The following is a 72,089-nucleotide window of genomic DNA, read 5'->3' as shown; positions in this document are numbered from 1 at the left end:
GTTCATCAGTTCAGTAAAATCTCTTATAAAATAATATTAAGCATAATATTCTGCCAATCCATTATAATGAAAATCATTAAGGCTCAAACAGCAGCTTTATCTTTTTTTGTGAATGAGGTGTGACAATTGGCAGAATTTAAAAGACACCTGTTTACTGCAATGCTAAAAAAGTAATTACACTGTAAAAAAAAAAAAAAAATAATCAATTTGTAAATGATTATTGGATTAAGTTTTATGAGAAAATATTATTTCAGCCTTTCTACTTCAAAATGTAATGTTTAATTCAGTAAGTTATTTTTGTCATTATTTGCAAAAAAAACCTTGCAATTTCTGAGTGAAAATCGTTTCTACACCAACTGTATATCATACAGTGGACATAATGGTATTTTTTACCAGAATAACAATACCTGAAACGTGCAAACAGTAATCATTCCACAAGCTTAATACACATATTTATGAAAATATAATAATGAATGGTCTTGATGTTGGTCCGGTGTATTTTGTGCCTATAAGCAGGTTCCCACACCTGCCCGAGATCTAGCAGCACATTACATACATTTAATATGAGCTATTTAAAGTGAATATGTGGTTAATAAAAAATATTTTGAAATATTATAATTTATTCAAAGTTTTTTTTTTTTTTTTTTTATTCCTTGAATATGTAATATCCCACATCTTTCTAGACTATTAGGATCATAAGGAGGCAATAACACTAGCAACATTTGTCTAAAAAAATGTGGCAAATAAAAGATAATAAAGCCCTTATATGAATGCAAATGCATTTGGTCATGCAGTTTAAAATGGACACAGTAGTAAGGCCGTGTATGTGTTTTTAGAGTGTAATAAAGGCATAGAACATTTCCGAGCAGTCAGTACGGGTCCAGTTTAATTCGCCTATGCAGGCAACAGGTGAACACCATTCCACAAATCTGAAAAACACACACAGAGATGACTTGAAATGTATCAAAGTAACATGAAAATGATGAAGAGGGGTCTATACATCGCATTTGACTAGACAAGATGGCTATCAGCCACATTTTCATGTCTGGTGGACATCTGTCTAGTCAAATACCCATAATATCTTGTACTGAATGAGATACTGGCAGGCATCAGGCAGCAGAACATTCCATAAAAGAGCTCCAACAATGTCAGTCTTGAGATTTAGCATTTATTTTTTCAATTGGTTCAAGACTTCACAGGAATAGTTCATGCAAAAATAAAAATCTGCAGAAAATTTCCCTCAGGCCATCCTCCAGATGTAGATGAGTTTGTTTCTTCATCAAAATCTGATCAAAAATTTGGAGAAATTTAGTATTACATCACTTACATACATACATCACTTATTTACATCCTCTGCAGTGAATGGGTGCCGTCAGAATGAGAGTCCAAACAGCTGATAAAAACATCATAATATCACAATAGTCCACACATCTCCAGTCAATCAATTAATGTTTTGGACTGCTTTTGCTAAGAAACGGTGCTTGATCTGTGCATATTTCTCTCGTGAATCAGAATTTATTTATTTTTTTTTACTGAGAAAGCAATATTATGGATAGAGGACTCAAATTTTAGTTGAAAGCAACAGTTTGAAGTTAAAAACAACTAAATTATTTATTTGTTTATTACAAATATGCAACTTTTTACTTCACAAGTTGTTAATTGATGGACTGGAGTCATGTTGATTACTTGTGAGGCTTTATCAGCTGTTTGGACTCTCATTCTGATGGCACCCATTCACTACAGAAGATCCATTGGTGAGCAAAATTTCACCAAAACTGTTCTGATAAAGAAACACTCATCAAAATTTTGGATGGCCTGAGGGTGTGCACATTTTCAGCAACTTTTGGGTGAGCTATTCCTTTAAAAACAGATATTTTAAAAGCCTTGTGGCAATTGTTGAAACTCTCTTCATAAAAGGCTCGCAGAGGAAGAGGGAAGCGGTGTACAGTTACTATGGAAACCGAGGTGTAAGGCAGCCGGTAGCAGTGTTGTTGTAACTGGGTCAATTAGCATGTGTGGGAGTGTGTGTGTGTGCACGTGTTTATATGAAGGCTACAACATGTAGGCAGATTCTGACCAGTGGTAACTCTAATAATGAAGAGAGCATAAAAATTCATTTAGACAGTTCCATATTTCAAAATGGCATTTCACTTTTAAATGTTGCCATGATGGTAGAATAATTCACAGCTACACTCTTCAAAATTTATGGCAGCATAAAAAACACCCTGAGATATTCCTCTAACTGTAATTATGGGGAAAACAACATGTAGGAGATAAAAATGTAAGAATCTTACCAAACCTCTACAAACTCCGTCTACAAATTACAAAACATGACCTAAAAATATAGTGTTTCAACATCTAGCCAGGATTTATTTTTCCTATCTCTCTCTCTGAAAAAAGCTGAAGACAAATCGGAAGCCAGGTCCTAGGAGGGCTCATGGTGGGTGAGTCTCTTCCTACCCACAAACAGAAATAAACCAGAGCTGGAAGTGCAGCTCAACTCAAGTATTTCCTCATCTTAATAATGCTTTACTTTTATGGGAAAGACCATGATTAATCTGTAGTTAATAATAGGGTAAATCAGCATTTATGGCACACCCCAGTAAGGATCTCTGGTTTATGAGTGTTTTTTTCATATGTTAGTTCATAAGACTTGCTTATGGTACAGTGTCACTGAATTGCTTTAATTCATTTAATTCAGAATGTAAACAAAACCAAAATCTATAGGTTTTTCACCTTTTAGGGGGAAGTCGTGGCCTAGTGGTTAGAGCGTTTGATTCCTAACCCTAAGGTTGTGGGTTCAAGTTAATACCACGAATGAGGTGCCCTTGAGCAAGGCACCGATCCCCCAACTGCTCCCCGGGTGCCGCAGCATAAATAGCTGCCCACTGCTCCAGGTGTGTGTGTGTTCATTGCTGTGTGTGTGCACTTTGGATGGCTTAAATGCAGAGCATAAATTCTGAGTATGGGTCACCATACTTGGCTGTATGTCACGTCACTTTAACCCATTTTTTAACCCATGCTTAAATGCAGAAATTTGTCAGAGCTGTCACTCAGTATGGGTCACCATACTTGGCTGTCTTTTGAAGATATTTTACAAAATGTCTTGAAATGCTGCACTTTTCAATACAAAGAAAATGTGATATCTGATTTCAATTGGGCCAAACTTGGTGCAAATATGTCTTGAAATGCAAATTTAAAGTGTTTAATAGCACAAATATGCATAAGAGAATCAAAAAAAACACACCAAAAAGTATCAATTTCAGCAAATATTTAGTATAGTTGAAAAGTTTGTAGTTGGTACATGAATGCTCACCAAGACTACAAGAATACAGTAAAACAGTAATATTCTTAAATATAACGCTAATTTTTAATTATTTATCTATTTTAATGTGTTTTAAAATGTAATGCTATTTCTGTGATGCCAAAGCTGAATTTGCTATAAAAAAAAAGACTGGAAAAAAATCCTTACTAAGGAGCTTATGAACAATAGTGTAAATTTGTCATAAAAATTATCTTTACACAACAGTTATAGGTCATTAGCAAATGTAGAATATAGTGCACCAAAAAAACTATTTTATATGCTTTATGCCTCTTTTTTTATTATTTTTGGAGCTTAAAAGCTCCTGTCCTCATTAATTTTCCTTGCATGGAAAAGAGTATCTTAGAAAATCTACAGAACACCTTCCCTTGTGTCCATTTTTCATTTTCAGTTTTAAAAAGCTTGTTCTTTTCATGCAGCTCTCCACCATGTCATAAAGCACTGAGTGAGAAGCAGTATTACTGCTGTCTGCCAGCACTTCTAATGCTACTCCAGAGGAAAATAAAGCCGGATGAAAGTGGGATTAACAGCATGGGAGAAAGGCTGAGAGATGAGACTTCAACACAATCAGCAGACCTACACAAAAAGCTAGGGACAAACAGTCTTTTTTTCTGAGCAGATATGTTGACACCTTTAAAAGTTCTCTTTTCTAGCAGTCTGGGTCCGGAGGAGGGGATACAATAGACAGGAAGAGAGAAGCCTTAAATAGATCGGACACACTGGGAGTCCCACAGCAGGTAAAAGGTTATATCAGGTAAACGGCTACTTACAGTATTCTCAAAAATACAGATTTTTTACATGAACATTTTCAGTTATCTGCCTTATGAAAATTTTTTCTCTCAAAACACAAATGTTTAACATAAGAAAATGGTATTTGGTGACATTTATTATTAGTGAGCTTTTGTTCTTTTTTGCCATGCAGCATTCAGTGTGTGTGGAGTAAGAATGCTGGTTTCATGCCAAACACACACATAAGCATGAGGTGGACATGAAGTGACAGGAACAAGGCACATGGACATGCACACACACACACACACACACACACACACACACACACACAGACATGAGCACAAAATCAAACCTTCTCATCGCATAGCGCTTCAGGAGTCAAACATTGGCATTAGCCAATCAAACGTCAGAAAAGTCTTCTTCCTCTTCTTTATAAAGCAGATAAATAAAGTAGGCAGTCAGCACTGCTCCTACCAGCTACACCACACACACACACACACACACACACACACACACACACACACACCAACAACAGATAAGAAAGACACAACCAAAAAGAAAAAGACAGAAAGAGACAAAGACAAACAAAACCAAGACAAAACAGAGACACATGCTGTAATTGAAGACAAACATTACAAATCCCTGAAATACAGTGTTTTCTTCAGACAATCTGAGAAAAAGACATTCAGGGAAAGATAAAGTGTTGATGTATGTTATCACTTTTTTAAAATAATAATAATAATAACTTATTGTCTGAAGTGAAATATGTTAAATGCTGCTTTATTGCTACATCTTTAACTCTGTAACAAAATTCAGTGTGTTTTCTAGCTTTTTATTTGTTGCATTTTTTTCAATTAAACCTAATCTCCATAATTAAGATGCTTTTATAAGAAAATGTTCTAATTGCGGTATTAATTTATACATTTATAGATATTGATTTATAATATTTGATATTAAGATAAAGGGAGAACCAAACGCCACTGACTTCCATAGTATTATTATTTTTTCCTTACTGCTGTTTGGTTACCCACATTCTTCAAAAAATCTTGTGTTCAGCAGAAGAAAGAAATTCATACAAGTTTGGAACAACTTGAGGGTGAGTATGATGACTTATTTTTATTCTGGGTTAACTATGCCTTTAAATGATGAGTGGCTTGTAGCTTATCAAGCTAGTTTTAAAGTAGTTTCTTCAAAGATACACTGCTGTGATTACACAGAAAAGATATGAACGTGAACCGGCGCTCAAGACCACTGCAGAGCAGCACTGTATTTACAGCCATAACAACGCTTATAATGAAAGATCACTGAAGAGGATCAATTTAATTAGCGCTCCCTCTAGAGAGCCTCTTCAAGCTACACTGTGGCTTTTTACTGTAAAATCATTACATTAAATTCAACACAGGATTTATTTTTAGTCACCTAATCACTCCAGAGCTTCACATTTCCTGGATGAAATAATCACATGACCAGCAGCTGAGACCTGCTAGGAACGCTGCTTTAACATTTCAGTATACTACAAAGTATGTGGTACAAAGTATAGATTGCATCCTACCATACTCTACAATGTGCATACTACACACTGCAAATTCAAAACTTTTTAGAAGAATACAGTTCTAAAAAGTTGTTAAAAGCTTTTTTATTTTTGTTAAAAGTTTTTCTTGCACATTCTGAGTTTATATTCCACGATTCTGACTACTTTATCGCAATTCTAAGAAAAAAAGTCTGAACTATAGGATAAAAACTTGCAATTTTGAGAAGAAAAGCCTTTTTGTAAGTTTATAATTTGCAGTTGTGAGATAGAAATTTGCAATTCTAATGGGTTGTTAAAAGCTAAAGGTGTGACTTTTTTTTCCTCGCAATTCTGAGAAAAAATTCTGCATTGGTAGATATAATTTTAGAACTGTGAGATATACAATTTTGAGAAGAAAAAACATATTGTGAGTTTATAATCTGCAATATAGAATATAATATAAATCTACTTTATATTATATAAGAATATAAATATAATAAAAATATATATTATTACAATTTAAAATATAAATCCACAATTCTGAGAATAAAAGTTCAAATTGTGAGATATAAACAAGCTTGTTTCTGCAATAAATAAATAAAAAAGCTAATGGAAAAATGGAAATAAGCTTTAATACCAAACAACATATAAAAACATTAAAACCACTACCCACTAAAAAGAGAAGGAGTGGGATAAACTTCTCAAAAGTATAATCTATGGTTATTACACATCCCTCCCAGCTCAGAGAATCAATATGAGGTCGGAGCTGGAGTCACATTTCGGTGGTGTTTATATACAGAGTTTATTCAAGGGAAACAGATCAATGGCCCTCTGCACCCCTGCAGTGAATGCAGCACTCTCACTGTGAGATCTGCACTTAGAGCTAAGAGCTCTCCATCTCCCTTTCTTTCATTTTCTCAAACCTGCATGTGGTCTCCACCTATTTTTACCCAGCGGGCAGTGCTCTGTGTGACTACCGTGCGCATTACCGGTCGAGGGCGAAAACAGAGTCCATTAAACGATTGCCCGCAGGTCATTGCATCAGCTATTTTAGTGAAGGCTTTCATGTTATTGAACCACATCAGAAGACCTCAATGATCCATTGTTCCTACTGTTTCTCTGAGATATGCTTCACAGTAATTGGGCATAAACATAAAAAATATAGTATACAGGTTATATGCATGTTGAGTTGAGCTCAATATAGTTAACGTGTTTTAAGAACAACATGACATTGAGTGAATAATATTTTGAGTGAACTTTCCCTTTAATTGCACAGCACACCTGAGAAGGGCGGGGCTTACCTGTAGACAGGCCACGCCTATTCCCACAGCACCAATAATGAGCAAGTGATCTGCCAGAAACTGCTCCAGTTTAGTGATACAGCCGCCCTGTGAGAGACCACAGCACTGTTAACTCAGTCAACAGTTACAGTTTACTGTATATATCATGTTCTTTTTCAGTGTCAACGCGCAAATGTGGATGTGTAAATTGATTTATTTTGCAGACTGATGAAGAGTTACTGATTTTTTATTGTTTGATTTAATAGACAGTATCGTGGATACTGCCACAACATATCACATATAGAGTAAAACTAATGACCCACTAGAGGCCAGTAAAACCAGTGTCGTATTGTATTATGTATCACACCGGAGGTCGGTTCCCAAAGAATATACACAGAGAGCTTGGCAGCCGTTAACTGTAGTGTTACCTCACACTTTACAAGCTCATATATGTTACCAGTCACACCTGCTTTGCTCACAGCTGTGCTTTCTTAGTCTAAATGACTCCCAAGGGGCGTATCAAACACTTCATGATGATATGGTTCACAGGCATAGTGTAGTTCCCACAGACAATGAGGAAGAATCTTAGCATGTGTTTTGTAAAGCAAGTTAAGTACAGATGAATAAACACATGTTGCGTAAACGTTGTGTGGGGGTTGATTTGAGGTTAACAGTGTCTGACCCACCTCCACCTTGTAGATGTTCGAGGGGTGGTCTCTCTTTCCACACTGAGGTGTGATGGTCTTACAGCAGCTGTCAGGGACCAACCGTTTCTCCGCTTGCGGGGAGATGATGTACACACTGTGTGTCCAATCAAAGGAGTTGTTGCTCCCACAGCACTTGAACTGCAAGGTGAAGATGAGGGAGTTATGGTTAGTTAGGATCAATTAGGATCAGTATGCAAAGTGGTCTGGTATTTTAAAGGTATGGAGTACATGTATTCCTGCGCTTTGTTCACAACAAGGATTTTACATGACGTTTAAAGGCAGTAGATTGTTGAGTGTATCTAGTTTAAATTAAATTAAAGTGCTGGTAGTCCGAAATAATAAAATAAAATTAAAATAAATAAGAATAAATTTATATTACATAAAAAAACAAGCAAAATAAAAAATACAGCATTTTATTTTAAGATAAAACATAAATGAAGATGAAATAAACATTGAATAAATAAAAAATAAATAAATAAATAAATATAAAAATATAATGAAATAAAAATATAAAAATAAAGCATGAAATAAAACTAAAGCAAAATAAAGACATTTAATTAAAAAATAATAATAAATAAAGAAAATAAAATAAAGCTACTGGATTTCCCACTTCTAGCAGTGTTTTGAATAATTTATGTTCCATTACCATGGCACAAAAACTGTAATACAATTGAAAAATAATTTGCCCTACCCACATACTCTTGTTTTTGTCTCTAATCTAATTATATAAAATGTTCAATATACTCATTCTGAAATTTGTGTTCACAGCAAAAACCAGAAGTGAAAAGGCCTAGAAACATGCTGGGATTTGGCGTTTCTCACATCCTGCTGTAGTCTGTCCACAGATTGAGTGATGCTCTCTTTTCCAGGTTGGGCATAGTTCTCTGTCATCGTCTTGCTCAAGTGCTGCTTCAGCTCTTCACTCAGCTGTGAGAGACCGAGAGAAGAGAAAGACAGAGAGAAATGAACAAAAAGATAGAGAGTGAGCAGTATGCAGTGTCATCTGTCAAATGTCTCATCTCACCAGTCGGGTATAGTCCTACAACTAGATCCATCATAAAAGCAATTTGGAGGTTGGTTTTAGAGCTTTGTTTTGTAGCAATATTGTCTAAAAGTGTGTCTAAGTTCACTCACCGCCTGGTAATAAACGTAGGCCAGAACACCAGCCACCAGCTCAATTAGGAAGATCAGAAGCAGACAGGAGAAGTACTGCAGGAAGACAGGAACCAGTGAACAATACAAATACAATTAATGCACAAAAATCATACAACATCCTTTTCAGAAAACAGGAAATCCACTTATTGCCACTCTAGATATGCTACACAAATTGTAAAATGCTGATGGCATAAATATCCATGGGAAATACACATGAAATCAGAATTCCTATTAAAGTCATGAATGCCAAGGGGATGTTCTATAAAACTAAAATTTAATTAATGGGAAAAGAAATATAAAAATGAACTGAATGGATGAATGAATGAATATGTAACTTAAGCTAACATTTAATTTAACTTGAATTTAACTGGATTTGTTAAACCAAAAGCTAAAAGGTTGCCTAAAAACAATAAAGTAACTCTGGATCTTTTGTTCAGAAAATGTTCAACTATTTAGTTTAATTTGACTTTGTCTTTATCAAGAACAATTTTAAATGGCTTCCCTCTAAAAGAAACAATGTCTTACAACAGGTTTGTTTATTCACACATCAACATTCAAAATGCTTCAAAATGTAACCATATTTTCCCTGTCAAGGGGATAAAGTAAATAAAACTGGTTTCTAAGAAATTTCTTGCTCAGAGCTGGCAGTGGTGGAGATGCCTGACAGATGAAAATAAAAGACACAGTGACATTTTCCTCAGAGGAAAATAAAGCAATAAATGACTAAACTGAATAAGCCGTCACAGTTTATTGTGGAGGGAGAGAGAGTGGGTGATAACAACCCCAAATCTGCCTTTGAAAATGTTTACAGGGAAATATTTATTGTGGTATAATTGAAAACAAGCCAAGCAAGAAACAGAAAAATGATTTCAATATTATACATAACTCAAACTCATCATGTCTTTCTGTGAACATACTTATTTCTATTTTAATTGCAATGCGAGTGCTGAAGTTGAACTGAAAAGTCAGTTTCCATCAATAATCTATGCTGGCCCAGTACACAACAGTACAACACACAACGATGCACAACAAGATCTCCACAGCACTACATGGTGGAAAGATGCTGCATAATAATATTATTAGTACTAAATGGAAACAAGCCACAAGAATAAATTAGGGCAAACAAACACAAATACACTATACACACACACATTCATAATCTTGTCAGTTTTCTTCTGGAGGTCGATAGAAAGGACAGGAAGTCTGATGTAATTTATATAAACACCAGCACAGTAGCAAATTAAATGAACCGATTCAAGGTTATTCAAAGAAAACAGCGCACTGAACAGCTGTTAACCTCATGGCAGCTGTCGCATGTGGACGTTTCCCTATGCATTTATATGTTTTTCCCATAATGCAATGCACTCAGATCAGACCAGCAAAGGCAGTATCCTCATTACTAATTCCTAGCGAAGTGGCGCTCCTCCGTAGATTCATACAGATTCAGTGAGAGTGGGCTATAAATAGCACTGCTGCAGTGGCAGTCACAACCTTGCTCGTCTCGTTCTCTCTTTCATACAAACACAAGGTACTATCTTTTAAAAAAAATGGCGAGAAAGCAGATGCCTGTCAGCTCATTTGTCATGGCTGCCACGGAGCCGGTTCTGCTTTGTCTATAGACACTCAGTACCACCCACCTCGACTTACAGGCAACAATAACTGAGATGACCAAAAAGAGGCCGGGATCTAGCGCAATTATATCTAATGAGTGGAGCACAATGGATAAATTGGCACAACATGATGTCTTCTCATTCATCTCTATTCTCTCACCGTGGACAGACAGCTCTTCTGCTCACGTATTACGGCACAGCAGCCCAAGAACCCAGTGACCATCACCAGCCCACCTGCCAGGATCAGGATGTAGGCGGACACAGCGAATGTACTAGAGGCCAGCAGGCTCAGGTACTCTCCTTTATCGACCAGCGTCCAGATCCCGACACCCAACACCACCCCGCCGCCCATCTGGAAGAGAAAAAAGCATCTCAATATATCAGAACATTTGTTTTAATACACATATTACAAGTTTAAAGGGGTAAAATTAAATTAAATCAAGCTCAAAATGTGCTTATTAGTCCAAAAATACAATTTATCATGAGAAAGCCACAAAAATGGCTTGTTCTGAACATCCAGAACTTTATGATGAATGTGAATACACATGACAGCACACATTTTGAACCTTTCACTGATAGCATCATGTATGTTTCACACACACACACACACACACACACACACACACACACACACACACACACACACACAAATACCTGTTTAATTCTAAGGGTCAGGAAGAGAGTGGAAAAATCATTTTATGAAACGTAATTTAACATTTTAATTAAAATTTATTTACATTTTAATTTATTTACATTAATTTACATTTTATTTAAAATATATATGCACATTTAAAAATGGCTGTTTTGATTGTTTCTTAACCATGTGGATTCTTGTCATGTTTTTATCAGCTGTTTGAACTCATACTGATATTCATACATCATTCTGAAGGCACCCATTCACTGCAGAGGATCCATTGGTGAGCATTGGTGATGTAATGCCAAATTTCTCCAAATCTATTTGAATAAATAACAAGTTCATCTACATCTTGGAAGGCCTAAGTGTAATTAAATGTTCTGCAAATTTCTATTTAATTTGGATTGAATTTAAAAAATACATACACATTTAAAAGTTATATTAACAATATGGGAAGTGGAACTGGGGGGGAGATGAAATCAAATGACTGTTAAGCAAGAAAAAGTCTTCAAATTAAAGACAAAAATAAAGACAAAAACTGTATTTTGGATAGATAGTTAGGGACAAACAATGATGAGAAGGTAGCTGGAGTTAAAAAAAACAATGGCGTTAATTATACACATCAAACTGAAACTCCTGTTTCGAACGATAAACACCTATTTCATCGTTTGACAGGTGTGTCATTATTTAACCAACTCAAATAATCATTCATTTACCCTGGGATTTCAGCACAGGTTAATTATCCACCTGTGTAGTGCTGTGCAAAGTAAAGACTCCAGTAATCTATATGCATACACACTCATTTATCTGTTTCTCAGATCTATGTAAGTCGGAAACTGAGGAAATTCCAAAAAAGACTCCTCCCTTCAACACTTCCAGCACTTTCCACGACACTCTCCCATTTCAAACTCAAACAACAACTATCCCTAAGTCCCATTGTCTCTTTAATGCTCCCTGAGCTGCTTGCATACCACACACAGTGAGGACTCTGAGCTTGAGGAGGACATTTCTTAACAAAAAATCTACATTGAATGAATCACTAGAGTATACGCTTAATATATTTCAGAGGTTAAGCTTCAAAGGAATTGTTCACCCAAAATTGAAAATGAGTCATTACTTACTCACCCATGTCGATTATAACTTGCATTACTCTTTTTTTTCCATGCAACAAAAAATGTGAATATAAAGAAAGTGAATAAGAATTGTGAGATACAGATTGAAATGCATATAAACCACTTTTATAGTGCTTTTGTGTCCTTTTTAAACTTTGAAGCTGCATTAAAAAAACAACCAGTGCATTATTCAGAACGTCTCTGTTTGTGTTCCATAAAAGAAAGTCAATCAGACATGTTTGGAATGACATGAGAGTGAGGAAATTATGACAGAATTTCATTGTGGCTGGACTATCCCTTTAAATTAGCGGATATATGCACAGGGTTGTGCATTCTGGTGGAAGGTGTGGTTCTGAATCATTTCCTGGATTTCTCTTGTTTGGTCCAAGATTTATGGAATAAATCCATCTGTCTGAAACTGCAGTAGAGATGTAACTACAAAGATGAGTTTCATTAAATAATACTTCATACTGAGAAATGCTTTTGCTCAGACAGCAGGTTTGTCTTTCTCCGCTCAGAAACAAAGTCATCTCTAGAGGGCAGTGTACTTATTGAGCAAATGCACAGGTGGGTGGGAAGAGGAAGTAAGAGGGGGAGGAGAACAAGAGCAAGATGATGGGACAAGACTCAGATTTAAGTTGAACGAAAAGATCTTTCATTCACATACACACTTCTTGCATCTCCTTGTCATTTGTCTCTCACTGCATCTGATATTTCATAAGAATGCTGCCTACAACAGAATATGGAAATAAAATGCATGACAAAGTGAAACAACAGCCTAAAATCAGCATTTTAACTTTAAACCATCGCTTCAAAATACTATCCATAATCCACAATATTGCTTCTTCCAGTGAAAAAAAACAAAAAACAATCCCCTGTTGTCATCTTACATCAAAATCCATGAACTGTTTTTGCTTGTAAACGGTGCTTGAACTGTGCATATTTCTCTCTTGATTCAGACAAAACTGGAGAAAGAAATATTATGGATAGGGTATTTTTGTTTTAAGTTAAAATACTTCAAAATGGATTTGTTTTTGACAAACACACAGCTTTTCAATTCACAAGATATTCATTGATGGACTGGAGTAATGTGGATTACTTGTAGATTATTGTGATGTTTTAATCAGCTGTTTGAACTCTCATACTGACGGCACCCATTCACTGCAGAGGATCCATTTGTGAGCAAGTGATTTAATGCTAATTTCTCCAAATCTGTTACAATGCACACACAAACTCATCTACATCGTGGATGGCTTGAGGGTGAGTACATTTTCAGTCATTTTTAATTTTGGGGAGTAATATTCCTTTAAGTAGCAAAGTGGTTCTGAGACTCACCCAAAACAGGAAGTTGAAAATGAAGAGGAGGTACTTGAGACACACCGTGATCCAGTCGTCCTGCTCATCCTTATACAAGTTGCCCATCTCTCCTGTTGGTGAAAAGAGACAAAAGAAGTGGAAAACAGAAAAGAAGTTCTCATGAAGTGGTGGTTGCTCACTCTTTGTGAATTTATGAGGCAAAATGGGAAAAGGACAAAGAAGAGGAGGTGGGCAGGAGCGTAAACAGGCTTTTTGAAAGATGGCAGTCAAACACTGTTCTTTTCCATGACATGTTAATTAACAGCTGTGGCCCATGGGTTTCTGCCACAGACAGACGACACGCTCACGTCTCAGGGCCTAGTGTGGAGGAGGTGCATGTCAAAACAGCAGCCATGTATGGCCGATAAAACGAGGGTGTTTGGTTTGAAATGGTTGAAAACAAAACAAAACTACACACAGTCCAACCCACACTGCTGGTCTGAAAAATCTTGAGGACACCGAATGCAGCACCAGATTAGAAAGGTGACTGACACGTTCTGTTCCAAAACACAAAATTAGACTGCAGGCTTTGGTTTATAAAAAAATCCCTGCTATAATGGATTTTAAAGTCTGGATTTTCACAGTAAGACCTATCGATTTCTTTCGGATACTGAGGCATAAATAAGTTGTTCAGAATGACTGCCGGGACATATTGATTTGCTGATCACGTGTTGTAAATGTATGGAGAAAGGCCTTGTTGTGTGTCAGTGGTAATCACTTAGAGTGCTTTTTCTAAAGGGTTATCTGTATTGAGCAGTAAATACAGATTATGTATGATGGTGATGGACTCCAAATGCAGAATTTTTAATTTGAAATTAGGATTTAGTACAAAATAATGTTTTATTCATTGCATTTGCATTTATTATTCACCTCAATGTGAAGGTCTGCCTGATAAAGACAAACTATCCTCTCGTCCACGCTGTTGACAGACCGATGGCTTCGGCTGGGATTTGGAACACATGCAGGTTTTGTGTCGTTATGGGTTACCACAAGTATTCAAAGAAGTGTTTCAAGAATTTTAAGGAAGCCAGGTCTTCTTATTTACTCCATATACTGATTTACTTCAAAAATACTGCATTATTAATTGAACCACACACCGATTTACTTCAAAAGAAATGTTGCATTATTAAAACATTATATAAAAAATTTAACTTTAAACCAAAATTAGATGTATTTTAAACATACCATAAAATACACTGTTAGAATAATAATATAGGTGCTATTAAAGGATACTTTTACATTACATATAAGTTATCATTAAATGTAATGTGCCATGTGGGGACTTTACCGTCTTTTTGCTATTTTGCAGCAAACTGTAAGGTGACTTTAAAAAAAAAAGCTTGTTTGCTGGTCTCTGAATGAAGTTTCAACACAAGACTACCGAACTACTTTAGATGTGTTTTTGATTGTTTCTTTGTTTTGTTTTTCTTGTAAGTGTACTATCTTCTTGAATATAATATGGGCTTTTGCTGTATGTATGTATGTGGTTATATTATGCTTTAGCTGACTTCTAAAAATAATTTACACTTTTAAACGTAAAATTACATATATTGTCCCATTAAACAGATTTTCTACTGTAGTAAAGTAACAAAATTGAAATGTAGCAATTTCTTTTGGTTAAATTGGTAGCATGTTACTGATAGCATCATGTATTTTCAAGGTTAAAGGAAGTTGTAAACCGTTTGTCTATTTATACAGCGTTTCACTTTCGCTAGGTAAACTTACCTCTCTGTATTTAGCGGAGTTAGTTGGGTTTTTCTCGTCAACGAGTGACACGTTGACTCAAAAAAAATTTTTTTTTTAAAGCCACGGATGCTTTTCATTTCTGAACGATGTGACTAAATGGCATGAAAAATCACTCCTCTGTACATTTTAATTATTTAAATTCACGTTATCCTCCTCCTTCCTTCAACACCCCACATACAATGAAAGCAATGGTGGTTGTCCCGAGAAAAAAAAGAAGACGTGGTGGTTTAATGCAGCCGATTCCCTTTCTTTCCTCCCCCGGACTTTGGCCTTATACTTTACCGCGAAACGCTTCGAGGTTTCTCAGTTGCGTTGATCCTGCGATACTCTTTCCGCGCTCAAGAACGCCAGCAAAATAAAACTGCGTGGTGTGATGCACACTTTAGTATTTTTTTCTAGAACCACCTGCTCTTATGCCGCGTTTGGGACAAGCACCAACGTCCCTTTCCATCGCACAAAGCGAAAGCATAGCGTGTTTAAACTTACCTTAACAGTAGATAAAGGTCTTTTCCCCAGGCGGCAAGGCTTGTTGCTCCGCAGGCGCTTGTCCAGTCGGCGGGGGTATCGGAGGGTCAGCGCAGGATGTGAGGAGGAAATGCAACTACAGCCCGCCCCTTCATTTCACGAGATTAAATACAGCGAGCTGTTCATCTTCAGAGGCTGCTGGTGGACTAATAACTGTTATTAGTGCTTTTAAGTAAGTTGCTTTGTGCCCTTTTTTGAAAAAAATCAATTGTTTGCTCTCCTGGGGTTGAATTTGAAATGGACTCACGTGATCTGCAAACGTACAGTGCTGCTAATAATACTGTAAATAATGACTGCAACTGTAAAAACCTGTTCATCTTTAAACTGTGAAATATTTAGGCCTGAATTTAACGTTCATCTTAAAATGAAAAACTCTCCTTCATGTAGTAACACAAAATAAGATATTCGAATAATAAGAAGAATGTTGGTAACCAAGCAGTTGGCGGTAGCCATTGACTTCCATATGATTTTTTTTCATAGGCTACTATGGAAGTCAGTGACTACCATCAACTGCTTACTGTTTGATTCTTCAAAATATCTTCTTTTCTGTTTAAAAAAAAAAAAAAAAAAAAAAAAAAAAATAATGAAAAAAGGAAAAAAAGATTAAAAAAAAGAGATTAAGATTTATGTACTGTAATATGTACTTGCATATAAAATTCTAATAATTTGGATTTACCCAGTTATAGCAAACTTAATATTTTATTTAATATTTGTATTTCACATTCTACTTCATATTTGTCAGTAGTAGCCTACATAAATGAAACAGTAAGAAACAGACGTTATCTAAATGCATAGTTTATTGTGAATTTGAACAGTTATGAACATGTCTAAAATATGGCTTGCTGCATGTGGAACAAGCAAAATAAATTGTAGTATGAATTATTAGTAATTAATGAAAGTATAATTATCTTATAACATGGAGAAAGCTTATATTATATTTAATATCTTATATTTATTATACTTTAAACATGTTATATTATAAGAGTAACATGGAGAAAGTGTATATTATATTTTATATCTTATATTATTATTATATTTTATTAAAATGTATTATATTTTATGCATGTTAAATTATATGAAAAAAAAGTAAATTTGTATACGTTTGTGTGGGTATATGTGTTTTCATTTTTCGTGCTCTGCATTTAACCCATCCAAAGTGAACATACATATACACACACACACACACACACACACACACACACACACACACACACACACACACACACACACACACACACACACACACACACACACCACACCACACCACACCACACACACACACACACACACACAGCAGTGGGCAGCCATTATATGCTGCGGCGCCCGGGTAGCAGTTGGGGGTTCGGGCCTTGCTTAAGGACACCTCAGTCGTGGTATTTATTAGCCCAAGACTCGAACCCACAACCTTAGGGTTAGGAGTCAAACTCTCTAACCACTAGGCCATGACTTCCCCTTATAACATGTTTCTTATTTTTGTAATATTTCATGTCCAAGAGTGTTTTTTTTTTTATGTTGCATTTGTGTTTTTCATGTTTAGAACATTATTTTAAAGTCATGGAAGCTTTGAGAAAGTATAGATTTGTCATAAAGATTCTTTTCAATTTTTTTTTTAAGTATATATGTGAAATGTCCTGTGTTTTATGTAGGAAATAGGTATTTTTAGTGTAAATTATGCTTCCCAATGGACGTCAGTATTTCACATTCACGGAATCTTTCACATTATGGAAATAACCCTGACAGTTTCTCAATGCACGCAGTTTGACTTTCTGTTGACTCTCCATTGGATCTCAAACACCAGTTGTACTCTCTGTTTTTAGAGCACAGAGGTTCCTCTGTGTGCCTTTCTCTTTCAAACCTCAATCCCAGTAACCTAATAAAGTCAAAACCCCATTAGGAGAACACACAACGCCATAGGCAGCGGATATAAGCCGCAGTCACCTGTCTGTGACAGTTTTCCAGCTGAAACTGCATTAGAGCGGAAAATGTTATCCATCACGTCTGAATTAATGGAAAGAGTCTACTGAGAGAGTGAAGAAACCACTTAAAGTGAGAAATGTCATCGCTAATCTGTATTCTGGCTCTGTTAGGGCTTCTAATGGAAATGAACACAAACTAAAGCGCATTGAATTTGAGATTAGCGTTCTGCACCAAGTTTTCATTCTAGGAGTCAAATCAGATGGAAATCCAGGTACAAGTGGTGACATGAGGGACAACAAACATACAAACACAGAGAAGATGGCAAGAAAGGATGACATTAACAATGCAGCAGATGACAGAGAACTTTGAAAAGGAGCTCAGCCTATTGAACTGATGTTTATCCTTTTGAATTTGTCTCATTGTGATTCCTGCCTGGTTCTGTCTGGTTTTGTCTGCCGCTCCCCTGTTATTTTATTGTTGTGTCCTTATACCGTCCTCAGTTCTAAGCTATTAAATGGCACCTTCATGGTGGACGGCAGGAGTTTGTGTGTATATGTGTGAACGGACACATGACAACGGCCCTCGGGATAGTGAAAAGGACAAAAGAAACCTACTGACTCAGATCAGAAATGTACACGCACACACTTCCTCAATCAAATCTCAGAAAAGGCTTTCATTTAGCAGACCAACAACAAGGCCAAGGACAATCCTGCTGTTTCAGGACCATTTCAACACACATAAACACATGCAATCAAAAAAAAGGAATTTTTTAAAGGAATAGTTCACCCCAAAATAAAAATTTGCTGAAAATGCACAAACCCTCAGGCCATTCAAGATGTAGATGAGTTTGTTTCTTCATCAGAACAGATATGGAGAAATGTAGCATTACATTACTTGCTCATCAGTGAATCCTCTGCAGTGAATGGGTGCCGTCAGAATGAACAGCAGTCCAAACAGCTGTTAAAGCATCACAATAATCCACAAGTGATCCACATGACTCCAGTCCATTAATTAATTATCTTATTTTAACTTTAAACAATCACTTCTGACCAAAATAGTCAATAATCCATAATAATGTCTCCACCAGTGAAAAAGTCTAACCCTGTTGTCCTCTATCATCAAAATCCACCAACATATATATATTCAGACCCATTTTGGTTTGTAAATGGTGCTTGATCTGTGCATATTTCTCTCCTGATTCGGAAGAAAAAACTTTTTCACTAAAGAAAGCAATATGGACAGAGGACTTTGAAAGCAATGGTTTGATGTTAAAAACATCTGAATGATGGATTTGTTGAGTACAAGCAAGCAGTTTGTGGATTGCTTCCATTGCTTGTGGGTTACTGTGTTGTTTTTATCAGCTGTTTGAACTGTCTTTCTGACGGCAACCATTCACTGCAAAATATCCATTGGTGAGCAAGTGATGTAATGCCAAATTTCTCCAAATCTGTTTAGATGAAGAAACAAATTCATCTACATCTTGGATGGCCTGAGGGTGCATTTTCAACAAATTTTCATTTTTGGGTGAACTATTCCTTTAAGAGCAAGATAACGCAACTGAAATAAAAAAAATAAATATGTGTGATTCAAGGATACTTACTTGACACAAACCATCTCAATGCCAGAAAAAGAGCGACAGGCTTCTGGAAATTCAGAAAATAATTAGTGTTTTGCTGTTCGCTGCCCACAATTTCTCCTGGATATGTTTTAAGCATGCATGAGTGTGTGTGTGTGTGTGTGTGTGTGTGTGTGTGTGTGTGTGTGTGTGTGTGTGTGTGTGTGTGTGTGTGTGTGTGTGTGTGAGATTGACAGTGTATGGTGTTGTGGTGCTGTGTGCGAGTGTGTGGTATTACTCAGCATGCGTGGGCATCCGTCCTTCAGTGTTATACATGAGCAGCCCATGTGTTGGAAGTCCTCTCAGCAGGATACAATAGAATGTACCTTTATTTCAGTCTAGCAGATCACACCATGAGCTCCATTACTGTGAGTGCTCTGAAACCAGCACTAATTGAGTTTGTTTAATTTGTTGACATTTTCAGTACTAAGAAAATATGATTTTCATTGCTAATTCCACATGTTTTTGGATATTTGGAGAGGATATTGATCTTTAAACTCATTAAAGCGTATGTTTGTGTGTGTGACAGGAAGAGAAAGAGTATATGTTCTGGCCAGGACTGCCTCCTACATTAGCTCCAGGGATTACACAAGCAAATGAGTAGGTGGCATGTAAAAACAACGAGGGGGCTGCCGTTCGACTCCAAATCTAGAATCCCACACCTCTCTCTCTGTGTATACAGACACTTGTGAACTCGCTCCACTGTGGGCTTAGATTGGCACAAACAACAGCTGCTGGTAAAGTTTCTTCTGCGCTAACCATAAATAAATGCAAAGAATAAAGATTTTGTGAAAGAAGAAGAAGAAGAAGAAGCAAAAAAAAAAAAAAAAAAAAAAAAAAAAAAAAAAAAATATAAAAAATAAATATATATATATATATATATATCTATATATATATATATATATATATATATATATAATGTGGGCGGTCTTGTGCTGCAGTCTAAAACAAATAAAAATGCATTACCATATATCAATGGATGTCTAATTATATATGCATAATGAGAATCATTTAAACAATAATCACTATTTAAACTATCTGAAATGTGAATACAGCAAAAACACAATGCAGAACGATACAATAATGAAAATATAAAGTTGCGTTCAATGTTATTTTAGTATCAATGAGATATTATTATAATTTAGAGAGTTTTAGTATTTTTTATTTTAATGTTTGTCATTTTTATTACTGTTTTTTTAAATGTCCATATAGTTTTTATACATTTTTATTTCAGTTTTAGTTATTTCAGTACATTGAATTAAACTAAATAAAAACAAAACAAATATTTGACAAATATTTTTTTTATATATATTTTATAAAATGTTAAGGTTTTTTATATATATATTATAAAATGTTAATGTTAAGGTTTATTTTATTGTTAATGTATTATTATATTTTAAGTAACAAACATGTCTATACAGTTTTTAATAATTCTTATTTTATTTTTTAGTTATTTTAGTACATCGTTACACTTAAAGGGATAGTTCACCCAAAAATGAAAATTATGTCATTAATGACTCACCCTCATGTCGTTCCAAACCCGTAAGACCTCCGTTCATCTTCGGAACACAGTTTAAGATATTTTAGATTTAGTCCGAGAGCTTTCTGTCCCTCCATTGAGAATGTATGTACAGTATACTGTCCACGTCCAGAAAGGTAATAAAAACATCTTCAAAGTAGTCCATGTGACATCAGAGGGTCAGTTAGAATTTTTTTGAAGCATCGAAAATACATTTTGGTCCAAAAATATCAAAAACTACGACTTTATTCAGCGTTGACTTCTCTCCCGGGTCTGTTATGAGCGCGCCGTTCACAACACTGCAGTTTAGTGATTTCCGGTTCGCGAAGGAATCACTCGATGTAACCGGATCTTCTTGAACCAGTTCACCAAATCGAACTGAATCATTTGAAACGGTTCGCATCAACAATAATCATTAATCCACAAATGACTGAAGCTGTTAACTTTTTAACATGGCTGACACTCCCTCTGAGTTCAAATAAACCAATATCCCGGAGTAATTTATTTACTCAAACAGTACACTGAGTGAACTGCTGTGAATAGAGAACTGAAGATGAACACCGAGCCGAGCCAGATAACGAACGAAAGATTGACTCGTTCTCGAGTCAAGAACCGGTTGCATTGGTTTTTGGATCACCAGTAGTGATGGGAAGTTCTGTTCTTTTCCGCGAACCGGTTCTTTCAGACAGTTCGATTCAATAAACCGGTTGCCGAAAACTGTTCACCAGTTCTTTTGCGCTCGACGTAATGACTTCATTGGCGATGATGGCCTTGATTCAAGCCTTCGGTTTACCCGCGCTTAGCACATTAGCACAGAATCGGTTCAGAATCAATCATCAAAAGAACCAGTTCGGTTCAGACGCGCTGTGTGTCAGTGAGCTTCACGCTGAATCACGCATGCGCAGTATCATCAGCTCCTCGGTTCTCGAATCGGACGCGTCCGACAGAAACGGTTCTCAACTCGAGAACGAGTCAATCTTTCGTTCGTTATCTGGCTCGGTGTTCATCTTCAGTTCTCTCTTCACAGCAGTTCAGTCAGTGTACTGTTTGAGTAAATTAATTACTCCGGGATATTGGTTTATTTGAACTCAGAGGGAGTGTCAGCCATGTTAAAAAAGTTAACAGCTTAAGTCATTTGTGGATTAATGCTTATTGTAGACGCGAACCGTTTCAAACGATTCAGTTCGATTTGGTGAACTGGTTCAAGAAGATCCGGTTACATCGAGTGATTCGTTCGCGAACGGGATATCACTAAACTGCAGTGTTGTGAACGCGCTCACAACAGACCCGGCTGAGAAGACAATGCTGAATAAAGTCGTAGTTTTTGATATTTTTGGCCCAAAATGTATTTTCGATGCTTCAAAAAATTCTAACGGACCCTCTGATGTCACATGGACTACTTTGAAGATGTTTTTATTAACTTTCTGGACGTGGACAGTATACCGTACATACATTCTCAATGGAGGAACAGAAAGCTCTCGGACTAAATCTAAAATATCTTAAACTGTGTTCCGAAGATGAACGGAGGTCTTACGGGTTTGGAACGACATGAGGGTGAGTGATTAATGACATTATTTTAATATTTGGGTGAACTATCCCTTTAATGAAAATGTGGCTTTTACAACAAGCTGAAATAAAATGTTGATGTTGATTTTGAAATAATTAAATTTTTTAGTTTTAGTTAACTATAATAATCCTGGTTACATTTATATATATATATATATATATGTATGTATATATGTTGTATACATTATATATGTATGTGGTCTCTGAGACTCAAAGGGTATCCAGCATTTTTCATGGAGCACATTCAAATAAGAATGTAGAAAATAAAATGTTAAAATTTTGTTTATCAGTTCTCATGATTATCAGTCTTAAAAGTTCATTGCATTTAGTTATTTTTAGGCTCTCTGGGATACCCAACATACTGTAAGTAATACATTATATACATATATATATATATATATATATATATATATATATATATATATATATAATATATATTTATATTAATATACATAATTACATTTTTGAACATTTAAAATTTTAATTTTATGAACATTTTATTTAATTTTATTTGAAATTTTGTTGAATGGATATTTAGGAAAGGCGATTTTTACAATCTGGAAACTATCCACCTGATATTTCACTACTGCGTAGTTTATTATTTTGATATACATATATATTTAAAGGTTCAGACAAGAAGCGTATGGCCTTAAAAACGCCAAGGTCACGGGTCCGAATCCCAGGGAATGAACTGATAAGATGTAGGCTGTACACTGAATGCAATGCAATCGTTTTGAATAAACGCCTCTGTAAATGAAAGAGTACGTTTGTCTGAAAAGGTTCAGCCTTGAAATGGACTAAAATGTAGTCGGCCTTGTGTCCTTTATTTTGAGAAAGTGGAGGTGCGATACTTGTGTGGGAGGCACTAATTCAGCTATATCGCTCCAGTTCTGCACTCGCTGCGCTCGAGTTCAGTCAGCAGTCTCTCAACTCCAACTTTCAGCGTGATCCAGACGCACTTGACTGACCGCAACGCCACGAAGTGGACAACTAGGCTCCGATGACACGTTAAGAACTGAAAAATAATGGATTATCATATTAAACCGAAATAAAAGATGCATTCTAGTCTGTCCGACTCCGTGTAACGCGGCGATGCGCAGCGGCAGGTGATGTGGATGCTGACGCGTCGGGGCTCAACTGGTCTCCAAGTGGCGCTCAGAACCTGTGGAAGAACTTTTGCACAATTGGCTTTCAGTAGAAATCGGAATCATGGAGTTGAGGGACTATCCCAGAAGTCTTTCTGACAATTTCAGTATTAGTTTCTATTTAGGCATTTATTGTTTATTAAACACAGCTGTGAGAATCAACAAATGGGTCCTTTTAAAGCGCTAATCTAGTATTTCTTATTGCAGTACGTTTTAAAACTTTTCGAGGACATTTAGTGACAACACTTGTTCTTATCGAGTTAATCCGGATCCCGGCTCGTATGGGACTGAGGCACTCATCGCGGTGCCTGCTCCTGCGGAGAAAGATGGCGGAGGCGGAGAGCTCGGAGGTAAGTCAAAGATTCCTTAGGTCATCTATAAAACATTAATGCTCGTCCGACAATTCATATATTTACTTCTAAATCGCTTGAGATTCATTCTAGTTGTTTCCTATGTGTTTAAGTGCACGATTGCGTAAAATGACGCACTGGTTTGGAGGTCATACAAATCAGTGTCCGGCGATGTATGTGACTATGCAGGCTAAAAACACAGAGATCCGAGCTGAGCAGAACACGTCCGATTTCCCAGGACAACGTCTTGAAAGCGATCACACAGACCACACCGAACGCTAAATATAAAGGTTTATATCTATGTTGCGCGTATTGGTTGCGTAAAGATTAGGCAGGCAGACATCAAATGCAAGATGTTATCTGCAATCTCTAACGTAACAAATTAGTGTCTAATTCATACCTAAAATATACAGTAGGACGGTGAAGTTGGTCTTATGCTTGTTGAATTGAGCAGTCATTGCTCTTTTTCTTTACTGGGTCGAGAGACGGCTGAGCGCTGTCCTTGGTGCTGCAGTATTCCCCCCCTCCCCAGCTTATTAGCATATTCACCTTTGCATACCTGATTTTCATGTTGACGCTGTTAATAGGTCACTAAATAACACAAGCCATGAATGGCAGGGTGAAGAAAAATCACAAGGTGAAAAGCATATAAGTGCCTCAGTGCCCTCTGTCCATTTGCTTTGTTAATTTTTTGTCACATATGTTTTACAAAACGGTCTATTTTTTCTCAGTTGCTTTCATTCATTCATTTTCACTCTTTTTATCACATGGAAAAAATCCATGGAAAAAAAAAAATCTAACTTTAAAAAAAACATTTGCAGAAAAAGTTTAATCTGTTTCATTAATTGTTTTTCACACATTTTTACAAAACGGTCTACTTTTTAATTGCTTTTTGGCATGTTTGTTTGTTTATCAATCACATGAAAATCTTTTGCAGGAAATAAGAGCATCAATGCCTTATGTCCATGTAGTTAATTGTTCTCCACATTCATTCATTCATTTTTGACATTTTCTCTATCTATCTATCTATCTATCTATATCTATCTATCTATCTATCTATCTATCTATCTATCTATCTATCTATCTATCTATCTATCTATCTATCTATCTTAACGGAGGCTTTTACTGTGCTGCCATAGTAGAACCATTTAGGTTCTCAAAAGAACCTTTCAGTCAACAGTTCCTAAAAGAACCATTTCTTCTTGGTGTCTAAGAACATATAATCTAAAGAACCCTTTTCCACTATAAAAAATCTTTTTGTGCAGTGGGAAGGTTCCATGGATGTTGAGGTTCTTCATGGAACTGTTAATGCCAGTAAAGAACCTTTATTTTTAAGTGTATCACATGAAAAAAAAAAAATACATTAAAAACATTTGCAGAAAAAAAAAAAAAAACACGGACAAAAATGACTACATATAATAAACTAAATATGATAAAGCCCCAAGCTCAAACAGTAGGTCATAGTGCTACAACACCAAGGTCATGTGTTTGATTCCCAAGGAGTTCATGAACTGATAAAAGTCGAAGAGTTGTTTTAGATAAAACTGTCCACCAAATGCATAAATATACTTATTAAACCAATAAGTGGTGATGAAGGACAGTGAGTCTATTGTTATATATTGTCTTGACCAGCAACACCAGCAGCAGCAGAAACAGCATCATCAGCAGCAGAAGCATATTTCCAATGCCCCGTCATCCCAGTCTTTGCAACCATCTCCACTACCAAAGCCAGTGACGTCCGTTCATCATGTTCCTCACCCCCCACACACGCCACACGTTTCCTCACTTTCTGCCTGTCCGGGCCGAGGCAAGATGGCCAAGCTACTCAACCCGGAGGAGATGACATCACGAGACTACTACTTTGACTCCTATGCCCACTTTGGAATTCATGAGGTAAACGGTCCGATTTTACCATCAAGTTTGAAGACGTATGCAAGTCTAAGATGATACTGTGTCATTATATTGTTCATCTCTGTTGCTTTAAGGAAGGAAAAAATGTCAGGAAGTTGTTTCTTCTTTAGAAGTTTTATCACAAGCAGCCGATCATAAGAACCTAAATATGTCACTGAAACCATCTTCTAACCTCATTCAAGAAGAACTGAGAGAGCACACTTTTGATACTCTCACATGTATAGCATAAGGGTCAAATTGGATCTGTCTGAAGATAAAAGAACAGTTCTTGATAACAGAACAAAGAAGGAAGAGAGTAAGATAGTGAGATGGAGAAAGGGAGAAAGAACAGGAGAGAGAATTAGAGCAGGGGCGGGGGGTGGGGGGGTTGGAAAGATGTGTATCAGTTAATCCCAGCAGGCTAAATGGAGACCTGTCTCTATAAAAAGAATCCTGGAGACACTGTGCTTTGTGTCCTATATATTGTCCTCCATAGCCCAGTCCAAGAGAAAAGGTGCGGAAACGAGGGCTAAAAGTCATGGACTCGAATTCTCAAAACTGCACCAGTAAAATATGCACAGCCATACACTACCGTAATGTAATGTTGTAACGTACAAACATAAATGATAAGTTCTACAAAATATAATTTAAGACTAAAGTTGTTGTTTCCTCTCAATAGGAAATGCTAAAGGATGAGGTGAGGACGCTAACCTATAGGAACTCCATGTACCACAATAAACACATCTTTAAAGATAAGATCGTTCTAGATGTGGGCAGCGGAACCGGAATCCTTTCCATGTTTGCTGCCAAGGCAGGAGCCAAGCATGTATATGGGGTGAGGACTCAAATTACAAGTGACGATGTCCTGCACAATAGCTTTGAGTTAGAGGGCAATGTGCAGGCATTTCTGCAGATCTTACTCTTTTTTTTTTTTTTTTTTTTTTTTTTTTTTATACTCACAAACTTTATCTATGTATATCGGGAGAGATAGAGTGGGAGATTGTGCTGATAATATCAGTACCTCATTGTGTTTCTGGTCTGTAGTTAGATAACACTCCACTGATCCACCCACTAGGTCCAGTTTTAGTTGCCGTTTCATATTTTCTATGCCACAATAAGCAAAGGAGGTATCTGGTTCTGTCAAGAGCACAAATACATATAAGCAAAAAGGGTTACCAGGTTCATAGATGTTTAAAAAATTTGTTGATTATCTGGTAAACACACTTAGGCTTAGGGTAAGCAAGAACGAGACTGTTCTAGCAGAAAATAATGGCTTGATTACACCAAAATGCAAATGCAAGAGAATGGGAATAACATGCATATGCAATATGCATAATACCAGCAGGAAACTGGAGTAGATGGCTGTGTTGATATTCAGAACAACAACATTACTGTGGTTTAGACACAATATCGCCAGTTGCTTTGTCTATTTTTTTGCTCTGCCAACAAAAACAATTCCAAACAAAGCAAAAGAATAATTTGCAATATAATCTCCCAGCAACACAAAAGTGATGTTCTTTTGAATATAACAGTGGTCTTGAACAAAATCGGTTGAGTGAATGATTAAATGACTCATGCATAAAGAGAGTAGCCACTGGTTTCATTCCAGAATAAATCAGTGATTTTGAATGAATTAGCTGTGTAAATGATTTAGTGACTGACACAAAGACAATATCCACTTTTTTCATTCTGGAATTTATGAATGAATCGGTTGAAGGAATGAATCTTTGACTCACTCATAAAGACAGTCACTTGTCGCCACCTACTGGCATAACGATGTAATTTGCAAAAAAAGATTCAATGAAACATCATAACTTATATACACAGATTGACAGTCAGTCTGGAGCGTGCAAACAAAGACACGCAGATTGATACAAATAGTATATTCCACAAAATATGTATAATGATTTTTATTTTTTCTTTAAATATAAACCTGAATCCGATAAAATCTTAAGTTATACATGAAAAACTGGCTTGAGTCTGCTAGAATGGATATGTTCATTTGCATTAGTTACAACTATATCAATTAAGAAGAATGTAAATATCTTGATAGTTATGCTAACATAATCAAGCTAATGATCTTTTTTTTAATAGATTGAATGTTCCAGTATATCAGAGTATTCAGAGAAAATCATCAAGTCAAATCACCTGGACAATGGTAAGATTAATAACCCGCTGCTTATTCCTGTTAGGACACAGTACAGTGTTTAGGTCTGATCTGCATTCATGTGTGGAGTAGAGGAGTCATACTTTTTTCTGTTGGCAAGTGGAGTTCCATGACACAGGAAGCAGCATAGTCACTTCCTGTAGCTGACATTCACCTCTTGTGGTGTGATGGCAGAAGTTGTTGTTTAGTTGTCCACAGCAGCTCTCATTAACACTGGACAGCAGCATGCGAGTTAGAAGCCTGAGTCAGCGTTAGAGAGTCACTGCTGTACACACACACACACACACACACACACACCAGCATGGTAGCTGGACACTGGCAACTTGCCTTGTGCAAAATAGGAAAAATGGCGAGGATGGGAAAAAGGAAGAGAGAAAGAGAGAAAACCATGAAAAACCCATCAATTAATCATAGCTTTATATTGTATTTATGGTTATTTTTTAAGACTAAATACTGGATTTGCAACCCATTTGATTACTGTAATGTGACACATTTATGAGTGAAACAAAAAATGTAGGGTAAGACTTGATTTTATCCATTAGGAAATAAAACTGTATAGAAAGTTTGTTGTTATAAATATATTTATTTAGAACAAAATATAAATTGTATTTAATATGCAAATACATTCAATAATACTTGTATTTAATATATAAATACATTTCATATTTAATTGTAAATTAAACTGAATTAAGTCAGCTCATCCATTTAGATTTTAGATAATAAATATAGATTATTATCTAATTTGGACAGTAATTATAATAATTAATAAAATATTATATTATGTGTTCTATTATATATGTATTACTGATACTACCAATAATATTTGAACTTTAAAAAATGTTAATGTAAAAACTATTTAAAAGATTTTACATAATTATAGATTATCTAGTTTCGATATTAATTATAATTATGATTAAATATTACATCATATTGACACATTTATGAGTAAAACAAAAAAATGTGGGGCGAGATTTGATTTGATCCATTAGGAATTAGTAATAAAGCAAAACTGGGAATTTTGTTGTACCTAAAAGTATCACGTTACTGTTATAAATATATTTTAGAATAAAATAAATTTCATATTTAATTGTACATTAAATAGAACAAAATCAGCTCATGAATTTACATTCTTGAATTTTCTGTGCATTCTGCAGTTATTACCATCATTAAAGGGAAGGTGGAGGAGACTGAACTGCCGGTGGATCAGGTGGACATTATTATTTCAGAGTGGATGGGCTACTGTCTTTTCTACGAGTCCATGCTCAATACTGTCATCTACGCCAGGGACAAATGGCTGGTCAGTTTGTGTGTCTGTGTTGGCTGTCTCAAGGCCAAGGTTATGTGACTAATTAGAATGTAAAGCATGCGTCCATGCTGAAAATGATCATTTATAATGGGAATGAGTTGCTAGTCATTGGGCTGCTGATGAATGTCTTCCACTGAATGACAATTTGGTCCAGAGGACAAGTGGCTTGTTATACATTTTTATGGAACCATTGTGTTAGTTCCAGGGCATTGTTTCACCCTAGGGTTATTTTTATGGTGCATTGAACTGTAAGGAAAATAAAGAATGATGTGAAGTCACTGGAATAATAGGAATATAATCACACCAGGAACACGTTTTTGAAGATTAAAATATTTTATGTGGGTAGTTTCAGCAGTGTCCTGTGGTGTGACAAGATACAATTAATCTAAAACCATTTAAAAGATTAGATATTAATAAAAGATTTCCATCTAATTGAGATAATTATTATATCATATTATATTCATATTATTTATAGTGATAATATATTAAAACTATTTAAAGGGTTTTAGATAATAATTATACACTATTTAATTTAGATACTTATTATAATAATGATTATTATATTAATGATTTTATGATAATATTTTGACAAATTCTAAATTCAGAATATTTGAAAGATTTTAAAATATATTTTTATAATTGCTAAAATATTATATTATATTGTGTTTTATGACCTTATTTATGACCTGTTATTCATACTACTACTAATAATAATAATTGAACTTTTAAAAATTCTAATTTAAAAAATATATCACATTATGTTGATTTATGACATTATTTATAACAATAAAGATAATTATTTATTATATTATATTATATTATATTATATTATATTATATTAGTGTTTTAAATACTAATTAAAAAATACAAAAGTAAATTTGACATTTTTTATATTATGGTGTTTTAAATACTTTTTTTTTAGATGCGAGATCTGTAGATTCTCTTTCCTGTCATTTTTCAGAAACCTGGTGGTTTCATGTTTCCAGACAGAGCGACATTGTATGTGGTTGCCATTGAGGATCGGCAATACAAAGACTTCAAAATCCACTGTGAGTACTCTCTCTCTCTCTCTCACACACACACTGCCAAGAGTCAACAGGTACTGTATTTAATGAGCATTTAATACTGTATCTTATCTCTTATGGCAATGTGGCTTGATCAGTGTCTCGTTTTGGATCCCTTTAGCTTAAGGAAGAAAAGAAAAACACTAGGAAAAATTCCTGTTGGGTTCCATTACTCCCCTGCAGCAAGAGGTTTTCTTTTTCTCCCTCCGCCTTGTTTTGGATGGAAGTGTGAGGGGATGTAATCAAATGCTGCCAGACACAGAGGAGGCAGGAGTCTATTTTAGGGCCAAATGAAGAAGACCAGACACAGCCAGACAGATTTTCTACTTTTCAGAGTTTTAAAATGTCTTAAAAATATATTTTCTCTATGCTTGCAGGGTGGGAGAACGTCTATGGTTTTGATATGACATGCATTAGGAACGTTGCTATGATGGAGCCCCTGGTGGACATAGTAGATCCTAAACAAGTCGTGACCAACTCCTGCCTCATTAAGGTATGGGTATATGCTCTATATGTGTGTACATGTGAGCAAGATCTGAACTGAATCATAGTACTGATTGACTGCGCGATAGGCTACTTTGGAACACATGTAGTATGGGTGTTACATAACAGAATCATTCGCAGTAAAGAGCACCTGATGACAGCGTGGTAACGAGGGTTCATCTCAACACATGCACAAACACCAATCATTCATTTAAATTAGCCAACAGAAATGAGTCCTCGTGAGATATAATGCTAATAATATTATCATGTAGGTAATTTGAAGGCATATATTTTGTTGTAATAAAGTGTCTCTTGCTATACAGTAGGAAGTAAAAAACACAAATGAGATTTCTTTATTATCTCAATTATTTCTCCTAAACAGGAATGAGGTTAAATTTATAATATAATATAATATAATATAATATAATATATCTGAAAGTTTAAGATAATTTTGTCTTTATTTTATTTAATTCAAGAAGCAATTTCTACTTGGAACTTAATAACAAAAAAATAAATAAATAATAAAAAATGCTTTATTATTAAATTTTCCATGACTTTTTAAATATCTGACAAATTTTCATTACTTTTTCAGGTCTAGAAATCAAACTTTTAAAATTCCCTCAAATGAGGATATTAAATTTTGCTTTATTTTTTAATTTTCTGTGAAATTTTCATTACTTTTTCATATATATATATATTAAACATTTTTATTTTTTCCCTCAAATGAGGAATTAATATATATATTAACAATAGCAATTTTTACCCAATGAAATATTTTAAAATGTGACAACTGAAAAAAGTTTGTATTCATTAATTTCCATGAGTTTTTCAGATCTATAAAATCACAATTTCAAATTTTCTCATAAAGTATATTAAAATTTAGAAACACATCTTCATTTATTCATATAGCTTATATCTAGCTTTTTGTTTCTCATTTTAAAGGACCTTGCACACTAACAATAATTAAAAATTTTCATATGATTTTTTTCCGTGATCTGTTTGACAGTGAAGACATATCGAATGTCAAAAATGTCAAAAGAAAAAGAGACAATGTAGGAGACAGAGAAAAAATCTGGATAGCCGCCAGCAAATGAACGAGAAAGAAAGAGAAGGCCATGCTTTCACCGAGGCTCTGTATCACCTGAGGGATCAAACTCTTTGAAGTGGAGAATGATTTGGGCCTCTTTGTGCGGTGTACTAAATGAAGAGTTGAATTGAACAGATGAAAGGGTCAATGCTGCTACTGATCTGTTGTTCGCACGAAGAGTAATAGGATCTTTGTTTGTCAAGGACGATGCTTGTGCCAACTCCTACTTATACAGGCACCAATATAGCCATATCCAAACAATAAAGCCTTTGAAACTGGATCGGTTGAGATATGTGGGTTAAGGCTATATGACATAAACCACATTACACTTCAAGCTTACAGTAAATCACAGCTGCAGCATCTCATGGCCGACCATCAAAGGACTGTTAGTGCAAGTGTGCGGGTCAATCATAATTTCTACATAAACATAATTTCTACGCCAAAAAGTGAGACGTGACATGTTGCTTTCAGGAGGTGGATATCTACACGGTGAAGCCGGAAGATCTGACGTTCACCTCGGCCTTCTGCCTGCAGATTCAGAGGAATGACTATGTTCACGCTCTCGTCACGTACTTCAACATTGAGTTCACCAAGTGTCACAAGAAGACGGGCTTCTCTACAGGTTCAACTGTCACTTATTCTGTACCTTATTATCTTTTTCAAATAAATATGGTACTAACCGAGTCGTACATTCCCTTAGCCCCCGACGCTCCCAGCACTCACTGGAAGCAGACCGTGTTTTATCTGGAGGATTACTTGACGGTGCGGAGAGGAGAGGAGATCCTGGGCAGCATCACGGTGAAGCCCAATGAGAATAACGAGGTGAGGCTGTAAATGGAGGAGGTGAGAAGTCTAACATTTAAAACAGTGGTCCTCAACCTGTTTGACCCATTTGATCCAAGGCTGCCCATTGTCAAATACAATATTTGAAGGTCCCTCGAGATATTTCTGGTACTTCTACAGTAATGATAATGTTGTTTATTTTCAAACTTTTTTAATTAAATGAAAAATTACAATATATAAAACTAATTCAATTCAATTAAATAATTATTAATTATTAAATTCCAGAGATTTCTGAACTGAATGTTCTTCAGGGTTTACTTTTCATTGAATTTTCATGAATTTACTGTAAAAGACTTTTCTAAATTGTGATTACAGGTTTGAAAATGAAAGTTTTTTAAATTACACTTTATTCACAAATAGCAATTTCTACTTAGACCTTGAAGGAATGTATATTTATTACATTTAAAAAAGAAAAGAAGAAAAAAAAGACTTTTTAAGATATGACTAATAACTTTGTCAGGTATGGATTTACACTTTTAAAATTCCCTCATATAAGGAATTGAAATAAGATATTTATTTTCTTTTTTTTTGCTTATTTTTTTTTGTTTTTTTATGATGATGATTTTTTGAAAATAGCAATTTCTTCCCTATTTATCTTTAGAACTTGACATAACTGAAAATAATTTTTTATTTTTTTTTTAATTAATTATTTTTTTTTTTTTTGTCTTTAAATTAATTTTTTGTATTTTATTTTAAATTTTAGATTAATATTATATTTTAAAAAAAAGCTTTAGCTTGTTTTGTCTTATTTTAAATCATTTTAAGCCATCTTTAAAATAGCAATTTCTACCCAATATAATAATTTAGAACTTGACATAACTGAAAAAAAAAAATATTTTTTTTATATTTTTAGATTTTCTCATGCAGTATAACAAATTAAAAGATTATATAAATATAATAGAAAATAGCTTTAGTTTTGATTTTTTTTTGTTTTTTTTTATTTTATTTAGTATTTGTGCAAATAGCTGTTTCTCCTAGATAAAATATTTGAATAACTTGACATAATTAGAAAAATTTATATTTATTCTGATTCCGATCAAGGGTTTATACATTTCCAAGAAAAACATCTTAATCTTAATTTTTAAGCTATCTTGTCCCACACTTGGAAGAGTGCTGAGGCCCCCTAGTGGGCCACGGGCCTCTAGTTGAAAACCACTTATTTAGAAAAAAAAGAAACAAGACGACAAAAAAAAAAGTACTGAAGCAGCCAAATTTGATTTGTTCCAGCGTGACTTGGACTTCACCTTTGAGCTGGATTTCAAAGGACAGCTCTGCGACGCAGCCATCTCTCACGACTACAAGATGCGGTAAAACGCGAGCAGCATCCTGAGTCGGGCCACCGTTTCTCAGGGAGATTCGGCAGAGAGACGGATTGTGCCTCTCCTCTGCCTCTGTCTGGATCAGAGAGGCTGCTGAACTGCAGGACCCGTCGGTGATGTCATCAGTGCCAGTCCAGCACTAAAAGCAATAGTGTCAACACATGTCACGTTCTTAAATGCACATAGAGGATAGGCTGTAAAACATCACTCTGAATGTAACCGTTAATGAGTCTGAGAATGTCAAAGCTTGTGTTTATTTAACCTTATAAGATAGGAAAGTGTTACTGAACAGTATGTGAATCGTACAATAGAACTCATCGAACAAAGGCTTCAGTTTGGATGCACACATGAAAAGAGCATTTTTGATGTTTTGCTTACGTTTAAGTACTTTTATTGTGTTATATTTATTGGGTTAATGTTGAGTTGTTTAATATAGTGACCACTGGCATGTTTTCTGCCTTTGCTTTATTTGAATTCATTCAGGTTTCACTAAGATTTTTCTAAAGGACTTCTAAGAGCAGCTACACTATTTTAAATCATTCTTATCAAAAACAGGACCTACAAGATTTGTTATTTAAGTGTAACATAATGTGACAGTTTTAACTTGAGAATATTTTGGGTTTTGTGTTTTTGGTCAATTATCAGGTCATTGTCACATACAACCTTTGTGTAAAATGTTCCCAGAGCAGTTCAGATGAAGACAACGAATGAGGCACAACATGTTTGACACTGAATCCAGCCAATGTTTTTCCCTCAATAATATATTTGAAGATTTCGGTGCTTCATGTTGTTGTCATCACCTGAACAGTCTCTGCGAATGGTAACTGAAACACTTCTTGTTCAAGCAATGAGGTTTTACTGGCCAGTTTGAAATCCAGGTTTCATGATGCTAGCAAGACTTCAGGTGGGTTGAATGAGGCTATTGCAATGCTAAATAAATGGGAAGTAACAAACAATCACATTTTCTCCGGAATTATGTTGCTCTCACTCACTTGGTTGTATGGATAAGTTGGTTGAACTACATTTGTCACATGCAGCTTGACTGAACACATTTTCTCAATAAATGTATTGTGATTGACAATTGGTATCCTTAAATAGAATATGTACAAAGATCATTTAAAAGAGGTGATAAACTATCCTGCGAATCTATAATATACTTCATCTACAACTGGAGACACACATCAGATGAGCACAGATATACAATGCTCTTTGACAAATAGACATGAAAAACCTTTTTACACTTTACACTATTAATTTTTGATACAAATATAAGTGAATCTGTCCTATTTCAGCCAACATTAAATTATTTACATTGAGTATAATGGGGTTTGACAATGATACGTAAAGCTTAAAGTGATTTCACCCGTGTGTTTTCTGGTGTGTGTGTGTGTGGTCACTTGCAGCAGGCTTTCTTCTTTAAAGGTTGATCCAACAGTCTGACTGTGTTTACCCATACTCTGTCTTCCTGCTCCCTCAGGACCCTTTAAAGCATATTAATTAAAATACTTACAAAAAAAAAAACAACACTTAAAAAAAAAAAAAAAAACAATAATATATATATATATATATATATATATATATATATATATATATATATATATATATATATATAATATATAATATATATATAAAATAAACAAGTTGCATTTACATATAATTATTCATTAAGGTACTTAAACATAATATAAAAATAAATAGAAATAAATATTACATTTTAAAATGCATAATATTAAAATACAATAACATAAAAATAAATATAAATTAAATATATTTTTATATATTTTCTAAATATTTTTTGGTTGTAAAAATACTATACTCGCACAGGTTTCACTCCCATATTTAAATTATTCGACAGCTGAAAGTGTGTGATTATAGTGGAGTTACTGAGATGAACTTAGCGTCATGTGATCTCAACATTAAGTGGGCCTGTCAAAGTAAGTAAACCACATAAGGTTCACACAGTCTGTGAAGTCGCACATTAGATCACACTTTAACAATAAAAAAGAAAACCGCAAGCTTTCTGGTTGACATCTGATAATGTTTACTGTCGGTTAGCAGTCTCACAGTTTTAAAACGCTCTCTTTTTTTGCGGGTTGCAGTCCTGACTGAGGTGTTACAAACATATGACAATGTTTGATAACATGTTGCATTCATTGTGTTTTTTGAGCTCTTACCTGGCCAGATTGGTCTTGGGCTCATTAACTTTAGTTTAAGTGTTGGAATTGTAATAGTTCAAGTTTGCTTCCTATCAAATACAGCAAACTACTATTAATATCTGCTTACTGTGTTGAACAAGGTGATGTAGAGTAAAAACAAAGCATTTTAGGTAATATTAATATTTTAAAGCGGTATACAATGTGTTTGAGAACACAAGAGACATCCACACCTCTGCTAGCATATCGGCCTCTTTTGTCGGCACTTCTCTCTCATTCTCCTTGTCCGATTTGTTGCCAAGGAGCATGACGGGTATAGGGTCGCCTACGGCCTCCTGTATGCTGGTCAGCCAGGGGCGGACTGATCTGAAACTGTCCTCCATTGTGATGTCATAGATGACCACCACGCCATCTGCCTTACGGAAAAATTGCTTGGTAATGCTGCGATACCTGCAGGGCACAGTGACATTGCTTTTAATGCTGGATGTTTATCAGCAGTGACAAGCCAGATTATGTTTTGGTTATGCAATAGATCACTCTAGACAACAAGGCTTTTAGAGCAATTTAAAAGAATAACAGTAAATTATGAGTACATACTGTAAAGAATATAAGCTGAAGCTAAATCTTAAGACAGACTCAAACTGAATGTAAATGTCCTAAACAAGATGATAATAATTGTATTAATGCAAAACTTGATCATGTTTGTACTATGTAGGTATCAGGGCCTCACCTTTCTTGGCCTGCAGTGTCCCATAACTGAAGAGCCACATGACTGTCCCCCAAATTCAGTGTACGCACACTATAGTCTATGCCTGCACAGCAAAACATAATTTAAAAGTTTTTTTTTGGTTGGTTAGTGGGTAAGTTTTATGTATACAAAATTATACATTTGTATATATGCACACAAAAAAATATGTGCATAAAAATACTGGTAAAAAATGTCTCTTTATAAAATCAAAACAGGCAAAATAAAAAAATCTGCAGTAAGGTATAATGGCCACTAGGAGGTACTGTTGTGTAATATTACAAATAAGTGTATTGACTGATTGTAACTAAATACCTGAAAAGCTCCAGCTTTGTTTGTTTGAGCATGCCATTTGTTGGTGATTGTACCTAATACAATTCATACTTTTTAAGTTTTCCAGATTATTTATGAAACCGCTACAACTAGAAGCTAGAAACTTTGCAGAAAATGAATTGATGTTGTTTGACATAATCCTCTATGTAATGTGTGCCAGGGTTTAAATGCAGGGAGTGTGACTTCTCAAGCTCTTTCATGTGATGCTGCCTACTTTAAGGAAGCCATCTGATATAGCATAGTAGGCTTTAGTTAACACACATTTAAACACAATGCATGCACTGAAAAGCACAAGAACAATGCACAGACTTGAGTTGTTGGTTGAGTTGCTTTGGTAAACCAGTTTGAAGAGCTGTAAAAATCACAACAATTAGCACAAGAGAAAGGGGTAATCCATTTTTCTAATCAAATAAGGCAAACTCCAGTAAAAGGGCGACCGGTGTGCAGGACCTAATTTGCTGAAAAACCCCCACTGCAAAAAGTCATGTGTTAAATTGTAAAGTGCATATGGAGTGAGAGAGCAACTTACCCACAGTGGCTGTGGTGGCAGAGTGAAACTGTCCATCACAGAAGCGTCGCAGCAGTGCGGTTTTGCCAACGCTGGAATTTCCCACCAGAATGACTTTAAAGAGGCGCTGAGGGGATGCTGCGGATCTTTCTGCAGGACCCTGCAGCTGAAAATACCCAGAGTGATCTCTTAACACTACAGTTAAAGGCCAGTTTTGTTGAAAAGTGCACACAGGGATATAGTCTAGACCAGTGGTGTCCAAACCTGTTCCTGGAGGGCCACTGTCCTGCAGAGTTTAGCTTCAACCCTATTTAAACACACTTGAACCAGCTAATCAAGGTCTTCAGACTCACTAAAAAACTTCTAGGCAACTGTGCTAAAGCTAAACTCTGGAGGACACTGGCCCTTCAGAAACATGTTTGGGCATCCCTGGTCAATATTAATGGTCTCTTGTGCTAAAACTAGTCATTTTTAACCCTCGCTCTTAAATTAAATCATTTTTTGTTACTGTATCTTTAAGATTTCTATGTTAATCTCTTCTGTCATGGTAATCAACATCTTTGAGGGTTCACTTGCCTGCTGGAGGGTCTCCTTTCCGACTGGCTGACCCCGTGCAGATGAGGGCATGTTTTCTCTGATCCATTTCTTCTTAGACGGCTTCTTCACTCTTACTGGTAGTGGAGAGTCAGCAGAGGCCAGGGATGCATTGGACTCTTCTTCTTCTTCACTTAGCTGATGGAGGAGAAGGTGAGGGTCTCCTTGCAGCAGGTGGGGGAGGTGATCCTCCTCGATGGATATGACTCTGCGTAGAGGCCATCCATCCAGTGGCGCATCCTCCACATCCACTCTGTCTTTACACCTTCTGAGTCCCCAGCTACTTTTTCAGATCGTCCGTCCACCTCTGGCTTCCCATCATCCCATGTGCTGAAGGGTGAACAGAGACCGTTTGCAAGAGAGGAGGTCTTCCTGTTAGAACGCTGAGTCACTTCCTCTTCATCAACTTCTCTAAAATGACAGAAAGAGAGGTGAGAGAATAAACGTTTCCATGTCAATAAATCATATATGTAGGCCTTCTAAGAAAATATATGTGAGGATTTCTCACTTTCTGACAGATGGTTTTCTCTCAGTGTATTGCATTGAGGCTGTGCTCGGTCTTTGCTTGCGTGAGGATTTTTTCACTGAATTACTGCATTTCTGTTGTGAAATACAAGGAGATTTTTTTTTGTTGTTTTGATTGCTCTTATTAGATATACAGGTATAAACTGAAAGTCAAAGATATGAACACACCCACTCCTTTTCCATTATTAATATTTTCCACATTTTAGAATAACAGTACAGTCATCAAAATTATGAAAAAACACAACTGATTGATATATATATATATATATCAATCAGTTGTGTTTTTTCATAATTTTGATGACTGTACCTGTTATTCTAAAATGTGGAAAATATTAATAATGGAAAAGGAGTGGGTGTGTTCATATCTTTGACTTTCAGTCAAAGATATATATATATAGTAAAATAAAATAAAAATCAAATAAATGTACTATGATGTACTAAAATGACTTAAACTAAAATAAAACTGAATGGACATTATTTAAAAAAAAGAAAAAAAAAGAAAAGAAAAAAAAAACCTATTTCATATAATTTTTTTTGTAATTTTGTTGTTTTGTCATTTGGGCTATATTTTCCACGTCATTTAAGAAATGGAAATTATAAACAAAAATAATTTGAAATTGGTAAACTTACCAGAAACTTAATGTCTCGCTCATCACGTAGATGTTTATTCATTTCTCTGAAAGAACAACATTTAATTTAGGTTTTTTGTTGACTATCTTTTTCTACAGCACCTGTGAGCATATACTAAGCTCACCTGAGTAGATCCAGCTGTTTCATCAAGCTCTGTTTTTCTCTCTGCAAGCCTTCTGTGATTCTGTACATCTCCCTGTGAGGGGAAAAAGTGTTTGTGTTTATGAGAAACTCTAGACACTGGTGGGATCTGTGTGTGTACATAATAAATGCACAGACTAACATCTCTCGTTCCTGCTGTAGTCGAGAGGCCTGCTCCTGCAGAATGCCCAGCTGCTCCTGAGCCAACACTAGCTCCTGGCACGTGTGCTCAAGTTCACGAGACAGCTCCTCGTTGGTCATTTTGAGTTTAACGTTCTCCAGTCGACTCACCTGGTGTTCGCTATGAAGGTCACAACATTGTCGCTCCAACTGAAAAAAAATAAAGACATAAAGAGTGGCTTGAAAAGTGTGAGTTAGAAGTTGCACAAAAGTATAAGATTTTGTAAGATTATGTCTGTTCAATCGTGGCACTAACCATCCTCTGTTTTTGGAATAGCTGCTCCAATTCCTGTTCTTTACAGCGGAGCCGCTGCTGAAGGTCTTGACTGCGCGACTGCAGATTTTCAGAGTCCTGGAAGAATGAATTAACATACTTGTTCATTTCAGTTTAGACAGCCTTGATCTAAACAATGCACCATTATCTCCAAGTCGAGATCAAGAGATAACAAACGCACAAGCTGAAACAGAAACTGTAGTCTGAAACTAAGTTGACTAGGCAAGATCAGCTGTATGAACTGTGCACATGTTCAAAAGTTTGGGTTTAGTAGGATTTTTTGAACAAGTCTCTTATGCTCACCAATGCTGCACTTATTTGCTAAAAAATACAGTAAATATATTGTGAAAAATCTTTAACATATAAAATAAATGTTTTCTATTTAAATATATTTTGGAATGTATTTTTTTTTCTTGTGATGGTAAAGCTGAATATTCAGTTTCAGCTATTCAATATTCAGTGTAACATCATGATCTTGCTAAAGAAACCCATTATCTTATTATTATCAATACTTTGAATGTATTTTTTGTATTTCTTTGATTTTCTTTGGAAACTTTGATGTATTTCTATTCAGGATTCTTTGACGGACAGAATTTTTTTTTTTTCATGAATTTATCTAAAAATATTTTTGTAACATTATAAATGTCTATACTGTCACCTTTGATCAATTTAATGCGTCTTTGCTCAAAAAAAGGTATTCATCAAAAAAAAAAAACTTACTGATCGGGACTTCTGAACGGTAACGTTAGCGTAAAAGCACAGGGAAGAGTTTAAAAGAATGTTTTTTACCTTCAGAATTGCTCGATCTTTTTCATGAATGATCTGTTGCTCCATTTCCTCGTATAATCTGCAAATTTCAGTGTCATGTGTGGCTGCTTTCCTGTGCAATGAGACAATGGCGTATAATATTAAAACAAACATTTAACGTAGCCTAATACAATCAATGGCAATGCCACAAACAAGCCTTTCACATAATATTACACCCCAAATTCAGTATTTACATATTTAAAAACACTGGCTTAGACATTTACATCAAGTTAGGTGATAATTAAAGGATCCTGGGATTTCATAACTACACAATAGAGCCCCATATTCTTATATAACACTTAAGACCTGATAATTAGCTCAATCGTGAGTGCGTCAAACTCGAGAGCAAATTTATATTCCCTAATATTTTATTCCTGTATATTCCTACATATTACCTGGAGCTGACTTGGAAAAACCTACATAAATTGTTGCAATCGTGTGTTTATTGTGTTTACGTTGATGTTATTCAGTTTATAGATATGCTACTTCTATGAATCCGGTTTGGACTTTCAGCGCGAGAGCGCCCTCCTGCTTCGAGTATGAATGAAACATTCACTGTGTTTATAAAGGTGCTTTAAGCAACCGGGCACTGAACACAAATTGGCGATTCTTTGCATATCTTTAACCAATACATATTGCAAATCACATCATTCTAACCTAGATTTAATCAAAATATGCTTTATTCACTCCAAAAAAGTATGTAAAATCATGTTACCTAACTCTTAATCTTAGTGATCACTGGATATGGAAAGAACACACAGCATTCTATAGAGAATTACATTAAGCCCCTAAACAGAGATTATTCACAAGTAACATTGTGGAAATTAAGAACACAAAGCAGATTATTGGCTCTAAACATGGGTGACTTTAGATGGTAGCTACTGCTCTCTATTCATTCTCAGTCACCTCCTGAGGGCACTTTCCATCTCCTTCCTGTCTTGTCGTGCCTCTTTGATTTGATACGTGACACGGGCCAGGAACTCTTCAAAGTTGGACAAGAGGTGAGGCTCATCTTTCCTAAGCTGAGCCCACAGGTTGTGAACCTCACTCGGGCTGAAATGAAGAGGAAACCGTTAGTACTTGTAGCAATATAAAGCATAAATGTAAAGCATTTTTTTGCAATGCAATGTGCAGAGCAAACTGTGAAACACCAGTACTAACTCTTCAAATACATTGCTTGCACCCAAGCTCTCCATCAACATGCTGAAATGTCTCTCTTCATCATCCTCATTCTCTGACAGCTGTTCATCCCCTGACCTCTGATCAAGAGCTTCTGGAACTATTTGAGAGGATGCAGTCATTAGTTCCTCCGACATGGAAACTCTCCGTCCATGAAGAAAGTTACCTGGGGAACAGTCACAGACACCTTGGAAAGGTTTCATTTTCTGTGCTATAAATATTGCACCAAATAACACATAATTTTTTGAAGAGCTCCTTTTATCTGGAATGCGATGATAAACTTACTAAATCCAGAGGAAAACTCTCCTAGCGTCAGGTATCCATTTTTGTCAAGATCTAGTGAGTCAAAGGCGTTCTCGAGTTCCTCAGTAGTGAGCGGCAATTCTTTGTGCAGCCTCTAAGAAATAGATGGAAAAATGACATCAACAATTTTCTGCTACTAGATATTTTACCATCCTATTATGAACTAGGGCTGCACGATTAATGACAAAAATCATAATTGTCGATTACTCCCTTGAAATTGCAATTGCGATTATTAATTACGATTATCACTATTTACATTGAATGATGTTTATACCACTGTTTGATACAACTGCATGCCGTATTTTATATGGTTTCTTCTTTAAATTATAAAAAAGTAAAAATATTAATGGTATTATAATGTTATAATAAAATTTAAATAATGGGGAAAACCCTTAAGATAACATGTAGAAAGAAAAAAACGCATCTTAAGCACACAGAATAACATAAGTGGACTTTGAACGATTAATTGCCGTTTTGAACGATAATTGTATAATTGTAATTGTGGCATCCGATACTTTAATCGCGATTAGAAATTTGATTAATTGTGCAATCCTATTATGAACATTGCAAATAAAAATAGCTTTTAAATAGGATGGTAAAAAAATGCAAGATATGCACCCTAAATATTTAGAAACAAAACTTTGATGGCCATAGAATCGCTAAAAAATATAAAAACATAATTTGAATAGACAGATCTGATTGGTTAAACTAAAGAAACGACAGATTAAAAAAAAACGTGCAAAAAAAAAAAATAAACAAGTGGTGTCCCCTTAAAGGACCCCTACTTTACCGTCATATCCGTTCGTGTGATGAAGCCCTTTTCCTCGTTGTCACAGATCTGGAAAAAGTCCTCTATTTTGTCCAACATAGCAATGTGTCCCCGTCCTGCCTCCTTATTCATACTTTTCCTTGAATTTTCCTGCTTCTCATCCTGGTCTGAGCCACTGCTTACGACCCGTGTAGATCTATCCTGTCCAGTCTCTGACATGATTCCAGTATAACTTGCCTTGACCGTCTTTAAGAGGTCAGGATGCAGTGCAGGCGAGAGATGTGACTCAAACGGGCTGGACATCAAAGCTAGGTCCAGTATGAAGAATTCTCCTGATTAATTGAGGAGATGTAATGCATTGTTGTCTTGAACTGAATCTCTGCTGTGGGTCCCAGCTGGAAGTGCAAGAAAAAGTCATGACAACATTCCTTTGAGTCTTTAGGAATGTTAAGACTTTGAGAAGTGAAATGCAGATTACTGTTGTATATGTGTTTGTGTGCATGCAGCAGAACAGATTAACAAGGCTTGAGATTAAACTTCAGCTTCACTTTGGCTCTGAGTGAGAACTGTAAAAACGAAACATTTAATGTTTAATTGAACACTTGAATACTTTAACACTATGTAATAAAATTATAAAAGTTGCTAAATATAAAATTATGTATGGGAATGTACGGAAGGTTATATAATAAGAAAAACTCTGTAATTATGACATGCGTATACAGTTAGTTATATTTAGTTCAATTTAATTAAGTTCATTTAGATCATGAAAATTCATCGGTGCACATCTACAAAGCCACTGCTGATGTCATCAGTGTGCAGACCTGCTTTGATGTCCCACCACCACAACGTCAAGGGGAAAAGGAAGAGGTTTCTGTGGTGAAATTTCCTGTTTGAACAGAAGTTGAACTTGCTAAGGTTTGGTCATGGGGCTATCAAGTGTTTTATATTTATTTTTAAGCATGCACCAATTAAAATGACTCTGTTGTTTGTCTAAATGGTTCCATTAAGAACCTTTAACATCTGAAGAACCTTTGTTTCACAAAACGTTCTTTGTGGAGAAAAGGTTCTTCTGATTATAAAAAAGATAAGAAAGAGATGGCTCTTTAAAGAACTTTTGAATGAATGGTTCTTCGTGGAACCAGAAATGGTTCTCGCTGTGAAGAACCTTTCAAGCACCTTTATTTTTAAGAGTGGGGTTGACAGACAGTTAAGGTTGATGCACATCTTGCTCCTCATTTAGCAATAAAAGTTGAATGCCAGTGTTCTGTGTAATTTGTGACATTAAAAACACAATGAAATACTGCATTCATGAAGCTTCAAACTAAAATTACATGCATACAAAGTTTTTTTATAGAGCAATAAGTAAAATTATAGTTCTTACCTGAACAATAAAACAAGTATTGTTCTCTTCCAGGTATATGACTGCAATAATGTTAGTATTAACTTGTTTAATTTAATCCAGTAACTGAGTGCAGTTTGTGGAGAGCGACTGTTAGTCGGTTTTATATAATGCTGCGCGCGAGAAGAGGAGGAGGAACTTGTTCAGCTAGGAAGCCCTGCTTGCTGTCAGCAGTTCAAAAACATGAAGCAGCGTCATCATCTTGTACATGTTAAATTAATATGTAAAAAGACCAAATATTCAAGATTGCAGGGACCAAATATGTTAGAATTAGTCATTAAACCCCCATATTAAAATCAGTCTTGCTGAAGAGTGTAATTACATTCAATGTAATTAGTTTGTATTATATATTTCAGTTTAGTATATATTACAACAGCAAATAAATAGTAGAATTAAGAATTCAGTTACATATAAGAGAGGAAAACTGAAATACATGGAACAGGGAGAATCTCCGTCATGCAGTGACACATGGACAAGACCCTTGGTTCTGCTCGTCCTTAAAATAAGAAGTGTTTTGCTGCCATCTGCTGGAAAAATGCAGCATTGCCGCACATGTTTGTTGCTGTTCCATTAGTCTCCAAGATATACCAGTTGAATGTAATAATATATCATTATTTAATTGTATTTAATTCATATAATAAACATTCATCGTTAACAATATAGTTTATACCATGGAGTAATCGTATTTTATTGTTACATTGGTTAGAATAAAAAATAGTAGCCTAGTAGAAAAATCCACTTACAGTAATATTATGCACAATTTGTCCAGAAACAATGAGATGTGTGAAATGTAACATTTATTCAAATTAGTCATGGAAATTAGTTTTTCTAGGTGTTTGAAATGATCAGACTTACAAAAATCAATCATCAGTGTTTTTTCGCTGAATATAACCTGCAGTGTTTCTGTTTCAATCTCCTTTAAGTTGTGTTACTTTATCTCCATCCTGACTGATGACAGATATTATTCTATCCTCAGTGAAATGAGGAGGAGTCCCGCTCATCAGCGCTGACACTTTATTGATATATATAGAGAAAATCAAAATGCTGCTTTCTGATTTGTCACTGATTGTGTTTGATGATTTCCTCTGTTGTGTCTAATAAGGTAACAGTGAGTGTCATTGGCAGCTGTGAGTCTCTCTCTCTCTTTAGGGGGCTGACAGGAGCCAGTTTCTTCAGTGTGTTTGCGGGAGTAGAGGTGCTACAAGGAGTAAAACAGATGGTGTGACAAGCAGAAGAAGATGGAGGGATGTCTGACACTCATTGTACTCGCCTCCGTATTCACCATAACCACATCTGGTAAGTACGAACAAGACTGTAAAAAGGTGAAATTATATATGTTTGAATGAGAAGTTAATCTGTGATGGCCTTATATCACTAAAAGCTATATTTTATGACACTAGTTCATTCATTGTCAATGAAACTTTATAAACTATTTTAGCTTTACAGGCTAACAATTTAATGATTGACACGATTATTTGTAATATTCTCTTGTCCATCTTGAAATATCTATAAATATTTGTATTTACTAACTTTTTTACATCTTATGTCTTTGCAATATTCTGTTTGTAGGTGGTTAAATCCCTTTCTTCCTTCTTTGTACAGATTTTGAGACCGTGAGGTTGGTTGGTGGTAACAGTTCTTGCAGTGGTAGAGTGGAGGTTCTTCATGGAGGTCAGTGGGGAACAGTGTGTTATGATGACTGGGATAAGACTGATGCTGCAGTGGTGTGTAGAGAGCTGGACTGTGGAGAACCTGTAGATACAATAAGTCGTTTTGGACCAGGATCAGGACCAATTTGGATGGATAATGTAGCTTGTACTGGATCAGAGTCTACACTGAAGGACTGTAGGTCAAGAGGATGGGGTGTCAGTGACTGTGGTCACTATCATGATGCTGGAGTCAGATGCACAGGCAAGCCTGTCCGATTTCTTTAAATGTTTTATTAGAAAACAGAAAAATAAATGTAATAGAATTGTTGTTAATCTCAATAATGAAATAATTAGCACATCACACATTGTTTTTACATTGATATTTACTCATGTAATGTAAACACAGGTCGTCACCCCAGACTTGTTAATGGATCCCACCTGTGTTCTGGAAGATTAGAGATACTTCAGGAGAACAAACGCTACACAGTGTGTGCTGCTGTCTTTGACCAGCAGGATGCAGAGGTTGTGTGTAGAGAGCTGGACTGTGGGGCTCCTGTACAGGTGCTGGGAGCAGCTGCTTTTGACAAAGGAGACGCTCAGATGTGGACACAAGAGATTCAGTGCAGAACATTCGACGCTGTCCATTGTTAACTTTGCCTAAAATAAACTGCATCCATGATAATGACATAGGACTGATATGTTCTGGTAAAATGTTTAACCTCTTTGTGGAGAATACAGTTCCAATTGTTAAATACTAAAATTGATTAGTTTGTTCAATGCCATACTTTGATATATTTACCATATTAATCAGAGATTAGAATTAGAGAACTACTCAGATTATCTCTGTTTTCTTTGTTTTCTTTTTTTCTCTGTTTTCTGGTTTATTTTTATTTATTTATTTATTGTATTTGGTTTAAGTAAGAACTGTGTTGTCTGTCCAGCTTACACTGATCTCAGACTGGTAAATGGCCCTGACATCTGTTCTGGTCGAGTTGAACATCAGTACTTCAGTAAATGGGGCACAGTGTGTGATGCATGCTGGGATATGAGAGCTGCCAGTGTCCTCTGTAGACAGCTGAATTGTGGGATTGCTGTGTCTGTTGTGGGATCAGACTGGTTTGGAGAGGGAAGTGGTGAAATCTGGGCTGATGTGTTTGATTGTGACGGGAATGAAACAAAACTCTCAGAATGTTCCATCTCTTCATGGAGTCGAGCTGAATGTTCTCACAGACGAGATGTTGGAGTCATCTGCTCTGGTGAGGGATTTTATTAAAAATAAACAAATAAATTAATTACTTTGCAATCAGTGTTCCCAACTTTGCAATGTTGTTGCTAGATGTAACAACTTTGTAAACTGCACTAGCAACTTAAAAAAAAAAAAAAACCCTATAGCAATGTATTTAGCTTTTTTTTTTTTTTTAAATTGTATATGGTAACTTTTAGCAACTTTTGAAAAGTGACAAAAAAGGGGGGGTGAGGGAGCATGCATGTTCCCTCTAAAAAGACAAAAGGAGGAAAACATTGACCAGCTAGCCATCCAAGCAGCACATCAGTCTGGAAAGAGCTGTAGTACACACATCATGTGGGAATTAAGTTGCTATTCGCAACTGTTCAATAATAGTTGTTTATAATTGTTAATAACTGTCATTTATGATGTGCATTGTTATTAGCTTGTTCCTATAATTGTAATCACTTAGGTCAACAACAACAACAAAATCTCTAGGGAACTAAAAAGGGTATTGTTCATTTTCTGCCATGACATTATCTGTTGTGTTAACGTACTGTATATAACCTGTAGCCCTAAAATAACAAAAGCCATAAAAATAACTTAATAAAATTAAGTCCTTTAAAAAAATGCGTAATTTAAAATACAGGTAAAACACCTGTAAAAAATCAAAACAGAAAATTTCTTCATATTTTCTTACAGTGTAGCATAATAACTAGCTACCAAAATATACTGCTTAAAACTGTTATTGTTCAGAATGTGTAGTTTTACTAATAAATAAGAAAATAAGATGCAATTGTTAAAATGTGTGTAACTACAGTATTCAGTAATTCAATGTTGTATTTAAAAATTAAAATATCTGATCATAAAAATGTGTTGCATTTATATTACCTTTACTTTTACAAATAATATATTTTACTTTTATGAACTAATCTAAATTAACATATTTCAAATCCTATTTTTGACTGAGAGGCCAGTCAGTTTGAGTATAATATCACTGTGTGTTTTACAATTACACAGTTTTGTGTCATGATGTCATCACAATGTCATTTAGCCATTTTAGCAACTAATGAGCCTGCCTTTAGCAGCTTCCCCTGAAAATTTGTTAGAAAAACTGCTTGCAGTATCTTAATGAAATGCCACATCTTTCACTCAGATTCCTCTCTGGCTCTTCATGATGGTCTGGTGCGGTTGTCTGGAGAGAGACAGTGTGAGGGAGAGCTGGAAGTTTTCTTCCATCAGGTCTGGAGGAGAGTTCTGCTGGACTCCTGGAGTCTTACTGAATCCTCTGTGGTCTGCAGACAGCTGGGCTGTGGCTCTGTGCTGAACTTCTGCGGCTCCTCTTCATCCAGTCCTGAACACAGTCATGAGTGTGTGACGGGCTTCCAGTGCTCTGGGAGTGAAGCTCATCTGGGGAACTGCAGCTCTCCACAAACTCTCAACTGCAGCTCCACACAACATCTGTACATCACCTGCCTTGGTGAGAACAACAACATCTGGGCAGATTCTTCAGTTGTTCGTGATCAATAATGTGTTTTTCTGTCTCTGAAAATCAGGTCGCAGGTCCATCAGGCTGGTGGGTTCTGGGGGAAACTGTGCAGGGAGGCTGGAGGTTTTTCACAGCGGCTCATGGGGGACAGTGTGTGATGACTCCTGGGATATTAAAGATGCCCATGTGGTGTGCAGACAGCTGCAGTGTGGAGTGGCCCTCAGTAACCAGCAGGTACCAGCCTGGTTTGGTCCTGGTTCTGGACCTATATGGCTGGGTGAGGTGGAGTGTGAGGGGAATGAGACGTCCCTGTGGAGCTGCTCTTCTCCAGGCTGGGGAAAACATGACTGTCAACACAAAGAGGATGTAGGAGTCGTGTGCTCAGGTAAACATGCTGCTGTTTTGTTTTGTTTTTAATTAAAATCAATATAACATATTCATATTATTTTCACATGTCCATAATGCCCATATTTTTCAATTTTTCAATTTCAATTTAGAGTTTAAAGAGATCAGGTTAACTGAGGGCTGTGAAGGGAATGTGGAGGTTTTCTACAATGGATCCTGGGGTAATGTGTGCTGGAACCAGATGGAAAGAGATACAGCGAGTCTGATCTGTCAAGAGCTGAACTGTGGAAGATCTGGTGTTTTGTCTGATTCTACATCAAGAGTGAAATCAGCTCCTAACTGGCTTGATAAAGTAAAATGTCGACCACATGATTCCACTTTATGGCAGTGTCCATCTTTATCCTGGGGTCAAAACTATTGTGATGAAGATGAGGTGGCCAAAATTATTTGCTCAGGTGAGATGATTTAATATGGTCTCAGAAAAGTGCCACATTTATTTGGTAAGCAAACTAATTTCTGCACAGCTAAACTGAGCAGACAGAAAGAGTCTTGACTGATGTTTTTATTTCAGTGGAGGAGAGTGAAGAGTCTCCTCGGAGTCGTCTGACATGTTCAGCATCACTTCACCAGAGACAGTGTTCAAGTAAGTTTCTAGATAATACATTGGTTATTGTTTCTTGGTGTAAGCCTGTATTTACCTGCTGGTCAATTAATATAGGTAGGTAATTTATCATGATAAATTATTATTTATGCATTGCATCATTCACATTTAAAATCAGTGATAGATTTAAGCACCAATGTTGATATTCTGCTCAGTGCTGTTTGATATGTGCTTTAGATCATGTTCCTCTCAGACTGAGTGGAGGGGAGGGCCGGTGCTCTGGGAGGCTGGAGGTGTATCATAACGCTGTGTGGGGCTCAGTCTGTGATGATCAGTGGGACATCAGCGATGCTCAGGTGGTGTGCAGGCAGCTGGGTTGTGGAGCAGCTCTGAGGGCTGATGGGAATTCAGTCTTTGGTGCTGGTGAAGGTGTTGTGTGTGTGTGTGTGTTTGTGTGCAGAGGGAATGAGATTCACCTGTGGGACTGTCCTCTCTCCCTGAAAAACCACACTGACTGCTCCCACAAAGAGCACGCTGGACTCACCTGTGCAGGTCACAGCAATCACTGAGGAATATTATTTATTTGATAATTTAGGAGTTAATAATATACTTGTATTCAAGACATCATGATTTTTGACTATCACATGTTTTGACAGATTTGTCAGTGTCCTCTACTCCTGCCACAACAACATCAGTTTCTCCTCCAGTGCGCTCAACATCAGTCTATCCTCCACAAACTCCTCCAGCAGCGTCTCTCTCCGTCCCCCCGGTGCTTGTGATTGTTCTGGGAGTTGTGCTCTTACTGCTCTTAGTTCCACTGCTTATACTGATTCAGCAGAACAGAGTGATGAGGAGAGGTAGGAGAGAACCAGAGACTGTCATATTGTGTCTTATTCAGTGTGTGATCAGTCATGTGTTGTGAACTGACAGTAGGTTTGTCTGTCTACACTCACAGCTCTCTCTAAGAGGAGACACAGGACGATGTCTGAGGCCGTTTATGAGGAGATTCAGCACAGACACAATCACTTCACTCAGAGGGGTGAGACATGCCATCAATCTCATTTAATAGCATTAATAAGAGTCTGTCAGACAGTTGGTGTTCATCTATTATTAGTTCTGTTAAACCTCCTGCTTAAAACCACAGAATTCCTGACAGAAAACCACAGAGCTGCAGGTGTGTGTTTATGTGTGTTAGTCAATTTTAAGAGTATGTGCAGGTGTGTGTATGTGTGTATTTCTGGAGAGCAATGAGGAATGGCTTCCTGTGAGGATACATGTGTGTTTGCTAATAGGCCCAACAAAAAGGGATTTCTGCCTATAATGCTTTTAAATGTGAATAATTAATATTTGTGCTGTGTTGTCTAATTTATGATGCAAAGGAAATGAAGATTCAGTCTGTTTGTAATGATGTTTCTGACTGCTCTGCTTTTCTTTAACAGGGAGTCATATATTGTGTGTTGATGCAGAAGAGATGGTGAAGGAAATCACACCGGGATACTATAATGATGTCATCACTGATGGACTGAAACCAGATCGTGAGACAGGTGTCACTCTGTTATTCTACAACAGCATATAATATACTTTTAAATAAATAAAATATTACAGTATATTTAAGATAGATATTTCAAATTTGTTTTAAATGTAATGAATATGTATCTGTTATGAATGTGTGAATTTGTAGAAGACACATCTGAGAGCTATGATGATGTCATGACAAGCGGACAGAACTCTGATATCAAAAAAGGTGTTTTACTTTTGATTAATTTTTAAAATAAAATGCATTGTTATTGTTATAGATAATGTTTTAAATTACTGTCTTAATGTTTTTTGGGGGGCTTATATTTAATTTTGACTCATATTTTTATGTGCAGTGGACACCTGAGACTTATGATGATGTCACCATTAATAGACTGAGCTCTCAAGGGGTAACAGGTGAGATGCACAAAACTACATTTTTGTCACTCATTGCATGTTTACATGAGTATTAGACATTCAGTCTGTGTCATCAAGTCACTTAATGGAAGAGGGATCCTTCAAATGAGATAAAGTGTTTTTTTATATAATGGTTTGGGTTGTTTTTATGTCATTATTGGTGAGAGTTAGTTAGGGGTGTGTTTGTTTATTTAGTGTGTGTGAGTGTGTGTGTGAGAAACCTGTTGGTTAAGTTATTATAACCCTTTTGTTGTCATCAGGGCCGTCCTTTGAGGGGGCTATCAAGGGGGACCCCCTTGGGGTCGGCCCTGGTTGTCATTATATGAACATCTTTATATATTTTAATATTTTAAATATTTTTCCAGTTTTTTAAGATTTAAAATATTTATCCAATAACAGTATTTTACGGTGGGTGACATGTTCAGTTCACTTAGTTTTGTTGTGGCCATGAGATCATTTTGTCGAGGTGAAGACATCCTTATGTCGTGGCCTCCAGATCCTATGTTTAGGGAACGACATCCATTTCTCGTGGCCGTGAGTTTAATGCATAAACAAACCTGTGTGACCACAGCTACCCGGGATTATCAGAAATGGATTTATGAATATTTTATTTTGAATTAAGAAATTATTATATTAATTATTATAGAAATTATTACATTATTATATTGACCATAGGCCTTTTTTGTAGAGGTTTTTATTTTGTTATATTTAGAATGGGTTTGTGTTAATTTTATTATGAATAATTGTTAGGCCTACATAACGTACATAAAATAAAATAGGCCTACAAGATTTTTTTTTTTTTTTTATCTATCCCATAGTCCATTAACTGATCGTCTTTTTCCTGTAATATTTGTATATTATTATTATTATTATTATTAGCCTATTATTATTGGTTATATTTTTATATTCGTCACAATCATGTTCCCTAGGGTTACTACAGTGTGTCGTGGACATGACAAAATTAAGTTAACCGGACATATCCCCTCCCGGTCACCACAGTATTTGACATGATTTAAGATTTTGTTTTTAATAACAGATTATGATGATGGGGAGGAGGACTCAAACAAAGAAGGTTGCCGTTTGGTTCGATGATCTCATCCACTGCCTCCGTTCAACAAACCTGAACAACGTTTGAGTGATAATGTTGATATGTTGATATACCAAATACCAAATCTCAGGTTTTCACATTTTTCATCATTTTCTGTATTAAAACTGTTGTGCCTTTGTGGAATTTAGTTGTATTGTTTTTTGGCCTTGTTAATCGCAATAAATAAAAAAATTCTGACAATTTTTTGTGTGTATTTCAATAAGACATTACACAATGCCTCAAGTCAAATGTCTGATCTTTCAGTGCAGCGAAAGCACAATAACAGTGATAGCTGAAGACATCCTAAATATAAGCCCAAATGACCATCAGTGATTTAACAGCCCTCAGCATCACTGCAGCATGTTCTCTATACACCACATCTAATAATATAATAATATAACAGTATTTGATGTCTTAATAATACTTAACAAGAGAACATTAGAATGTCAGTGCAGCTCATGTCATATCCATCAATATAAAACAAGCACAGTTGCCTGTCATGGCAGTTTCATCTATACATAAGTGCTGCTTGTCATAAATGAAACCATGGTAATGTCCTGCTATACTTCTTGGTACTTTTAATATTCTTTTAGTGGGATATTGTCCTTACCTGCAGTGCCGAGTTAATCAAAGCTGCAAACAACTTTATGAAAGCTTCTTCACTGCTGACAAACAACAGTATGTAGCTGCAGATTTTGTTTTGGTTGATTGTATAAGTATCCATTTACCAGAATTCACCTTTTCTTATCTCTGTTAATACAGTATACACTCACTGGCCACTTAAACTGCTTGTTAACACAAATAACCAGTCAGTAGCTTAAAAGCCAATGCTTATTTATACATCTCATCTGAATAGCCCTGAATAGTTGTACACAATCAGTCCAATTAATTTTATAATGTATTAACATACTGTTTATTGTGCTCTTGTTAGAACATCAGAGCAGTGTTGCTAAAATACACTCAAATTATGCACAGTTGTCACAAAAAATAAGTTTAAAATGTTCAGTTCAATATAGCAAATATCAACAATTTGTGTGCAATGAAATTTCAGTAAGTGAGCAGTCAGTGATCAGAGCTTGTGTCTGCTGTGTTCAGGTTCAGGTTTGATGCTGAATATAAGCTGCAGTGTTTCTGTATCAATCTGCTTTAAGTTTAGTGTGACTTTATCTCCACACTGACTTCTGACTGACACGAGTCTGTCCTCAGTGAAGTGTCTCTTCACGCTGGAGGAGGAGTCCCGCTCATCAGCGCTCACACTTTGATATATATGGAGAAAATCAAAATGCTGCTTTCTGATTTGTCACTGATTGTGTTTGATGATTTCCTCTGTTGTGTCTAATAAGGTAACAGTGAGTGTCATTGGCAGCTGTGAGTCTCTCTCTCTCTTTAGGGGGCTGACAGGAGCCAGTTTCTTCAGTGTGTTTGAAGAGCAGACGAGAAACTTGTGGTAACAGAATCAAACACACGGTGTGACGAGCAGAAGAAGATGGAGGGATACCTGACACTCGTTTTAGTCTCCTCTATAATCACTCTAACCACATCTGGTAAGAAAAATAGATTGCACAGATTTGAAATTATACATGTTTAAGCAGTACCACTTGAAATTGAATAAAGGCCTGTGTAATCTAGAAATTGAGATTTAGAGACAATAGACTATATTTTATCAGTAGTATTTTATAATTTATTAATGGATTTTCTGACAACCAGTATAATGACAACAAGATGATTTGTCAAATTCTCTTTTTCAGAGGAACGTTCAGCTTGTGCTCCAGCTTTAGCTTTCCAGATAAGAATAATATATTTATATTTGTGTGTATGTTCTCTTATAAAAATATATGAAGACTTCAGTCCATCTGAAATTTTTCTGATTTTTTTTTTTTAATTATCAGGCTCCTATGTTTAGGCTCATTAATTTCACTTCAGTTGCAAAGAAAAGGTTTTTAGTCATTTATTGAATGCCTTATTTTCTAAAATTTCCAGTATTATTTTCATAGGAGTCTGATAAAAATGCTCATTTAAAAGAAGGATCTCAGCAGACATAGACAACTTCTGAGGTCTACATGTTCTTCAACTTTGCAATATTCTACAGATGATTTTAGACTATGCTACTTCCCTCTCTTTCATGTACAGACTTCAAAACTGTGAGGTTGGTTGGTGGTAACAGTCCCTGCAGTGGTAGAGTGGAAGTTCATCATGATGGTCTGTGGGGAACAGTGTGTGATAATGACTGGGATATTTAACTTATCCTGCAGTAGAAAGTTTGGAGTAGAACCACGAATGAGGTGTCAAATCACCCGGCTCATTGAGGAGAGATATGCTGTATCTTTTCTAAGCAATCCGACATACGATGTTTGCATAGCGGATGAAAAAGTGGGCAAAAAAAATACAAATAAAATACAAATCCCAAAGACTAACTTTGATGGAATGTTCACTCTCTCTTGGTGCATGCTGGGAGTTTGGGGAATGTGAGCGTCTCACCGGTGAGAGGAGCGTATCTGGGTGTAGTTTTCTTTACTATTCTTGTTTTTTTTTTTTCTTTATTACAGATTTTGAGACTGTGAGGTTGGTTGGTGGTCACAGTCGCTGTGCTGGTAGAGTGGAGGTTCTTCATGATGGTCAGTGGGGAACAGTGTGTCATTGGAACTGGGGTAAGACCGATGCTGCAGTGGTGTGTAGAGAACTGGGATGTGGAGAGGTTTTAAATGCAGCGTATAGTGCTTACTTTGGACAAGGATCAGGACCAATCTGGATGAGTTTTGTGTCCTGTAATGGATCAGAGTCCACACTGAAGAACTGTAGATCAAGAGGATGGGGTGTTCATAACTGTGGTCATAGTGAAGATGCTGGAGTCAGATGCTCAGGTGAGCTGCTCCATACTTCAGAAGCATCATATATGTAATTTTAAATAATTGATGTGCAATTTGATTTCAAAGCAATTCATAAACAATTATTTAATAATTAGTATATTTTATGATTTAAACTTATTACTTTAATCCATAAATCCCTTATTTTTAATTAAACGGCTTGCTGTTGTTTTGTGTCTGTATCATAATAAAAGTGACAAATGGTCTTCTATGTTGTGTAAATATAATCAGAAACCATAAACTATGGACGATTTACAAGACTGGCTGATGGACCTCACCTGTGCTCTGGGAGGTTAGAGATACTTCATGATCAGTCGTGGATGTCAGTGTGTGACGCTGTCTTTGACCAGCAGGATGCAGAGGTTGTGTGTAGAGAGCTGGACTGTGGGGCTCCTGTACAGGTGCTGGGAGCAGCTGCTTTTGACAAAGGAGACACTCAGATGTGGACACAAGAGATTCAGTGCAGAGGAAATGAATCAACCATTCAACGCTGTCCATCATCACCTTCACATAACATGAACTGCACTCATGACGATCACGTGGGACTGATGTGTTCTGGTAAAATTTTTAAACAAATCCAGTTGTTACATAGACTAAAATTGCATGGCGTGTAACACGATCATTAGCCATGGCCAGTTGGTTTCCATGGATTTTTAAAATCTCTTAAATTTGTCCCTAAAAGGGACTTAAGCCTTAATTTGGAACTGGAAGTCAGGTTGAAAATTGCTGGTATATTATCCAACAAAAAGAGAATCATGTACTGAATGGCATTTACATTTAAAGGAGTTTAAATCTAGCTAAAGCAAATTTTAGCATGCCATAGTCAACTTTAATCATATAAAAAAAAATATTTCCCAACAACAAAATTGTGGCCAGTGAAAAGAGTGATAAGTAACTTTTGAAAACCTCTAGCCACTGTGGCTGGTGAAAATGCTTTGATTGCATTAAACAGAACTGAAGAATTACTCATACTGTTATCTTTCCTGTTAACTCTTATGTTCTGTTTCATTAAGACTGTGTTCTTTGACCAGGTTACAGAGATCTGATGCTAAACGGCCCATACTCCTGTTCTGGTCGAGTTGAGCATCAGCATCTCAGTAAATGGGGCACAGTGTGTGATGCATGCTGGGATATGAGAGCTGCCAGTGTCCTCTGTAGACAGCTGAATTGTGGGATTGCTGTGTCTGTTGTGGGATCAGACTGGTTTGGAGAGGGAAGTGGTAAAATCTGGGCTGATGTTTTTGATTGTGATGGGAATGAAACAAAACTCTCAGAATGTTCCATCTCTTCATGGAGTCGAGCTGAATGTTCTCACAGACGAGATGTTGGAGTCATCTGCTCTAGTGAGTCCTTTCTTTTATAAATTTCTGACTTTATTTATTTATTGTGCGAAATGTATTATTGTTGTAAGCACAATTTAAAACTAGAAGTGTTTTCATAAAACATCAGATCTTTTCTCCAGATTCCTCTCTGGCTCTTCATGATGGTCTGGTGCGGTTGTCTGGAGAGAGACAGTGTGAGGGGGAGCTGGAAGTTTTCATCCATCAGGTCTGGAGGAGAGTTCTGCTGGACTCCTGGAGTCTCACTGAATCCTCTGTGGTCTGCAGACAGCTGGGCTGTGGCTCTGTGCTGAACTTCTACGGCTCCTCTTCATCCAGTCCTGAACACAGTCATGAGTGTGTGACGGGCTTCCAGTGCTCTGGGAGTGAAGCTCATCTGGGGAACTGCAGCTTTCCACAAACTCTCAACTGCAGCTCCACACAACAGCTGTACATCACCTGCCTTGGTGAGAACAACAACATCTGGGCAGATTCTTCAGTTGTTTGTGATCAATAATGTGTTTTTCTGTCTCTGAATATCAGGTCGTGGGTCCATCAGGCTGGTGGGTTCTGGGGGAGACTGTGCAGGGAGGCTGGAGGTTTTTTACAGCGGCTCATGGGGGACAGTGTGTGATGACTCCTGGGATATTAAAGATGCCCATGTGGTGTGCAGACAGCTGCAGTGTGGAGTGGCCCTCAGTAACCAGCAGGTACCAGCCTGGTTTGGTCCTGGTTCTGGACCCATATGGCTGGATGAGGTGGAGTGTGAGGGGAATGAGACGTCCCTGTGGAGCTGCTCTTCTCCAGGCTGGGGAAAACATGACTGTCAACACAAGGAGGATGTAGGAGTCGTGTGCTCAGGTAAAGTCTCACAAATTTTAGTAACTATTACAAATAATTGGCCAGCAGCTGTTATTTTCAGTATCCAAGAAGAAAATAATATTAATTTGTAATATTTAGAATCATTTTTAGTAAGATGATTAGTTTAAGTAATTTGCAAAAGTAAAAACAAATCAATTTAATCTTTTATCTAGAGTTTAAAGAGATCCGGTTAACTGAGGGCTGTGAAGGGAATGTGGAGGTTTTCTACAATGGATCCTGGGGTAATGTATGTTACAACCAGATGGACAGAGACACAGCGAGTCTGATCTGTCAAGAGCTGAACTGTGGAAGATCTGTTTTGTGAACCCATTACATCAGAGGGAAATCAGCTCATAACTGGCTGGATAAAGTTAACATGTCGACCACATGATTCCTCTTTATGGCAGTGTCCATCTTCACCTCTGGGGACAGAATGACTGTGGTGACGATAAAGTGGCCAAAATCATCTGCTCAGGTAAAACAATTATCAGTGAACAATTGAATCCTCTGTTAGTGCTTTAAGATGTGTGGAATAAATTTGGTAACATTTGTTTGTTGTTACAGAATAGAGATTTATGAGTCTCCTCGAAGCTCTTGACATGCTCCACATCTCCCCATCAGAGTTGTTCAGGTAATTTCATTTAACAGAAACAATGAAAATTATGATGTTGAATCACCCCTGTTGAAAAAAACATGTTCAGCCTGGTTACCCATATGCTGGTTAGATATGTTTTGAAGCATGGTAGCTGGTTAAAGCTGGTCCTTAGTTTGTCATGTGGTTATTAGCTGTTGGTTATGAGGTGGTAGTTTTTTGGGATTAGTTTTTTTATTGTGGTTGGTTTTACCAGCTCAAACCAGCTGCGAAGGTTTAAAACATATTATATAAACAATGCTGTATTATGTTTTTTCGAACAGAGACATAGATAATGGTGGTAATGAGAAACCTCTAGGATTTCATCTTTTAATATGATTTGATCACACACAGACGCTGCTTTTCTGTCAGTACTCTGCTGGTAATTAATGTATCTACTCTTTTGTGATGTGTATGTTTTAGATCATCTTCCTCTCAGATTGAGTGGAGGTAAGGGCCGGTGCTCTGGGAGGCTGGAGGTGTATCATAACGCTGTGTGGGGCTCAGTCTGTGATGATCAGTGGGACATCAGCGATGCTCAGGTGGTCTGCAGGCAGCTGGGTTGTGGAGCAGCACTGAGGGCTGATGGGAATTCAGTCTTTGGTGCTGGTGAAGGTGTTGTGTGGATGAACAGAGTCGAGTGCAGAGGGAATGAGATTCACCTGTGGGACTGTCCTCTCTCCCTGAAAAACCACACTGACTGCTCCCACAAAGAACACGCTGGACTCACCTGTGCAGGTCACAGCAAACACTGAGGAATAATATTTATTTTTAAACCATTTTAAAGTATGTAATATTGGTATATTCAGAACATTCATAGCTTTAAATGTGATTGTGTCTGTTTTGCCAGATTTTCCAGATTTGTCAGTGTCCACTACTCCTGCCACAACAACACCAGCTTCTCCTCCAGTTTCTCTTCCAGCAGCGTCTCTCTCTGTCCCCCCAGTGCTTGTGATTGTTCTGGGAGTTGTGCTCTTACTGCTCTTAGTGCCACTGCTTATACTGATTCAGAAGAACAGAGCGATGAGGAGAGGTAGGAGAGATCCAGAGACTGTCATATTGTGTCTTATTCAGTGTGTGATCAGTCATGTGTTGTGAACTGACAGCAGGTTTGTCTGTCTACACTCACAGCTCTCTCTAAGAGGAAACACAAGATGAAGACTGAGTCGGTTTATGAGGAGATTCAGCACAGACTCACTACCAGAGACAGTCTCTTCACTCAGGGGGGTGAGTAACTGTCATAGTATTGGATTTGTAGTCAGGATAATCACTTTATACAGAGGGGTGGGTGAATAAATCGCACTGAGGTGTTTGGGGGACCTTGAGTGTTATTTGAAATTATAGAATTAGTGTTGAGTGTTCCAAAGGAAGTGGGGGGTTTTGGCAGATTTGTGATTGTGAACATCTGTCTGATGGTTCTACTCCATAACAGGAAGTTTCCTTTCTGAAGAACAGCATTCTGGGTATGAAGATGCTGATGAGCTTCTTTCAGGTTGGAGTACTTAATAGTAATGTCACCCGCTACTAAACCCTATGTACTGTATGTTGTGTAATGCATATTTAATTAATTAAAAACATTCTAAAAAACATTCATATAGCAAGTTATCTTAGCAGAAATTATATACACCATTCAACACATAATTTAGCATAATTTATAATATGGTTTTTATTTATTTATTTATTTATTAATTCATTCATTTTTATATTTTTTTTATTAAAGCAAAATCTGCAGAAAGAGCCACACCTGAATACCATAATGATTTCTCCAGCACTAAAGGCCCAACAGGTGAGTGACTTCAGCTGGGTTTGATCTTTTGTGCCTGTGAACAGTAAACCTGTTTCTGTTTATAGACCTTAGTCAAGGTAGACGGCTTATTTCATGCAGATGAAAATGAGAATGTGAGGGACAGACTTACAGTCTTAAAGGGGTCATCGGACGCAAAATTCACTTTTGTTGTTGTTTGAACATAAATGTGTGTTGGAAGTGTGTGTACACATCCATCCTATAATGATAAAAATCCACCCAGTGTTTTTTTTTTTAAATCCCTATTTTAAAATCCTAATAATGTGCTAGTTAGCCAGTTTCACGGCTGAAGTTTACAGTCTGCTCATCACACCACTGAAGAGAGGGGCGGGGTAAGCAGAGCTCTTTAGCATTCAAAGCAACATGGACTAGAACAGTGTGCTGAAAACAGAGCTGATTTTGACAGTAAAAAAGTTTTTTACACTACCATTGAGGAATTTTAACCAAACTATGGTATAGACTTTTCATTAAGACCCTAAAGAATCAGATCAACTTGTGGAAAATGGGCATCCGATGACCCCTTTAACAGTGGCATGCACTGTACAAAGGTTCTAGATCACATCATTTTCAAAAAGTTTTTGATTACTGGAAGTTTTTTGGAAAGATGTGTTGTCAGTAGAACAATTAGTATGTTGATCAACAATAGTACAATTCAATGAACACCCTTTACTTCTATCCAGTGGTTGAATTGTAAAAATATTTCAGGGGGGATGGTGTGGTTAGTTTCTTTTTTGGTGTGGTTTGGTTGGGGGGGGGGCGCTAATCCTGTGGCTAATTTTACATAATGATTAATTTTTAAAAAGGTTTTTATTTAATGAAAAAATAGCATTATTAATTTGACTTTTTTTATTTATGTTTTTTGTTATGGTGGATTTTTTGTAGGTATTTTGGTGAATGTTTTGCTAAATGTGTTGTGATGGCACCTTGGCTGGTTTAGGCCTGCCATGGATAAATAATGATGACAATAAAACTGCCAGAAGGTGGCAGCAAGTCCATGTTTTAATAAATTATTTATTGATTCATTCAAATCAAACGATTTGTTCAAAATGGTTGATTCAACTAGAAACGAAAGTGAGTCCATCTGAATGGACTGTTGAATCACTGGCTCACTCCATTTGTTCAAAATCTGATTCATTCAAGGAACGAAACAACGTGCTGCTATGCACTGTTGTATAAAATGAATAGCACATGTATGATCGCGCACATGCTGATATTCAGAAAAGTACATTGCTTGTGCAATGAATATAAAAACATAAAAACTCATACATACATTTTTTTCTTTCATTGCATAAATTATAAGGGCATTCTTACTGTATTCTAACAGGCTTCATCACGCAGTGAATGCTTTTGGACTGTCAAGACGTGCTTTTGTTTGGTTTTTGCAAAGTTGGCGACTCAATAATGTCAGTTCTACTATCGTCTCTCAATCCCTCACAGTCACACATACAGCACAATAATATAATATTGGGGAATGTCTTTAAATTATAATCAAGGAAAAAAATTACCTTTTCTGTACTCTTCTTTTTAAAGAACTTCAAAAATTGCTTTTTAAATGCAAAATTTTGTGCGAAAAATGACGAAAACTTGCTTCTGCTTGTGAGCAGCTTGTTACAATACCGAGTCCTGATTGGCCAATCTCCACTATTTAGTTTGTGAATTATCATAAATAGAGAATTTTAACATTTCATTTGTATGATAAGTTTTACACTATACACAACATTATTAATCTAAAGGGGATGGTTGGGGGAGGGGTTACTGAGGGGATCTTTTTGTAATTTTTTTTTTTTTCAACCAGGGGGATGCCACGCCCTCGCATCCCGCCTCAATCCGAGCCCTGCTTCTATACCATTTTTCCCTTCTGCCCTGACTAATGTCTGTTCTCTCTTTGTTTTTAACTCATTTAGAAAAGCAACAAATCACACCAGAGAACTATGATGATGTAATCACTGTTGGACTGAGTCATGCTACAGGTTTGTTTCTTATAATTATTTCTACACGTTTTAACACAATGTATGTATGTATATATTTTTTAATTGTATATATTAAAGTTTCAATATCCAAAATTTTGTTCATTTCATGGATGCATTTAATTTTTCATTATTTTGTTGTAGATGACTTACCAGAAAACTATGATGATGTCATCATCATACGACAGTTCTCCAATGATAAAGCAGGTGTGGGATTCAATTTACAGCCTTCTAGACTGGAACAGAGTTTTTATTTATTTTTCTTCAGAGTATTGTGCCAAATAAAGTATGTAGTCCAGTGGTGTCCAAACCTGCTCTTGGAGGGTCAGTGTCCTTCAGAGTTTAGCTCCATTTCGTCCCAACACCCCTGTCTGGAAGTTTCTAGTGACTCTGAAGACCTTGATCAGCTGGTTCAGGTGTGTTTAATTGGGGTCAGAACTAAACTCTGCAGGACTGTGGTCCTCCAGGAGCAGGATTGGTCAGCCCTGATATATGTCTATTTGTTCATGTAATTAATAATAGCCACATTTATATCAGAGTCTGTTCAGGAGGAGTATGATGATGTGAAGAATGTCAGAGAATATATGAGTGACTTGTTTGGTACGTTATTTACAACTTCATTTAGTCTTTATAATCACTTTATATGATCAATTTCTGTGGTTATAAAAGCTCATTTAAATTTACTGCTAGTTTAAGTGTTGTAGTGGTTTTTATCATGCATTTTAATGTATGTATTGATTCATGAATCGTTCTCTTGTTTTCCAATAACAGAATATGATGATGTGGAGTAGGATCCAGGAAAACAGGCAGGAGCTGTATAACTCAAACCTCACACACTGCCTCAAATCCTTTTAAAGCTTTTAAAGTTTTAGCAATCTTACTGTATAAGTTTCAGTTGCAGGCTAACAGTGTTTTGTTACATTCTGTATTGAAATATACAATTGCAATTTTAAAAAAAATTTCGGTTTTTGTTTGATTACATTTTGATTTGGTGCCTGACTTTTTCCAGACGCTTTTACAAATCTTTTCTATTGTGTAGCCTTAGAAATTTGAGAGAACAAAAATGTCATTTTCTGACATCAGTTACTTTGTATAAACATAATTGTGTTGAGTTCAGATCGTTCACCATTCAGCTACCACCCATCATTAATGGATTACAATATCTTCAACTTAATATCATAATATTAAATATCAATATTTTATTTACTTTTTATATAATAAATGTATTAATTAATACATTTTATGGCTATGGTTAATTTTTATAGGGGAAGTTGTAAAATTAAGTAAGCCACATAATGTTCAAAAATAAAATCTCACCTTTCAGAGCAAACATTGATCAGCATGTTCCAGCCGTGTTCGTCACTTTGCGGTTCCCTCAAACATTTCTGATGTCTGTGTCTATTTGCAGCGTGTTTCTGTTCTTGCAGCACGTTTCTTTATTGTTTGTGTTGTGTTGTATTTGCAGCATGTTTGTTGTCAGATTGATGATGTTTTCTTAAGTTGCATGTGTTTTTTCATTTGCAGCGTGTTGAGCTCTTGACCACCATAGAATGTACTTAATAAGTTCACAAACCGCAGACATGAGCAGTAATCTTTCCTTTTAAATTAATATAATAACTTTTTTTTTTTTTTTTTTACTGATTCATTGATTCTTTATTTAACCAGGATAAAAACTCATTGAGATTAAAATCTCTTACAAGAGTGACCTGGCCGAAAAGCAGAAACAAGTAACAGAAATGTACAAGTTTACACAAATCAAAGATCACAACAACAATTTACTGAGCAGAAAAGCATGTTGTTCGCTTTATGTGCTGCAGTGCTGGTTTCTGATTGTCAGAAACTTTTTTTTAAATTTTTTATTAATAGCAAATAAACAAATGTGTATACAAAATAGGCATTGACAAACAATATTAACAATTAACAATCCACAGAGGCAGACATAGTTGCAATTACAATATGTAATAGTGAAGTTTTACATTAAATGTACAACCATGAAGGGGAATGAAGAATAAAAAATAAATAAATAAAATAATTAAATACATTTATTAAAATAAAGAAATAATAATAATAAAAAGCATTTATAGAAAAGTGAGTTCTTACAAGGGGTAGCAAGGAGTTATAGGGCACTTAGCTCACTGAAGAACCTGGCATTTATGAAATCTGCATTTATGAATGAAGTATTTAGCAACTTCAAAAAGGTTGTTAACCAAGTAATGTTGTGAACAATCTTTAAGCACACCAAACTTAATTTGTTTGTATTCAAGGGGATTTACACGTAATTATACATGACATTTTACTGCACAATTGAGTCCAAAACAGCTTTGAGTAATTACAATTATATATATATCAATTTCACAGAACTGACAAGAGAATATCAAATTTTGATTTGAGAAGTTCTTTGGATGGGTATATATCATTTATTATTTTTGATTGTCAGAAACACATGACATGAATACTTGCTCAGGAAAAGTGAAACCACCGTGCCACCATATTGCTTTGCTCTTGTATTCTCACACATTAGGAAATCGTGCAATGAGAAAAGAAATGAGAAAACATCACCTAACAAGTCATAATTTTTATATCTGAAGTCTCACTATACATTCTTACAATGCAGATGTCTTGAACCTGTAAATGATTGTTTAATGTTGGTAATTTCCCCTGCTTATTAAAAAATGACATTCATATTCATTACAGTAGTGAACATTTGAACGAGACGTCTTGAGATATGTATTACAAATGTCAAAGTTTTCATTCTGAAATCTGAATAAATATATGCTTTGTAACGTATGCACCGTGTAGTTATTCACTGTACTTATGTAATTGTTGTTGTAATATTGTTTTTATTAGTACAGTAGGATCACTTTCAAAAATTATTTTGTTAAAAGTATGTAATTTGAAGCACTTAATGATTTAAACATTGCTTAAATTAATAATTACATACAAAACATTTTACTCCCATGGAAACTGTACCGTAGAATTTGTGCAGTCTTGAAGAGTCTGAAATAGATGTTGACATGAAGCTTTAGTGAAGTTGGTGTGTGGCAGTATCTCTGTGCTGCTGAGTGAAGGTTCATCATGATGGTCAGTGAGGAACAGTGTCTGATGATGACTGTGCAGCTCTGTTATTATAATCAGTTTCTACAATATATGTTTTAACACTGTTCCTTTAAGGGCTGTACAGATAAAAATTTCACTTTATCTTTTTAATGTTACATTTCAGAGCTTGTAATGTGTGTGAGAATAATGGTCACACTAAACAATGATGATGTCATCATTAATGGATAGCGCTGGACGAGTTACACAGAACGGCATTAAATATTCTACTTTTATGTATGTTAGTTTAACAGTAACTGTGTATATATCCCAAATGACCAGATGAAATAGAAACAAACTCAGGAACACACAAGGATAAACATAAAACATCATCATAACATTACCACAAGACCAAAAACTGAAGAAACTGAGGGGTTAATATATATTTACAGAGAGTAATCAAGAGAACAGAAGTGGAAGCTAATCAGGACAGATGCTAAAGCAGGTATGTTTATGAGTTTATATCCCTTCTACCCTTGAAGGTAAAAAGAAGTGTGCTCAATGTGCACTTATAATATACATCAAATTAAAGGCCACTTAAGTATCTAAGTACTCACTTTATGTTTCTTAACACCCTTTAAGTGCACTTAAAAATGTGCTTTGTAATATTGTGCATTTACATTTTAAATCACTGTTTTTGTCGTGCTTTAAAGAGGTAGTTATGTTGATGTATTGATTAATATACTAAACTAAAGCACATGTAAAATAATTTACTTTAATTTCAACTGAAGTGTGCAGTCCAAAATTACTTTTGTTAATGTTTTAAAAGTGTTTATAATATTGTGTATCTATACTATATACTGTGTGCATTGTATACTGTGTATTTTTCTTCTAAACTTCATTACATTTTTTTTTTAATTGGATTGTACTAAAAATGTGTTATTACACTGGTAATTTAAATTTAACAGATTAAATGTTTTCAAATTCTTTCAAAATTAAGGCCCATTAAAAATCATTAAAACTATTTAATTTAAATTCTGTTAATTCTGTCTCGAGATATCTCAACATATCAAGAGTTGAAAAATAAGAGTTTTTTTCTGTATAAAAGATTATTATGAGAACCAAATAAAAATACAAGAAATATCACTTCTAGTGTATTTACGTCATTCACGCTGTCTTATAATATATTATAGAAGCAGACAAAGAGTAAAATGATGTCAAATAAGCTACATGATGAAAACATTTTTTTATTTGTAACTATAATACATCTGTAAACAAAGAAATTAACAGTTTCTGTCCAGAAAAATATTCAACAGTAAGAAGCTCCCTCATGTGGAGACACAAAGACTAGACTCGTGTCTGCTCCTCTGTACAATAAGAAGTGTTTTGCTGCCATCTTCTGGATGAATTACACATTACAGTATTAAACACACATCTACAGACACAAATGCATTTGATATAATATCAGATGAATATCTGGAATATAAACCAATGTTTATTTATAAATCTTGTCTGAATAGACCTCTGTTTGTGTACACAAACACTCCAATTCATTTTATAACATTATTATATTTATAAATCTTGTCTGAATAGACCTCTGTTTGTGTACACAAACACTCCATTGTAGTAAAGTTCCTTAATGTTATGCACATTATCCCCAAAATAACTTTACATGTTTAATTTATTAAAATTTATACATTTATAACAAATATCAACTTTCTTTCTGTGTGAAGTAAAGTTTTAGTAAGTGTGTGAAGTTAGCCGTCAGTGATCAGTGCTTGTATCTGCTGTGTTCAGGTTCAGGTTTGATGCTGAATATGAGCTGCAGTGTTTCTGTATCAATCTGCTTTAAGTTTAGTGTGACTTTATCTCCACACTGACTTCTGACTGACACGAGTCTGTCCTCAGTGAAGTGTCTCTTCACGCTGGAGGAGGAGTCTCGCTCATCAGCGCTCACACTTTATTGATATATATGGAGAAAATCAAAATGCTGCTTTTTGATTTGTCACTGATTGTGTTTGATGATTTCCTCTGTTGTGTCTAATAAGGTAACAGTGAGAGTCATTGGCAGCTGTGAGTCTCTCTCTCTCTTTAGGGGGCTGACAGGAGCCAGTTTCTTCAGTGTGTTTGAGGAGCGACGAGAAACTTGTGCTGTGTTCTGAGTTGATGAAGTAGTGTGTGTCGAGCTGAAGGAGAAGATGGAGAACTGTCTGATGCTGATGTTTCTGTGTTATATGGTAAAACTCATCACTTCTGGTAGGTACATACTGAGGGTCAAGAGGTAATCTATTTAAAATGAGCTGAAATAATTTACATGTAATGTTACACTTTACTACATACTATGTTTGGTATGTTCACTAATTGTCTCTCTCTTATGTGTAGACAGTGTGAGTGTGAGGTTGGTGAATGGCAGTAATCCCTGTGCTGGTCGAGTGGAGGTTTATAATGGTGGTCAGTGGGGAACAGTGTGTCATTATGGCTGGGATATTGCTGATGCTGCAGTGGTGTGTAGAGAGCTGGATTGTGGAAAGGCTGTAAAACCAACATATAATGCTCACTTTGGTCAAGGATCAGGACCAGTTTCAATGGGTCATGTAGTATGTCAAGGTTCAGAGACTGCACTGAAAGACTGCTGGTCAAACATGTTGTTTATACTCCTCTGTAATCATGATGAAGATGCTGGTGTCATCTGTTCAGGTAAGCTGCTCCAAACCTCAGTCTGTTATTTCATCTCTCTTTCATAATTCACACTCAATCAATAACATACTTATGCTGGTGTTTACAAACATCACTATCAATCTTATGAAACAGGCAGTCTGTTTAAATGTTTTGTTAATAATATATTACTCCTATCCCTTATTATCTTACAATAAACTATGATGAAGAGAATCACCATTAAATATGTCTTTTGTATATTCAGACAGTCTGATCTGACAATCTTATTTACGTTTTTTATTTAATGAAGATTATAAAATTAAGGATGGAAGATAAAATTACATACATATACGTTGACTGGGAGGGGACATGTTCGTTTTTTTCGTGGCCACGAGATTAACGACATGTTTACGAGTTTAATGCGTAAACAAACCTGTGTGACCATAGCAACATGCGATTATCAGAGATGGATAAAACATTTTTATCCATCCCACAGTCTTGTAAATTCATTAACTGATTGTGTCTTTTTTTATATTTGTATATTATTATTATTATTATTATATAACTGTAATATATATATATATATATATATATATATATATATATATATATATATATATATATATATATATATATATATATATATATATATATAAGTAACACTAGCTTCCCTAATATTTTTGTATTCTAGCCTATCTATTTGACTTCTTATTATTTATTATAAAATTAACAAAAGCAAAAAGGCCTCTAACTTGCTCTGTTCTTTTTCCATTCTATCTTTTTCTTTTTATTTATTATATATTTAATTTGTGTACTGTGTTAAGATAACTGAGACTTGTTATAGGACTTGCATATCATTGCTCTTTTGTTGATTTTGATTGCTTCCATTGTTCATTTGTAAGTTGCTTTGAATAAAAGTGTCTGCTAAATGACTAAATGTAATGTAATATAATAATATTATTACATTAACTGGTTAGGGCTATATTTTTATATTTATTGTTATATAGTTCCCCTTTCAATTCGTGTATCGTTTTACCTACGATAATTAACGTTCTGTATAATTTTGCTAGCATTATTATGCTACCATATATTTAGCAAATACTGTAAACGCCTGACAATTATACCACGCCTGACAATTAAATATGTTTGTTTTTGTGTTTTTGTTTGTATTTGTGGTTGTATGTGGTGTTTTGTTTTTTTTTTTTAAATGAAACTATGTGAATGATTCATTCATCAACGAAAATGTATAATTATTTTTATTTAATTAGCCAAAATAAAATGAAATCGCCTATATGTTAAAATTTAGTCTTTAAACAGCACTTCCATTACAAAATCTCGTAAGTCATATAGAGCATATGTCAGGCATTTACAGTGGGCTATTATTTACAAATGTATGCATATATATATATATATATATATATATATATATATATATATATCTTATATATATATATATATATATATATATATATACTCACACACACACACACACACACACACACACACACACACACATATATATATATAATATATATATACATTGTAAAATAATAGTTTTCACCAAAATATGTTTTCACCAAATCAGCTTATCAGCTTATCTTTGTAAAATGGCACTGCTTCTTAGATCTTAGCTTCTTAATCAGTTAATCATATTATTATTATATTATGATAATTAAGCACTATTTAATTATTATTCATTATGATATTTATTTATTGGTTTTTATTGTTGGTAATGTTTTATTGATTATTTTTTGTTTTTTTTGATGTTATTAGTGGTGGTGGTGATTATTATGTTGTTGTTGGTTGTTTTTTTGTTTAAAAAAAAAAATTAAAAAAAGAATAATATATAATAGTAATTATTATTAAAAGATAATATTACCACTACTACTACTAACAATAGACAACGCAGTAATGATTGATGTGCTGCTGGGTTCGTGAATATTAATCACGTTATCAGCATTTCCTCGAACTGATTTGCTGAAATCAAAACAGAGACGGCAATAGATGAGCGCCAGCCAATGAGAATGCCGTTTGCGCATTAGTTCGCCCACTACTGAAGAAATAATTCTAAATAAACTCCATTATTTTGACAGGAAAATACAGCAAAGAAAATTGTTGACATGTAGCGCATCGATTCAGCCTGGTATGTAAGACTGTCGTTCTCTGTCTTTGCATGTGTGAGAAACAGCGCTATCAGCAAAGATCTTTAAATAATAAATAACTATGATTAATGCTAATATCTTTTTTTTTTTTTTTTTTTTTTTACAGAAACCCAATGGCTAACAATATCTCAAGCATAACCACCAGTCCTAAGTACTGTTAAAGGGATACTCCACCGCAAAATGAAAATATTGTCATTATTCACTCACCCCCATGTCGTTCCAAATCCGTAAAAGCTTCGTGCGTCTTCGGAACACAATTTAAGATATTTTGGATGAAAACCGGTAGGCTTGAGAATGTCCCATAGACTGCCAAGTAACTAACACTGTCAATGTCCAGGAAAGTATGAAAAGCATCGTCAGAATAGTCCATCTGCCATCAGTGATTCAACCGTAACGTTATGATGCACGAGAATACTTTTTGTACACGAAGAAAACAAAAATAACGACTTAATTCAACAATTCCTCTCCACTGTGTAACTCCAAATCATCCTAGCGCCATTTTGACAAATCTGACTAGTACGCAGGCGGTGTACTGATGGCAGATGGACTATTCTGATGATTCTTTTCATACTTTCCTGGACCTTGACAGTGTTAGTTACTTGGCAGTCTATGGGACAGTCTCAAGCCTCCCGATTTTCATCAAAAATATCTTAAATTGTGTTCTGAAGACGAACAAAGCTTTTTTTTGTTTTTTGGGTCGTGGTGTGGGTTAATTGATTGATTAATGAAATTTTTTTTTTTTTGTGGAGTAACCCTTTAAAATGACAAATATGCATTCATACATGGTTACCAAGTCTAATCACTAAAGTTCTATCGTAATGATTAAATAGTGCTTAATTATCATAATATAATAATAATACAATTAACTGATTAAGAAGCTAAGATTTAAGAAGCTGTGTCATTTTACAAAGATAAGCTGATAAGCTGATTTGGTGAAATCATATACGTATATATAAATATATATGTATGTGTGTGTAAAATAGTATAGGCTATCAGTCTGGCGACTAAAAAATTTACTAGCCAATGGCGATTATATCAGCAAGGTGTGCGTAGAGGGTTGTTAATTAATAATCTGTTCTTATAATTCAAAGACATACAGCAAATACTTCGACTTGTGGACGGGTCTCACCTGTGCTCTGGGAGAGTGGAGATGTTTCGTGCAGAAGGATGGGGTTCAGTGTGTGACGCTGTCTTTGACCAGCAGGATGCAGAGGTTGTGTGTAGAGAGCTGAACTGTGGGGCTCCTGTACAGGTGCTGGGAGCAGCTGCTTTTGGGAAAGGAAAAGGCCGTGTTTGGTCAGAGGAGATTCAGTGCAGAGGAAGTGAATCTCAGATACACATCTGTTCACGATCATCACAGAAGCAAAGTTGTTCCCATGACAATGATGTGGGAGTGATCTGTTCTGGTTGAGTATTAACATTTGGCATCTCTTTAGATAAATTACATATACATGTAATACACTGTTGTTGTATTGCTCAGTTATCTTAACTTTAGTTTCATACTGTTTAAAAGACCTTTCAGTTCTTTGTCCAGGTTACACTGATCTCAGGCTGGTAAACAGTTCAGACTCTTGTTCTGGAAGAGTGGAGCTTCAGTTCCTCAATGAGTGGGGCACAGTGTGTGATGCATGCTGGGATATGAGAGCTGCCAGTGTCCTCTGTAGACAGCTGAATTGTGGGATTGCTGTGTCTGTTGTGGGATCAGACTGGTTTGGAGAGGGAAGTGGTGAAATCTGGGCTGATGTGTTTGATTGTGATGGGAATGAAACAAAACTCTCAGAATGTTCCATCTCTTCATGGAGTCGAGCTGAATGTTCTCACAGACGAGATGTTGGAGTCATCTGCTCTGGTGAGCACATTCACACCACACTGAAGTCATGGGTTTCAGAATAAAACTACACATTTCAAAAAATGTAGTATATTTTAGATAAATATTGAATGACAAATAAATACTCTCTCCAGACAATA

General features: G+C 35.7%; 4 protein-coding genes and 1 pseudogene across 5 annotated transcripts in view; 3 read left to right on the top strand and 2 right to left on the bottom strand.

Moving 5' to 3' along the window:
- The window catches only part of tspan11 (tetraspanin 11), a 16,511-nt gene extending 583 nt beyond the window's left edge, over positions 1-15,928 (bottom strand). Inside the window, exons 1-9 of one of the 2 annotated variants that reach the window (XM_042721857.1) lie at positions 15,648-15,928; positions 13,395-13,486; positions 10,474-10,665; positions 8,683-8,757; positions 8,371-8,475; positions 7,528-7,686; positions 6,863-6,949; positions 4,404-4,528; positions 793-929 (exon numbers count right to left, since the gene is read on the bottom strand). In XM_042721857.1, the coding sequence (XP_042577791.1) occupies positions 4,451-4,528; positions 6,863-6,949; positions 7,528-7,686; positions 8,371-8,475; positions 8,683-8,757; positions 10,474-10,665; positions 13,395-13,481 (783 nt within the window). In that variant the 5' untranslated portion in view covers positions 13,482-13,486; positions 15,648-15,928 and the 3' untranslated portion in view covers positions 793-929; positions 4,404-4,450. Of the gene's footprint in view, positions 930-4,403; positions 4,529-6,862; positions 6,950-7,527; positions 7,687-8,370; positions 8,476-8,682; positions 8,758-10,473; positions 10,666-13,394; positions 13,487-15,647 lie in introns of both variants that reach the window. The other variant, XM_042721858.1, reaches the window with a different exon arrangement.
- A 7,211-nt stretch (positions 15,929-23,139) lies between these two features.
- Positions 23,140-35,051, top strand: LOC109113332 (protein arginine N-methyltransferase 8-B-like). Its single transcript, XM_042721856.1, has 10 exons — positions 23,140-23,798; positions 25,431-25,691; positions 26,368-26,523; positions 27,783-27,846; positions 29,010-29,152; positions 30,123-30,210; positions 30,603-30,718; positions 32,267-32,417; positions 32,496-32,617; positions 33,866-35,051. The coding sequence occupies exons 1-10, from the start codon at positions 23,730-23,732 to the stop codon at positions 33,947-33,949; spliced, it is 1,254 nt and encodes a 417-aa protein (XP_042577790.1). The 5' UTR covers positions 23,140-23,729; the 3' UTR covers positions 33,950-35,051.
- Positions 35,052-36,166: 1,115 nt separating this feature from the next.
- Positions 36,167-44,615, bottom strand: cracr2ab (calcium release activated channel regulator 2Ab). Its single transcript, XM_042722626.1, is given in 17 exon segments — positions 36,167-36,202; positions 36,344-36,560; positions 36,841-36,922; positions 37,718-37,856; positions 38,273-38,544; positions 38,547-38,701; positions 38,799-38,890; positions 39,446-39,491; positions 39,570-39,641; positions 39,729-39,916; positions 40,023-40,118; positions 40,830-40,920; positions 41,754-41,900; positions 42,009-42,192; positions 42,312-42,423; positions 43,120-43,493; positions 44,480-44,615. Coding segments are annotated over 16 exon segments (2,211 nt in total). The 5' UTR covers positions 43,402-43,493; positions 44,480-44,615.
- Positions 44,616-45,486: 871 nt separating this feature from the next.
- Positions 45,487-58,306, top strand: LOC122137121 (annotated as a pseudogene).
- Positions 58,307-67,628: 9,322 nt separating this feature from the next.
- LOC122137120 (scavenger receptor cysteine-rich type 1 protein M130-like) overlaps positions 67,629-72,089 on the top strand; it is a gene marked incomplete at its 5' end in the record, with an annotated part of 64,260 nt that continues 59,799 nt past the window's right edge. The window contains 4 exons of the mRNA XM_042722625.1: positions 67,629-67,755; positions 71,285-71,527; positions 71,656-72,002; positions 72,084-72,089. The exon at positions 72,084-72,089 is cut by the window's right edge and continues 61 nt beyond it. Coding sequence (XP_042578559.1) covers positions 67,629-67,755; positions 71,285-71,527; positions 71,656-72,002; positions 72,084-72,089 — 723 coding nt within the window. The remainder of the gene's footprint in view (positions 67,756-71,284; positions 71,528-71,655; positions 72,003-72,083) is intronic.

This window comes from Cyprinus carpio, chromosome B4 (genome assembly GCF_018340385.1).
Source record: "Cyprinus carpio isolate SPL01 chromosome B4, ASM1834038v1, whole genome shotgun sequence".
Lineage (NCBI taxonomy): Eukaryota > Metazoa > Chordata > Actinopteri > Cypriniformes > Cyprinidae > Cyprinus > Cyprinus carpio.
Note: the sequence above shows the minus strand (reverse complement) of the source record. Positions and strands in the feature narration are given on the sequence as shown.

Bases quoted from the DNA above. Each gene is read 5' to 3' on its own strand.
- LOC109113332 (XM_042721856.1), top strand. From the start codon at position 23,730: ATGGGACTGAGGCACTCATCGCGGTGCCTGCTCCTGCGGAGAAAGATG. The intron at 29,153-30,122 runs GTCAGTTTGTGT...GTCATTTTTCAG, and splicing joins ACGCCAGGGACAAATGGCTG to AAACCTGGTGGTTTCATGTT. The intron at 30,719-32,266 runs GTATGGGTATAT...TGTTGCTTTCAG, and splicing joins CCAACTCCTGCCTCATTAAG to GAGGTGGATATCTACACGGT.